This window comes from Lactuca virosa, chromosome 8 (assembly GCF_052849685.1).
Source record: "Lactuca virosa cultivar CGN04683 chromosome 8, Lactuca_virosa_CGN04683_v6, whole genome shotgun sequence".
In the NCBI taxonomy this organism is placed as follows: Eukaryota; Viridiplantae; Streptophyta; class Magnoliopsida; order Asterales; family Asteraceae; genus Lactuca; species Lactuca virosa.
In genome coordinates this window covers 69,187,717-69,259,805 of record NC_136433.1, presented here as the reverse complement: position 1 = coordinate 69,259,805, position 72,089 = coordinate 69,187,717, and the positions used below count along the sequence as shown (strand labels likewise).

Below are 72,089 nucleotides of genomic sequence, written 5' to 3'. Positions count from 1 at the left end.
TCATATTTTCTCATATTATTAAAAAAAATCTAGAAACCCACTTTTCAAAAATGATGTACAACTATGTATCTTTTAAAATGGAACCATACACTTACGGTTTTCTATATCTAGTTATTATTATTTTTTTTTTCATTTTTAAAAATAAAAATAATTGTAATTTCATATAACTTTAAACAATACTACATTAACCGTCATTTATAAAACCATTTCTAAACTACGATGGAAAGTAAATATAGGGTAATTGATATATTGTGTAGGGACCATTCGTATAAATTATTCTAACTGTAATTGTAGTGATATATCATCTATTTATTGGTTTTAACATTACATTTTGTATTGATCTTTCCCCATATATATATATATATATATATATATATATATATATATATATATATATATATATATATATATATATATATATATAGAGAGAGAGAGAGAGAGAGAAAGAGAGAGAATCAAGATCAATAAAAAAATGCATAATAGGGTTACAAGTGTAGGAACAAATTAGAAAGTTACACATGTTAATTTATTGATTAATGGATAAACTTGTTCCTATAGTTTGAGTTAATTGTCGTATATAATCGAAAAATAAGGATTATAAACTCACATTCAAAATCTAACCCAAAATCAAATCAACCATAAATCCAAATCAAATAAACCCACGATCACCGAAATCAAATAAACCCACGTTCTAATTCTTAAGGTTATATATAAATATACAGTCATCTATTAACATTCTTAGCAATGGCGAACAAGATAACATCTCAAGTTCTATTCTTTATATTAACTGTTAAGGAAATATACCAATATCACATTTTCTCATATTATTAAAAAAAATCTAGAAACTCACTTTTCAAAAATGATGTACAACTATGTATCTTTTAAAATGGAACCTTACACTTACGGTTTTCTATATCTAGTTTTTTTTAATCATTTTAAAAAATCAAAAATAATTGTAATTTGATATAACGTTAAACAATACTACATTAACCGTCATTTATAAAACCATTTCTAAACTACGATGGAAAGTAAATATAGGGTAATTGATATATTGTGTAGGGACCATTCATATAATTTATTCTAAATGTAATTGTAGTGATTGGTCATCTATTTATTGGTTTTAATTGCTCTAATTAATTATGCATTTTCTATTGATCTTTCTCATATATATATATATATATATATATATATATATATATATATATATATATATATATATATATATATATATATATATATAGGGTTGAGATCGGTTGAGAACTTAAAGTTTCCCGAGAACCCGAAAACTAAAAGTGGAACGTTGGATCAAAAGTAATTCGTTAAGGACATGATCGTTATTTTACCAATCTCATTTAATGTTTAATTTTTTTTGTGTTATTTAATATATTAATATAAATGTCTAAAAATTAACAAAATAACTCAAAATTTCGGATTTATTTAAAAAAAAATAATTTTCGAATTTTCTAAAAAATGGAGATTTTTTAATTTTTTTCAAAAAACATGAATTTTTCAAAAAAAATGAAAAAAATATTTTTTAAAAAACTGCATCTTTTTTTCAAAAAAAACTGCATTTTTTTTTTCAGAAAAATTGCATTTTTTTCTAAAAAAAAAAAAAAAAGAACTGCGATTTTTATAAAAAAGTGCAATTTTTTTCAAAACTGCATTTTTTTAACAAAAAAATCAACGTTTTAGGTGCATATATGCATATTTTTTCAAATGCATATATGCATATTTCTTATACTATAATATTCGTAAGTAATTATAAAAAATCTCATTTTTATTAATCAATTTATAAACACAATACAAGTATTTTATTCGATACAAAATAAAATATAAAAAAACTACAAAGATTCACAGTGTTATCATTTCTTCATATCAAGATTTCCATATTTTCTTCAATTTATCAATTTTCACATCTTCAATATTTTCCACAAATTCTTCAAAATCTACAAGCAAATTAAAAAAAAATTGATTAATGCAAGAACACTCACAAAAATGCACATGTATATATCATGTAAGATTCACATGTGATTATATAATGTGATATTCACATGTGATTGTATCTTTTAAGATTCAAATGTAAAATTCACAAGAAAAAATTTAAAAATAATTAACGAAGAACACTCACACAAAATGCATGTGTGCATATAGACGTAATTCATATGTGATTCACTTGAGATTTATATATGAATCACATGTAATTCATATGTTATTCAATTGTGATTTACATGTGAATCACGTGTAATTGATATATGATTCACTTGTGATTTACATTTGAATTACATCTGATTGACATGTGAATCGCATATAATTCATATGTGATTCACTTGTGAATCATATGTAATTTATATGAGATTCACTTGTAATTTACATGTGAATCACAAATGAATTATATGTGAATTACATGTGATTTACATGTGAATCACATGTAAATCAAATGTATTTACATGTGAATCACATGTAATTCATATGTGATTCATTTGTGATTTACATGTGAATCACATGTAATTCAATTCATATGTGATTCACTTGTGATTTACATGTGAATCACAAGTGAATCATATGTGAATTACATGTGAATCACATATAATTCATATGTGAGTCACATGTAATTTACATGTGAATCACATGTAATTTACATGTGAATCACATGTAACTCATATGTGATTCCCTTGTGATTTACATGTGAATCACAAGTGAATCACATGTGATTTACATGTGAATCACATGTAATTCATATGTGAATTACATGTTATTTATATGTGAATCACATGTAATTCTTATGTGATTCACTTATGATCTACATGTGAATCACATGTAATTCATATGTGATTCACTTTGTCATTTACATGTGAATCATATGTGAATTACATGTTATTTACCCACCAGCTAATGCATATTTACCCACCAACTACAACCACCAAACTACCACCATCAAATATTCATATACATATATAATTCTCATCAAATAAAACATATATAATATAATAAAACCACCAACATACCTGGACAATCTCATTTAGGTCATCTTCTCTTTGCAACACCTCACAAGCTTTTGTCATAATGTTGATAAAATCCAAATCAAATTTCTCATAAAAAATGTACTGAAAGACAAGATTAATAGATTTCAAAACAAATCAAATATAAAATGTACAAGCAATTCTTGCCAAGTTATGATTCACAACAGAAACCTTACACTATCCCCATATCACGTGCTATTGTGCTATGCCAAACTCTACATTTAACATCTACCAAAATAGACACATTTGTATTACCAAGAAGATCGGTACTGATAAACTATAAAGCAAATAAAGGTTCATAAAATCATAAATTATTATAGGAAAACTTATGTGATAATTTCTGACTTTTGGCTTATTTTACCATCCAATTTGTATGTTTGTTTTCAATCTGGATTGAAAATGGATGCATGGACAAATTGCTAATGAAGTGAGTAACTTCAATGCAAAAAAGCAACAACAGAAGGTGTAGAATCAAAACCATAAAGGATTTCCACCCCATAATACTTGAAAATTTCATACAACTGTTGGTAGTGGGGAAAGACCTCTGGGCCAAACAACAAAAGTGGCCTTCACAGAAAGGAACATGGTTGAACAGTGAAGAGGACCATCTATGGAGCCAATAAGCGATCCATAAGTGGGGGAGAGGGCAGAACCTTTTTTATTCTCCATTAAGTTGTTTGCAGCGGAAAGAAGCCTTTTATTTGCCTCAATGAAATGAAAATAAGTAAATTAAATAATGTGTTTGTTTAAACAATTCACACTCAAATTCTAAAAGCAATTAAAAAACATTACTAATGACGTGTGTCAACATATAACTTCAAAGAATTAACAAATCATATTCTTAAAATTTAAGAAATCAAATCCTAACAATTAACCTGTTTCATCTCCTTATAAGAAGGATTAATTAGTATGCACAAAAAAAAACGACTTCAGCACCAATTACATGGCTATAATATGCACAAAATCAAATGAATATGAACATGAAAGTTCAATAATAAGGCCTGCACAAATTTAACTTTACTAACAATACATATTGACTTTTATGGACGTGGTGCACATATTCACCAAAACAAGTAAAATTTTAACCCATCCATGTCAAGTACAAATTGCTAAAGCACAGTGATACACATAATAGGCTATAGCTTACAAAAGTGATAAAGCAATTAGATTTCACATGACATTAAATAAACCACACCTACAAAGTAAACCTAAATCCATATCATAAAATCCACCGCCAGAAATAAGAAGTTAATAAAAAAAGATTTCATCAAAATCTGGAATGAGAAGATTTGAGATGAAGATCAAGATCAATCAATTTCATTACAAAAGTAAAAGTAGAAAATTAACGATTAGGAAGAAAAAAGGATTCACCTCTGATCGAAAAGATATTGACCAGAACAGGATTAATGTTGATATGATTTATGAACTCCAGATTTAGATTGAGATCGATGAAGAAAATTTTATTTTTTGTTCTCTTCCGATAAACTGGATCGTGGAGGAGAGTTTGATTCCAGATCTACAGTGGCGACGTGAGTCAGTAGTAATCATGAAGGAAACGAGCGACTGGTTCATCGATTCGATCCTCAATATGACAATATTTTTGGCGGAAATCGAAGGTGGAGAGATCGCACGGGAGAGATTCATCGGAAGGAGGCGAATGAAGAAGTGGGGAGGCTGTTGTGAAGAACTTGAGAGATGAGAGAGAAAGCGAAAAGAAGACGTGTTTTTGTGTGTGTGGGTGTGAGTTTCTTTAATTTGTTAAATTAATTATTATGAATGATATTTTTAATTCCTAATATGCCCTTGTGGTTATTTATAAAATGTCTAAGATACCATTTAAACAAGTGATAATTACAATTACGCCACAATCAATCTAGACCATTAAAAATATTAATCTAACGTTCCACTTTTAGTTCTCGGGTTATCGGGAAACTATAGGTTCTTAAATAATCCTTCCTCTCTCTCTCTCTCTCTCTCTATATATATATATATATATATATATATATATATATATATATATATATATATATATATATATATATATATATATATATATAGGGCATGGGGAATATATGGCTGTTATGTACCTAATATTAGGTATAGAACCATAAATAACTACATAGTTTTAACAAAATAATATCAAATCTCTCTACAATCTTTGTTACACTCTCAATTAAAGCTTATGCTAGGCTTCGTATATGTTTTTTTATGGAGTTTTATAACTTTAATTTTGCTACACAAATGTGTATAAGAATATTATTCCAACTAACTGTATGTCTCATATGTCTCCATATTGAAATTTAATATAAAAAACTATAATGAAAGACTGAAAGTTTATATTAAAAACCCTAATAAACATATTCCCATAACCCATAAAAACCCATGCAAGTATATAGAGGATAGGATCGGAGGAAGTTATGAAACCAACTAAAGGATTAATAAACAAAAAAATAACACATTCGACATACATTGATGTTGGCGATGAATCATGAAATCAGAAGTAATATGAGTTCAAAGCATTAGGAGGAAGCTAATAATGAAAGAAAATTATGTTCTTTAATCAAAATTAAGTAAATTTTGATGGTTCTATACCTAATATTACATACATGACTACCATATATTCACTTTTCCTATATATATATATATATATATATATATATATATATATATATATATATATATATATATTCCATAAGAGTATTAGGTATTATTATTCATTTATCTTCTCGGCAACGCTACTTTTAATATTATTATAATATGTATCTATTTATCTTAAAATAAAATAGAACCATATCTAGTTCACATATAGCATACAATATATACATATTGACAAATAGTACCATAAAATAGATTGTAACAACATGTTAATATGTGTATGAATATGGGAAATGTTTTTTGTATATTGATAAATGAACAAAAACTTAAATTTTAGTAAAGTATAAACTTGTTATATTAATATAAAATAACATAAAATGATAATATAGATGTTGTTCTTTCAATTATTCCTATACAAATTTTCTAAGATTCTACTATGTAATTTTCACAATAATGACCATAACATCAATATTCAAATATTCTTCTATCAAATCTTTTCTATCCACCAAAGATCACTCGGAAATTTCTTCAAATTCTTTTTGGTCTTCAAACATCATCTAAAAAGCATATTCACTTGCAATCAATTATGAATAATAATAAAAAAAACATATCTACAATTGACTAAAATTTGAACAGAGAAACACTATGTATCATTGAATCAATATTGTATTAGCCTTCTAGAAATCTCTTTTTCCTTTAGCCTAATATTTTTGTTAATCTCCTTTTTGGAGTCTCACGATGTGAGACATAAGGTCTCACAACGTGAGTGTGGCTTAATAACCACAAAACCTAATTTTTGGGTATTTAAGAGAATGAGAGGCTAGGGTTACCCATCCTTAGCCTCTCTCACCCTCTAAGCCTCTGGAAACCCTAGTTTTCATGTTACCTTGAGTTATTGAGTATTTTGATTGTGGAAAGGAAGGAAAAGGAGAGAAGAAGAAGTATCTTGGGAAGGAAGTTGCTTGGGATCATCATAATCATCATCAACTCTCATCTAGGTTGGACCATTATAAGCATCAAGACTCAAACTTTATTGCATTTCATGGCTAGATCTAGATTTTTGGTCCATTTTCTTATGTTTTGACTAGGTTTGAGTGTTTTAAGTCCATAAAGTTAGCAACTTTATGGATTCAAATGGTCTCTTAAGTCTTATATCTTTTAGATCTGGGATTTGGTGGAGTAATAGAGCTTGCATGGGGACTTTAGGCCATATTTGCACATTTTAGCCTTAAATGGGGAAGGGACATGCATGGTGCATGAATGTCCATAAAGCAAGCATTTTTATGGACCATTAGGATCCCTTTTAGCTTCTGGAGGAAGTGAAATTAAGGGTTGAATGGATTAAGAACGTTGAAAAGTCGACTTTCCTTTCAGACTATTCTCACGATGTGAGAGATAAGGTCTCACGATGTGATACATAAGGTCTCACGACGTGAGAATGAGTCATCGTCCACACTAAGTCGTCTGAGTTAGGAGTGAGTCACGAATTTGGATTGGACACGTCTCACAGCGTGAGGCTTTGTTTTTGGGTTTTTGGTCCTTAACAGGCCACTAGACTTTGGGCCTTACCATGTTTGGTCCCATTTGGAGCCTTGTGTGTCATTCAAGGATTTGGGCCTTCTTGGATTAGGCCCATGATGAGTTTTGGGCCCATTTAGGAAGATGGGCCACGTTTGGGCTTTTTGGTGTTAATGGGTTGGGCCTTAGATTTGGATCAAGTAAGGAAGAGGGTAAAAGGGTCTTTTACCCTAAATATTGGGCAAGTAACTTAGATTATTGATTATGGGTTGAGATCCAATTATTAATTGGATATTTATTTGATGATGTTAGCGCAGGGATTTTCCGGACCAACAGACTGAGACTTTATCTGAGTGATTCTACAGCTTCAGTGAGTTTCCTCACTACGTTTGGCGGGTCGAAGGCACCAATGTCGGCCTATGGTTTATTATAGGATGCTAGTTGTCTATGTGACTATGCATGTATGTTCTCTGATATGCATACCAGGCAGCGCCCGAAGCCGGGCGGGGCCCGATGATTATGTTGAATGCGATATATCTTGGTGATACCTGCATGCATTTATATGTTAGATTGTATGCGGGGCCCGTATGCAAGTTACGGTGAGCCCCATTATACTCATTGGGCGAGGCCCATTATGCGAGTTAAGACGAGGCCCGTTATACTCATTGGACGAGGACCGTTATGCGAGTTAGGGCGAGACCTGTTATACTCATTGGGCGGGGCCCGTTATGCGAGTTAGGGCGAGGCCCGTTATACTCATTGGGCGAGGCCCGTTATTTGTATGGTATGTGGTATTCTAGGGAACTCGCTAAGCCTTGTGCTTACGATTTTCAGTTTATGTTTCAGGTACTTCTGGTTCGAAGGGGAAGAGCTCGAGATTATTACAATGCACACACCACCTCGTTCCGCATTTTTATATTACTCTGATGTACTTGGATGTCACTAATACACTTTGATTCACCATGGTTTTTATAATGATGTTTTGGATAATGGTTTTATTAATTTATGAATCGAAATTTTTAGTCTCGAATTTTTGGGATGTTTCAGCGGTATTTCCAAAAACTGCTTGACCTTCCTTTACATCATATCCAAATACAAAGTGTTATTTATTTTTATTGATTGACTAAAAGACCAACAAAATCGCAACAAACCCCTATTTATAGATATACTAATCTCGCTTTTCGAATCACTGAAGTGGATGCCACTAGTATTAATCATTCCTTGTTTTAACGAGTAACAGTTGAAGGGAGGGTATTATATTATTATTATTATTATTATTATTATAGAGGGTGTTTGGATATCAATATTGTCAACTTCTTAAGCCCTTAATGATTTTGTGTTTTTGTCGACCAAAATTTTCTAATAATTTTATAAAATGCCAAAAAGGAAAATATTTTTGGAAATTTTCAAGTTTTTCAAGGAGAAAATGAAAAATATTTATGTATTTTTGAAGAAATTTTAAGAAATAAAATGCATGCAATTGTAAAATAGAATAGAAATTAAAATCTTTTTCGGATTTTTTTAAAATAGAAAACAGAAACAAACATATTTTTGGAAGATTTTTGATATTTTTGAACAATAAAAGAAAATCTTTTTTGGATTTTTGAAAATAAAAATAAAACTTAATACTAAATATAGAAAAAGAAAATAAATTTGTATTTGGGACAATACGCAATACAAAACACCTCCCTATGCTTAAATATGAGCATCGTCCTAGATGCTTGGAGATACGCAATACAAAACACCTCTAAACTGGATTTTGACCTTTTATGATAGCAATCATCCAACCGGATTTTTTGTTGCACCTGTTCAGTAAGGTGATCAACTTTTTCATCTTTGACAAGGTGGTTGAGTTGATGATCGGTTGGGTATCTTCCTTTTCGGGATGCGAATCCTTTAAATGGTCCGGTAGATTCATCGTTTTCGGCTCTTGTTGTTGGTCTTCCAGTGGAAGAAGTTTCTCAATGGCAGTGGGTAGTTCACCCTCTCTTTTGTCAACCTCCAGCACCTCCTCTGGCACTTCTTCAATTTCTACTTTTTCCTCAATAACCGCCTCCATTTTAGATTCTTCCTCATCTTCCTCATCTTCATAAAGCACTCTTTGGTCATCAAAATTGCTCTTATCTTTCAAAGGATTGGAACCCACATTATGCCATGGGTCCTCTTCAGTTTGTGATGATAATTTGCCTTGAGTTTCCAATATACTCATAGATTGAGTAAGTTGTGCAAGGTGTTGTTCTAAACTTTTGGGACTAGCTTGGGTTTCTTGTTGGAAGATTTGGGTAGAAGTAGCAATGATTTTCACAATGTCCCTCAAGGACATGCTAAGTGTTTCGTTTTGTTGAGAAGGGTAAGGATATGGTTGTTGGAACTGTAGAATTGGTTGGTTTTGGTCATTTCCCCAAGCTTCGTTTTGGTTTTGGTTTTGGTATGGGTTGTTTTCCCAAGCTTGGTTGTTGTCCCACCAATGATCATATTGAGGCTGATCATAACTCCATTGGTTTGGCCAATAGTAGCTTCCCATTTCTTGCTCTTGTTCCAATCTTCCTTGTAAATATTGACACATGTTGGCATGATGTCCATATAGAGTCCAATAATTACAAGGAAGAGATGTAGGCTGCACACTTTGGTTATTTGCAATCATCATAACTAACTGAGCTAGCTTAGAAAGTTGGTCTTTGGGTACTCGTCTGTAATTCAGCACACCTTTCCACCCGTAGAATGATGGTCAGAATGAGTGGACTATCCCTACATTGGAGGACATGATTCGGGTATGTGTGCTGGATTTTGGCGGGAGTTAGGATACGTATCTCCCTTTGGTGGAGTTTTTGTATAACAACAATTATCATGCCATCATTGATCGACCTCCTTTTAAGATGCTCTATGGGAGGAAATGTCGGACCCCAATTTGTTGGGGCGATGTAGGCCAATAGGTTATAGGTAGTACGGAGGTGGTGCTCCGGACTACCGAGTTGATTCAGCAGGTGTCCTGCATGCTTCAGACCGCGTAGAGTCGACATAAGAGTTATGCTGATAGACGTCGATCAGATATGGGATTTCAGGTTGGGGATATGGTACTCCTGAAGGTATTACCTTGGAAAGGTGTTATCTGGTTCAGGAAGCGGGGCAAGTTGGGCCCCCGGTATATTGGTCCTATCATGGTTATTTCCCGGGTGGGCAGGGTTGCATATCGATTGGATCTACCATAGGAATTGAGTCAGATTCACAGTGCTTTTCACGTATCTCAGCTGTAGAAGTGTTTGGTTGATGATTCCGCAGTGGTTCATTTGGAGGACATTCAGGTGGATGAGCGCCTGAACTACATAGAGAGATTGATTGCTATCCTCGACAGGAAGACGAAGACTCTGCGAAAAAAGATGGTGACCTTAGTGAAGGTGCAATGGAAGCACTGCAAGGGTTCAAAATGGACGTAGGATCCTGAGGACGAGATGAGGGAACATTATCTGGAGTTATTGCCAACAACAGACTTCGAGGACGAAGTCTCGAAGTCTGATTCAAGTGGGGGAGAATTGTAACACCTGGTTTTCAGGTATCTTTCAGTTTGGCCTTGAATTATAAAAACTTTGCATTTTTGGTCCTTATTACGCTAAGCATAACTTGGAGTACGCATGGCGTACTCCCTTTAAGTTGGACGTGTGGTTTTTGTGGTACGTTGGGCGTACCTGGTGTATGCTGGGCGTACTCGCTCAGACCACAAACCCTAATTTTTAGTGTTTGGCCCTATTTAAGCATCATTATGGACCTTGAGGCTCCCCCTCATCATCTCTTATCCCAAGAACTTATCCCACGAAACCCTAGACATCTTTGGTGTGTTCTTGAGCTTCTATTGAAGTTTTGGTGTTCTTTTGTGCATTTGAAGAAGAAGAGACTTGGTGGTGGTGCATTGTTGGAGTTGGAGCTTCAAGATCCAGAGCTATCTTCTTCATTGCAAGCTTCTGGAGGTATAAAGTTCTTACTTTGATGGTTCCTTTGTTAAGATCTCGTTTGTGGGTAGATTTAGGAGCTTTTTGGTCCCATGACCTTGGTTCTTGGGAGTATGGGGTACTCCAGAGCTTTAGGGTGGCATTTCTTATTAGATCTGAGGTCCTTGAAGTATAAAAATCGAATCTTGGTGGTTATGGTTCAACCATGCGTGAGTTGTTGGCCTTTTTAAGGAGTTTTGGACCTAGGGTTTGGTATTGGGTCCTTTTGAGTCATGGAAGTTAGTAAAGTTGCCAACTTTACAGATTAAGACCTTATTTAGAAGTAGATCTGAGGTTTGGACGTCAAGGTCTTAAGGGATTAAGCCTTTAGAATGAGAAAAGGATCTCTTGCCAGTACGTTGGGTGTACTTCTGAGTACGCTGCGGGTATTGGGTTTGAGTCCCGTAATTTGATCGTCGAAGAGTACGTCAGACGTACTCTGGTGGTATGCAGGGCGTACTCACCAGTTGGGCTTTTAGGCCTTTGGACTAGTTTGGGCCATTATAAGGCCTTAGGTCTTTATGGATTTGGATTTCTGGGCCTTGGGCCATTTTGGGGTTTTGGGTCGTCATTATTTAGGCCCAGTAAGGGAAGGGTAAAATGGTCTTTTACCCTAGGATTCGGGGATTAAGGATTTAGACTCCCAGTTATGGTTTTTGGCCTAATTGTTAATTTGGTTTCATTTGTTTATGATTAGTGCGGGGATTCTCCGATTCAACAACCCGAGTGTTTATTTGTTTATCAGCGGATCGATGCGAGTTTGTTGACTATATACTGTAGGACATTGTGGTAGTGTGTGCTTGTTGTCTTTGTGACTCTTGTTGTATGCATGTATGCCTGATTACTATATGTATGTGGGGTGAAATAGATCCATATGGTTGAAAAATACCGATTGACTTGAAATAGACTCAGGGGTGAAATAGAACCGGTACAGCCTTGAGCTGACATTTGAGTTGAAATAGACTCAGAGTGAAATAGACCCGGGGGTGAAATAAACCCGGTATAGCCTTGAGTTGACTTGTATGTATGATATGCAGTATTTTGGGGAACTCACTAAGCTTTGTGTTTACGGTTTTCAGTTTATGTTTCAGGTACTTACGGTTCGAAGGGGAGGAGCTTGGGTTGATCGCATTGCACACACCATGTTTTCCGCATGATTGACTCTGACGTATTCTTAGATATTTGATGATGTACTTTGATTTTCTATGACTAGTTTTTATGAACTAGTGTTGGGTGGTTCTTTATTAATATACAAATGAAATTTTTGGTTATAAATTTTGGGAGGTTATATTAAGGAAAAGTATAGTTTAGTTATTTTGGGTTTTTTTTCATAATTCTTTAGTCATTTTGACAGTTTTAGTCTCTCCTCAATTTTTTTAAAGTTTTGCCACAAAACTTTTAATACTTTGCCACTTTTGGTCCCTCCTCACCTTTTTACACTTTGTCACTTTTGGTCCCTCCTCAACTTTTTACCACATTAGTTTGTGGAGTTGGTCCCTCAGCTTCAATATTCTCTACTGCTAACTACAAAGGGTTTAAGAGTTTCCCACTTTTGGTCACTGTCATTTACCAAATGTGACACCTCAAGTTTTTGTCACATGAGTTTGTGGAGTTGCCCATTTTGGTCCCCCACCTTCGATATTCTACTATACAACCTTATTTTTCTCAGATAACAACACATATTTTTAATTACCAATGATAGCAACAAATATTAAATAAAATATTTGTAGCACTATGTAAGAACGTTTTTTTTATTATAGGTAAAAATAAACATTTCAAAGTACAATACCTTAATTTGAAAAAAAAAGTTTCAAAAAAAATAAAAATAAAATAAAATAACATCCCGGGGCGAAGCCCGACTGTTTTTTACTAGTTAGTCTAGAAGTTAAAAATTCATAAACGAAATCTCGGTTGAAGCATAGACATCACCTTTATTACCGTGAAACAATTGTTATACCTCTTTCATATTAACTAAGATGGATAATTTTTTTTAACAAATATGGTGTAATTTATTCAGCAAAACAAAATAACATGTTCTATTATTATAAACAAAAACCAACATCGATAAAAAAAATAAATAACTAAAAACACAAAAGGGCTTAATCTTAGCTAGTTGTATACTTGTATACATGTACTTAGCCTAAATAAAATCCAAAAAAAATATATCAAAACCAACATCACAAAAACTTAGTAAATTATGGCGAATATGACATATCGCAGTCATTTATCGGGTTTAGCCACGGTTTTGCAGATTGGACATTCGTTTTTGTAGAGTAGCCATTGTTTTATGCAATCTACGTGATGGTAATGCCCGCATTCAAGTTTTCCCAAATCTTCATCTCCTTTACACTCCTCCTGAAATTCACAAATTATTTATTTTGACATTTACACATCATTTGTTACACAGGGCATAATAGAACATGACATTATTGTATTAAGTTTGTTATATAACTTTTTATGTTGTCCAAAAATAATAAAATACAGTATCAAAAATAACCCTAAAAAACTTGTTGAGTTCCATTAGCTCAAATCCAAGTACCATGTAACAATAAGTATTTTGAGATGAACTTACTTGACATATGCTACATTTAGAGTCTTTGACTTTGGAATTAAAGTCAAAGGACTTAAGGAAGGATTTCTTAGGTCTTCTTAAACAGTCGAGTATTTCTTCTTCTTGCAAACCACCACCAACGTACCCGATTCTGTCACTCAATTCCACCAATTCCTGCACAAAAATGCCGAATCAGTTTGATTTTTCATGGAGTCAAAGCTTGAATGAAGGAAATACCTCGTATGACATGATATCTGCGTTGATCCTCCATGCTCCAAACCGATCGCTTCCTTCTAATCTCCCATCCAACAATGGATTAAGTTCCAACATCACAATCTGCAAATTTTGTAGCTTATGTTACTCATCGATTATAACGCTCGTTTTACCAGATCTAGATTGCAACTCGATTAAATGCCATCGTTTACAGTAACAGAGCTTTTAGCATAGTTTTCAGTAATGAAATGAGAATCAAACCTCAGATATTCCCCCAGGAGAACGACGTTGGAGACGAGTATATTGCCTCGAATCAGATACATTTGATCTTATGAAAGCTGTAGCATCGACTTCTGTAGTGCTCCATGGCGGCTGAAGATCCGCCGCTTGCCTTGTGGCACGAGAACGCTATCAACATGGTAATATTTTTGTTATTGTTCATCGTCTCCATGCTTAATCGTGTTTTTTCGATATTATTTATGGACTTCTCACACAAAAATTCGTTCCATTTTCAGTAAAATTTGACCTGTGTTTGACTATGGCGGATTTAAGAAGCTTCGAAAGAACTTTAAGAGCATATGATATGATACCTGTCGGTGATTTCGTCTATGCGCATCAGCACTTGTACTCTGTGCAACATCATATGTAAATCCAATCCCGGGAGGAGTACAGCAAACATCCGGAACAATAACCACCATATTTTCCTGGCGTGATCCACCGTTTCTTCTCTGTTTCTTCTTCCTCCTCCTCCTCCTTCTCGTATTTTCCGGCAGGATTCGCCCTGGAGGATGCACAGCCACCGCCGGTGAGGAACACCGACCACATCCCAGACTCAAAAATCCAAACAGGTTTTTCCTGGGAGGAAGACGTTCCCTGGATTCAGTAACATGAGTTGAATTAGGGGTTGCAGAGTGTGATTTGATTCTTGGTTTCCTGTGTCTTCCATGTTCAGGAGTTACAGTAGTGGCCATTGATTTTAGAGCTGAATGAGGAGAATTTTCATGGATTTGGGTGGAATTGATGCTTTGTGGAAATGACAACTAATTGTGTGGGACTATGGGCAGCTTGCAGGTGCGTTTGTCTTCACCCTTGTTCTGTTTTCTTTGGTGATTTTCTTTGAGGTTTTTGCAATATAAACAAAATACTTATGAGTATTTTCAAGATGCAAATTCAAATCCAACCTGTCCCACTACTATCGAATACCACAAAATCAAGATTTTATGGTAATTCTGTAATACAAAAGTACAATTGGACAGCATAATATTAACATAGTATGCAATCACAGCCTCACACTTGAAGTTTTATTAATATTTCATCAATTTATACATGCAATATTTCATAAGGTATCAAATTTATTGTCGAAATTAAGAGGTATAAATCGGTAAACAAATATTTTTCTACATTGTTTAATAAGTTGATAAAAAAATGACCACAATTGCATAAATATATGGTTAAAATTTTTATGAGTATCTTCAACTTTGATACAATACTAGTATATGATCACTTTTTTACTTGTTTATATCACATTGATTTTGGATATATATATATATATATATATATATATATATATATATATATATATATATATATATATATATTTAAGTTTAAGATGTAGTTGTGTTAAACTATATGCTATTTTTTGTTATTAAAAAACTTGGTTGGTATAATTGGATCATGATTAACCTTTTAAAAGAGTTGCTACTTTTGTAACGTCGACTTTTTACTATAGATAACAAAATTTTATTTTCAAATAGTTAATATTTTTTAAAGTTTTCATAAAAAATATATATATTATATTTATTCTTGTTTATTTTAAATGTATATAAAATCTCCTCATATACTTTATCATTTTTAATCGTAGGTCATATATTTGAAAAAAAAATATATTTAGTGGCATTAAGTCATTAACATCTAAATAGCTAAATAAACAATAATATAGTATGTGACGAGAACGTTCCTTTAATCTTTAATGTTTGTGTTTTTGATAACTACCTCATAATAAGATAAATTTTTATAAATATATTTATTTTATTTTGTATACTTAGTTAAATACATTAACTAATCAAAAAAACAATAACAATCTAGTATCTAACTATAACTAGAATATAAATTAAGATGTTAGCCTTTTAATTTATCTTCAACAAATTTTAGAAACATCACTTTTTTTTTGTAGACTGTTAACAAATATAGACCTTGGAATTTATCATATACGAATCATAAAACCAACTTATTTCATTTTATAAAATAGTGATAATACACTCATATGTCGTATTAAAAACCAATGAGTCATGATACATAAGTATTCAGTGATAACAACAGAACAAAATAAGTAGTGTCCGGTTTTTTTAAAATAAAATAACTTAAATATATTAAACGTTTTAGTTTAAATTATTAAGAAACTCTACGTGTACTATATTATAATCAACGTGGGGTAGAAGCGTAGAACTAAAAGTCATTAGAAATCAATAAGTATATTAAATTCAAGAATAATGAATAAGGCATCCAATGTGGCCCAAATAAGGAAATACGCTACAATTCATTCATTCCTAAGATATTTTTATTTTGAAAAAAAATGAATCTTGAGAATAATGAAAAAAAAAAGGTTATAGACTTATTATATATTTTAGATTTTTAAAATTTTGTATCACCTTCAAGTATGAGAAAATAGTCAAATACACAAAATAAATGTAGTAGTGTGAGTTGTATTATGTTAATAAGTTGAGCATATGTTGCATACATCGATCATTTATATATGAGTTGCATTATTTAATTTTATATGTCATATTTATTGTTTAAAATTATTACTAGGTATTGTTATTTTAAGATATTGTTACAAACATGAGGAAACTTTACAAGACTTTTTCATTTGTATTCGGTATTTTGTTAATAGTAGTACTCAGTTTATGGCTTGAGTTGTTTTCGTATCTATGTACTCATGACTCATGAGCATAGTTGATATAGTTGTAGGCCCACATGGTTTGGAAGCACACCCTTTGTTGACATTTGATAAGGTTGGGTTGTTGTTTTAACTTTTAAGAAAAAATTATGTTGGATATACTTCTTTTGAGATTTAGATTTTATATATAGATACATTTGGAGATTTTTTGGAGTTGAAAATAGCTAGTCATTACTTTTCGTAGTTATGTCTTGTTATATCCCTCTTAGACTTTATTAACACTTATTCCATCATATAAATGTTTATTAGTGTGTTTATTATAATCATTAAAGTATAATGTTATTTCCTTTTGGTCATATGAGGGGTGTTTCATATGCATAATCATAAATAACTGATATAACATAAAATTTGTTGTTATAATATTCCTCTTACATCAAAATGGTGCAAAGAAATAAGGTTGGAAATGAGTTTACACAAAAATAATATAAAAAAATGGGATTTGAAATGGAAAGGCCCTTAATATCGATTATTGTTAATAATCGACTACAATATGTACATTATATTTTACTCTATGTAAAAAATTATTGGTTTGATATATTCAAAACCACTAAATATGTACACATGTGGATTCCAAAACCTTCAAATAAACATTCTAGAAAACTTCTAGATTCAAAACCTCTTTTTGTGATTCTAAAAGTTATTTTTTCGTAAAGTTCCAATGTTAATCATGATTCCATATTATTTTTGTTAATTTTAATGGCCAAAATAGTGAACCCAGATCTTAGGTTGGTTAGGTTGGTATGGTTAAAACATGTTTTTAGGCGGTAAAAATATTTGGAGGAGAGCCGATGGAGGGGGCTGCGATGTACACACTACACATTCATTGAAAAAGTTATTATTTACGATTAATACTTAATTCGTTTCAAGAAGTTGTTCGTTGATGACATTAAGTTCCTTACTACTCCGTTTAGTGAAGAGGAGATTTGAAATGCTATTTGGTGTTGCGGTAGTGACAACCTTTAACTTTTTGAAGCATTACTGGGACTTGATTAAAAGTGATATTATTTTGTTCATTAAAGACTTTGAGGCTTCGGGTATTTTGGCGAGAGGTTGTAATTCCTCATTTATTTATTTATTACCGAAAACTAATGATCCGTTAACTTTGAAAGAGTATAGACCTATTAATCTTGTGTTGGATAAGATCATTAACTCGGAGCAATCAGTTTATGTTAGTGGTAGAAGTATCTTGGATGACCCTCTTTTGCTCAATGAAATTGTCTCATGGGCCAAAAAAGTCAAGAAAATGTGTTAATTTTCAAAGTTGATTTTGACAAAGCTTTTGACTCTTTGAGTTGGGAGTTCTTAGATTCAATCATGGAGCAAATGGAGTTTGGGTGGAAATGGCGTAGATGGATTAAAGGATGTCTTTCCTCTAGTAGGGCTTCTGTTTTAGTTAATGGATCTCCCACCAAAGAGTTTGATATTTGTAGAGGTGTGAGGCAAGGTGATCCTCTTGCTCCATTTCTTTTTATTAATTGTCATGGAAGGTCTTCATATTTCTATGGAGGCGGCTTGCGATCTTCATCATTTTCATGGTCTTTCTCTTGGCAACAACGAACCTTCTATTTCTCACCTTATGTATGTTGATGATGTGACTTTTGTAGGGGAACGGTCGGAGATTAATTTTGTGAATCTTAATAGATTACTCTGTTGCTTTTTCATTGCTTCAGGTTTGAAGAAAAATCTTCATAAAAGTAAGGTATATGATATCGGTGTTATAATTTTGAGGTTGACAGACTTGCTAGCATCCTCAAATGTGAGTCCGCTTCTTTTCCTTTCATTTATCTTGGGCTTCCGGTTGGGGCTAACATGAAACTCACCAAAAAATGGAATCCGGTGGTGAAAAATTCAAGAAGAGGTTATCGAATTGGAAGGCGAAAACTTTGTCTTTTGGAGGTCATCTAACTCTTGTGAATTCGGTCTTAAATATATTGCCTCTCTACTATTTTTCGATCTTTAGAGTTCCTAGAAATATTATCCACGTGCTTGATGGTATTAGAAGGAGGTTCCTTTGGGGCGGCGATGATGTAAAGAAGAAAGTCAATTGGGTTGCTTGAGAGTTGGTCACTAAACCTAAAAAGGAGGGTGGTCTTGGTGTTGGTTCTCTCGACTCGGCTAATTTGGCTCTTCTTGTCAAATGGTGGTGGAGATTAAAAAATAGAGGTAATTCCTTTTGGTCTACATGTATTAAGTCTATCCATAAATTAAAACTTATTGATGACAAACCTATCACCAAGAATTCCATTAAAGGTGTGTGGCTAAGTATTTCTCAAATTTATGTTGACTTGCAATATAAAGGGATTTTCCTCTCGGGGTTGTTTAAGAAGGTCGTTGGAAATGGCTGTGGCACTTTTTTCTGGAAATTCATGGTGTAGTGATATTCCCTTGAAAGACTTATTTCCTAATTTGTATGTTTTGGAGACAAGTAAAGACTGTCTTATTCTAGATAAACACGGTTTTGATAGTGAAGCTGGTTCAAGGTGGATTTGGAGCTGGTCCAAACAGCTTCGGAGAGGCAGAGAAGCTGATCAATTTTCGGATTTAATGGCTTTGATTGACAATTTTCAGTTTGTTGGTGGACCGGACAGGTGATATTGGAATGGTGACGGGCCGAGTGATTTCTATGTTAAAGCGCTTAGAGGATTGATTGATAAACAACGTTTCAATGAGGTGAATTCCTTTAAGTGGTTGAATTGGATTCCTTTAAAGATTCACTGTTTTGTTTGAAGATTATTTAAAAACAGGATCTCACTCTTTCATAACCTTTTGAAGCGTGGTATTAATGTCCAATCCTCTTTATGCCCCTTTTGTCGGATTTGTGAGGAGTCTCTCGATCATGTCTTCTTTGATTGTGATGTGGTGAAGAGTATTTGGTTATGGATTGTGGAGTGGGTTGCGGTTTTAAAAAATCCTACTAGTTCATGCTTGGATCTTCTGGAGATGTTGAATTCTAAGGCGATGGACAAAATAATTCAAAAGTTAATGTTGGCGATTAATTATTCCACCTTATGAGTTATTTGGAAAACAAGTAATGATATTGTTTATCGAAATGTTCGGTGAGCTGTAATGCTTCTAGCGGATGACATTTGCATTAACACGTTTAAATGGACTAAATACAGATCCAAGTTAGGTTGTCTTGATTGGTCGATTTGATGTATGTCTCCTATTACGAATGTTCTCTTATACTGGGTTGAACTCTTTGTATTTGGCTTAAGCTCGTTGCTTGAGTTTTTGTCTTGTGCTGATGATATTGCTCGCCCTTCAAAAAAAAAACTTATTTTGAAAATTTTTAAATTGCTCGTTTTACTATGGGTTGACAACAAACGTAAACACCGTTAATGAGAGGGACAAAATATGTAAAAAATAAAAATCGAAATAATCATGGACGATCGGAGTGAAACACAAAATATCAAAACAAAACGTGAATACTGGCCCAAACCATGAGGATAATTTTCGTTTTGTTGGGTAGATGGTTCGATCATTCTCCCACCTGCTTTCCTCATGTCTGAAAGGGCGAAACATCATCCAACTTCCCCTTTTACTAGTTTGTCCTAATTAAAAAAAAAATCTTAAGAGTTTGATGCAAACATTTTATTTTACAAAATTTCATCAATTTTTTCTGTTTACTTTTCATATGTTTTATAGAACTTTAAAAGAAAGTAAATCTAAATCTTTGTTTACAACTTTGCTTTCTTTAAAATTTGTTTTACAAAAAAAAAATTCAAACATAAAAATACGATTTTTTTTTCATCTTCGTTTTACGTATGTTTTCTTAGTTTTTTGTTTTTATTAAATAATTTTTTTATAAATTCGTTTTTATGATTTTAAAAACATATAAAAATTGTTTTTTACATAATTACATTTTACAAACTAAAAGTATATCAACATGATCTAGTTAGGGAGGTTCTTTCTGTTATATTTAGTCGCGTCAGAGTTTCTGCCAAGAAAAAGACACATATGTGAAAGATTTATATGTCTAAGAATCATTGTAGAATGTATTTGCTAATGATATATGATCCTATAATGTCACACATTATAGCAAATTATCACTTATTGATTATTTATTAGAATTTAATTACTTAAAAATATTATCAACACTTATATTTAATTGAGAAATTATTATTTATGGAAATAATATTTTCTAAGAGAGAAAAACAACTAAAAACTCATATGATATGATTTATAAGTTGGGTACATTTTAATGGATTAATTAGAGTCAATTTATATAAAGGTAGCTTATATATAAAAGGTTACACATGCTAGTATTTAAGAAACAGTAAGACACACACCAACATCACTTCAAAGTGATGGTGTCGTGGATCTCTTCCAAGGGAAGAGATTGAGTGTTGGTTTTACCTCTTTCATGTCATACTTCTTACAATACCATATTTTGACTTTGTTGAAGATATGGTGCATTTGTACACATGTGTAGGTATATAAAGAAGAGATTAGACAAAAACCTTGCTAGTTTTTTCGCTTCTTTTTCTTTTTTTTTTTCTCTCAAAAGCCGAGAGCATACATGCTTTCTCCCCTCTCCTCTCTTTCATTGTGTAGTGTAGAGTTTAATGTGTTCTAAGTTGCTTCTAATTTAAGGCTTATATGGTATAAGTCTATAAGGCTTAAGAAGTGTTTAATACAAGTGACGACTATGATCTTGAAGTGGTTTACTCTTGCTTGGTGGATACTTCTAGAGAAACTCTACTTTGAGTCATTGTCATTTTCATCAACTTCCAACCTTCCGAGATGAATCAAAATCTTCAAAGGTTGTAGTTCTTTTTCTTTCTATGGCTGATTTAATATTTTCATGATAGCAAAATGATATTTGGTGGGTATAAAATGGTTTTAATGTTATTCAAATTTTAATGCTTCTGTTGCTAAACTCATAGTTTATTATAACTATTTGTGAATAAAACTCAACAATGTGAACTTCTTGAGTGATTGTTAGAATGAAGATCAACACTTAGACCAACCAATGTTTTAGTTTTTGGATGGGTAAAATAGAAACATGCATGTATGGATCTAACATAAGTATCCCTTCTTATGGATTTGGGGAGTGGGTTCAGACTGTTTTAAAAGTCATCTCATGCAAAATGACCAAACATGAGAAAGTGTGCATGAAAATATTAACATGCGTGTATACCTTTTGTGTTTCATACTTTTGTTTTTTTTGTGCTAGATATTGTGGAGTTTCTCAACATAATCTAACGGTTCATGCATTATAATGTTACTACCCCGAGTTCTATAAATGTGGTTTTTAAAAGAATTGATTTTGACATCCAAAAATAGTTAGTGACGCAACCTTTTCGCGTTTAACCGCTACACCTTTATAGAACATTTTCTTCAAGTATATTATATAAAAAATATATATTCTGCCATATTTTAAATTATATTTTATGTACATATATTTTGTTGCAGATGTTACACCTATATAAAACATTTTTTTCTAATAGTATATTTTTGTCATTTAGATTTTTACCACAATTATTTTGTATGTTGGCAGCTTGGTTTTTATGTAGAAAATATTTTTTTAATAAAATATGGAATGGTGAAATATTATATAATAATATCTATAATAAATTATTAAAAAAACAAAAATCGAAAACCAAAATAGGAGGACTATTGGGCCAAATGAGTTCAGATCGAGTCTTCTGGATCGAGAATAGTGATTAGGCTTTTTTCCAGTCAAACTCAAATAAATAGGACATGGGCTGTGGATTTTCAAAAACGGGCAAAAGTCTTGCTAAACCCGGTTCGTTTGCACTTCAAGTTTTCTAATTCTAAAATATAGCCAAAGGTGAAAGGAGAGTTTAACACTTTTTAGAATATAGATACAGTAAAAAGTTAACATGATTTGAAATTAGCCTATAAGTTTTAAAAAAGAAATGATTATCTATTGTTTAATGATGACAAAATCAGAAAACCCTTTATGGACCAACATGCAACATCAACTATTTTTTCACGCCAAAAAAAAAAAAAAAAAAAACAAACGCACCAATCTTTGTATACAAGGACAAAAGGTCCATCAATAATTGAAAAACCGAACCTATGTTTACCACAAGCAACAAAAAAATTATGCAACAAGTTAAGTTTAGGGTTATCATTATGTTTTAGTTATTTTGCAGTTTAATCATTAAATTTATTTCAGTTAATAAAATTTATCTATTTTTGAAGAAAAAAATCACTTTAGCCGGTGGTACTCATATTTCTAGTTTAATATATGTTAAATTGACAGTCTCTTATTAACTTACATAACAACATCATATGTATTTTCTAAAATAACATCCAACTTTAAGAAATAACTTTTTATTACCTATATAATATATGTATAACATGTTAGTCCAAATAAAAAGACATTGCATAAATATAATTTTTATTTTATAGAGTGCCATGACGAGAAACCATGTTATATTCAAGTTTAACACCTCAAAAAACAATAATTATTGATTTACAGAAGTCATAATGAATAATGTTTTTAAGTACATAACTTTTGTTAATCGGAATAAAATATGATGATTAAACGGAAGAAAAAAAAAACTATAATTATTTTTATGTATATTTATCAAAATATGCTAAAAATAAATAAAAAAAACACCAACAAAAAGAAAAATAATTTGTGAAACATATAATGTGGGTGAGGCATGAATGACGGCCTAATTGCGTTATGCGCGCTTCCAATCAACGACATATTTGATTTTCATTCAACCCCACTTTTCTTTTCCAACTTTATTTTATCTTTATTGATTATTATATTATTTAACTGAATTTCTATAAAGATATCAAGACAAATGTAAAAGTATTTGATGATAAATGTTCTTCATCAAAATGTTATATTATTATATTGTTCAATTTAATTTTTTAATATTATATTTATCTTTATAAATTTTCTAAATGTCATATTTTTGTCAAATCTTTTTATTAATATTTTTAATAGTTTATAATTATTTTTCATATCTTAGAATTATTAAAATAATTAAAGATTTTAACCATATTATCCTTACGTCTATAATCATGAAACATCTATTTCTAAATTGTTGGAATATCGTTATCTTGACAAACAAAACGTTTCATCTTCAGCCCTCTCTGGAATGTATGCATTGATGGTTTAGTTTTTGTTTTTGACATTTTGTTGAATAGCATGTTGTAGAGCGATGATATTTTAGATATTACAATTGATATTTTGATATTTAAAATAACATATATGATATTTTTGATATTTAAAAATGACATATATGATATTTTGATTTAAAAAAAAAAGGCATATAGGATATTTTAAATTTGTATTAAAGGTAGATATGATATTTGAAAAATAAATTGGACAAATATGATATTTTAATGTCTAATAAGGGTATATACGTAATTCTTCCATTTTAAATGATAATAGAAATACATGTTTATAATTAATTCATTCCGTTATCAATAAATTAATTTTTATTTTAAATAAAACTTATATTTTATTTATTATTAATTGAGATATACATACTTTCTCCAACAACAAAAGTTTGCAGTATATATAAAAGAGGATATTTATACAAGATATTGGTTTTTCAATTATGCTATATTAGTTTTTAAAAGAATTTCTATATGTATTTGTGAAATACTAGTATATTTGTAAATTGGCCATCACTAACATATTAACGATAACTACCTTATATACATAATAAATATATTTATTATATATAATTAATAATTATTCGATAATATATCAAAATAAAAATAATTATGTACAATTTTTATATATAAATTATTAAAGTATATAAAATTATCAAAATCGTGAACATGATTTTAGTTTTGTAGAAGTTTGTATGTCTGCTTTAAACTTTAAAGTAATCAAACATTTATTATATTATAAATTTTGTTTATTATATGAAAAGTAGTTAAAAAAATTATTAAAATATAAAGCAAACGACAATTACAAAAAAGAAAAAGAAACTAATAAATAAGTTTATTAATTAAGTATAATATTATATTACAAAATAAAAATAATAATGATGAGGTCAATATAGCTTGCAAATCTTTCTGGTTTAGGCCTTGTTTTATAGTCATTTAATTTTTTAATCAAAAAACATTTTTACTTTTTAAATTTAGGTATTATTTGGTAGCATCTGTATTTATGTCCCTTAAGATATACGACATGTGTGAAAAAAAAAGTATTCCCTCTTTTTCCCTAATCGTTCACCTATTTTCCTTCTTCTATGTTTCTCTGTTTACTTCATAAATAATGAATCCCTTCAACTTGATAATAACTAAATTGTATTGAAAGTGACATCCTTCAGTTAGGGGTGTAAACAAACCGTGTCGAGCCTGATCTTGAGCCTGAGTCTGACCAAGTTCGAGTTCAACTCGTTTAATTTTTAAGAAGTTCGAGCTTGAACTCAACTCGATCCAAGCCTTAAGAATTAAGCTCGACCTCGGCTCGTGAACTATATATATATATATATATATATATATATATATATATATATATATATATATATATATATAGAGAGAGAGAGAGAGAGAGAGAGAGAGTTATGTTCCAATGAGAACATTTTTCCCGTGACAATTTGAGAACATTTTTTAGCCTATGAGTTCAAAAAACAAGCGTGTTTGTTATTCAAATACAAATTACCCACCTAACTTCCCCCACCATATTATGTCATTCAGATACAAATAACCGATGCCGGAGATGAAATCCACACAACCGTAGACCTGTTCGTCACTCACGTCCTCACCTTCTTCGCCGCCAACGATGGAGTCGTATTGGAAAATATCATCGGGTGGTTCATGAAAGAGGTCCAAGTTGCAGAGTCGCTTGAGGTCCTGTTGTAATCGTATACCATGGTGGTCACCATTGACCTCAGGGGGCTGAGGTAGGAGACTTAAAAGCTTCATATTAACAGTATTTCTTCTTCTTTCTCTTTGTGCCCTAAATCGATTTGTCGTTTCCATCTCCACATGATGATGGTCAACTAGTGGATTCTAGGGTTTAATTCATTTAAGTTCTAATAATTAGACAGGCCTATGTGAGGATAATTATCAACTATTTGGATTGATTACGAGTTCGCTTTCACAACGTCAGTAATTGATAGTGTCATACCACAAAATATATTATCTACACATAATACATCAGAATGGATTTGTGAACTTTTCGGCTAGTAAAGTTGATATTTGTAGAGTTTATCAATGTTGCAGGTGGTCACTCTTATCTCTATAATTACACACACAATCATAATAGCTAGTAAAGTTGATATTTGTATAGATTTTTTATGAACACCAAGTGTTCGATGAAATGCCTCAATGAAAAAGTAGCATTTTATGTGAAAATCCTTAACTTTGAACCCTCATTAAGCCAAGAATTAAGGCCCTTAGGTTAAATTGAATTTCATATCTTAATAGCCTAATAAGTAACCAACAATCATATAAAAAGTGATAAACTTAAGGCTTAACCATTAAGTCCTTAATAGAACACCAAAATTAATTTAAAAGCTATTATGATCAATTTTCCCAAATCTGTCCTCCAACTTCTAAAATTCGTGCAGGTCAATAAGAACACCTAAAAATCATGAGACTTAGTTTTCTGGAAATCTTAGTTTGTCTAGTTTCTTCAAACTTTGAATCACATTTCGAAATTCCAACCCCTTGAGGGGTAAAATTGGCAATCTTTTCAGGCTGGTCCATGCTGTCACAGATTTCATGCACTGTCTTCAAAAAATCATAATAAATTCATTAAAACTCCAAATGCCAAAATTCCAAAGCCTATAGTTAGATATGGATGTATAGTTTTCAACATATAAAGGTCCTGATGTAATTCTTAGTAGATCGATACAGTTTATTCAAAGAGTGTTGAGTGGTCCAGAAAATGACAACTAAGAGTTACCAACTTGTAAATTTAATATAAAATAAGCCAAAAATCATTAGAATGAGTTCTTTCTGAAAAGATAAAAGGGGGAACTTTACCAGTATAATTTTATCAAAATTTAAAAATGGGTTGAAAGGTAAGAAAACATATCCCAAACAGAGGACAACAATCAAAGAGAAAATAAGGAAATATGCACATAAGTTTTATAAGATAAATACAACAAACACAAGCTAAATAATGTTATAATTTTTGTGTAGGTTCTCGGAAAGGAAAAGATCCATCTTGCTCATGCTAGCTAATTTTCAAGATCAAGGAGGTGAGTACTAACTCTCCTATTATGTCGGCATTACTTGTTTTATGTTATTGTTCATAGATACCCTAATAACATGTGATTATGTCTATCTAATCACATATGATTTATGTGGCTAAGATTCTTTTCGCGTTCTCGATTCAATAATCGTTTTTTTCCAATTTAATCATATGTGATTAAATACATTTAATCAGATGTGATTATATGTTTCTAATCACATATGATTTTATTTGGAAAAAGCAAATCTTGTCTATTTAAATAATATGTGATTAGATATATACAATCACATGTAATTATATATGAACGCGAAAACAAATCTTTATCCAAATTAATCATGTGTGATTAAATACATATAATCACATGTGATTATATGAATCTAATCACATTTGATTTATGTGGACATAATTCACTTTTGCTTTGTCGATTCAATAGTTGTTCTCATGTATTTTATCACATGTGATTATATTTATAATCATATGTGATTAAGTACATGAGCTCAACTATTTAATCGAGAAGGAAAAAATAAATCTTGTCCACCTCAAATCATATGTGATTATATACATATAATCATATGTGATTAATTACACAAAAGCAATTATTCAGTCAAAACCGCAAAAATAAATATTGTCTACATAAATCATATATGATTAAATACATATAATCACATGTGATTATATGTATCCAATCATATATGATTTATGTGGATGAGATTCATTGTCACATTCTCGATTCAATAATTGTTCTTTGTCCATTGTAATCATATGTGATTAAATACATATAATCATATGTGATTATATGTATCTAGTCACATATAATTTATACGGACAAAAAATAATGATGTCTATATAAATCATATGTGATTAGATACATATAATCACATATGATTATATACACAAGAACAACTATTGAATCGAGAACACAAAGATAAATATTGTCCACATATATCATATGTGATTAAATGCATATAATCACATGTGATTATATGTATCTAATCACATATAATTTATGTGGAAAATATTTATTTTTGCGTTCTCGATTCAGTTGTTCTTGTGTGCTTAATTATATGATATTATATGTATCTAATTAGCTATGATTTATATGGACAATATTCATTTTCACATTCTTGTTCAATAGTTGTTCTTGTACATTCAGTCACATATCATTTCTGTACACAAGATTCATTTTCGCGTTTTTGATTAAATAGTTTTTCTTTATCCACATTAATCATATGTGATTAATACATAAAATCACATATGATTAAATACATAAGAAAAAATATTGAATCATGAATATTATCAAAAAAAATCATATGCGATTTGATACATATAATCACATGTGATTAAGTACATGAGTACAACTATTGAATTGAGAAAGAAATAATGAATCTTGTCCACATAAATCATATGTGATTAAATACATATAATCACATGTGATTAAATATATTAGAACAGTTATTTAATCGACGCAAGAATAAATATTTTCCATACAAATCATATGTGATTAAATAGATATAATCACATGTAATTAAATACACAAGAAGAACTATTGAATCAACACGTGAAAAGATGTAAATCATATGCGATTAAATACATATAATCACATGTGATTATATGTATCCAATCAAATATGATTTATGTGGATGAGATTCATTGTCACATTCTCGATTCAATAACTGCTCTTTGTCCACTGTAATCATATGTGATTAAATACATACAATCATATGTGATTATATGTATCTAGTCACATATGATTTACACGGACAAAAAATAATGATGTCTATATAAATCATATGTGATTAGATACATATAATCACATATGATTATATACACAAGAACAACTGTTGAATAGAGAACACAAAGATAAATATTGTCCACATATATCATATGTGATTAAATGCATATAATCACATGTGATTATATGTATCTAATCACATAGAATTTATGTGGAAAATATTTATTTTTGCGTTCTCGATTCAGTTGTTCTTATGTGCTTAATTACATGAGATTATATGTATCTAATTAGCTATGATTTATATGGACAATATTCATTTTCACATTCTTGTTCAATAGTTGTTCTTGTACATTTAGTCACATATCATTTCTGTACACAAGATTCATTTTCGCGTTTTTGATTAAATAGTTTTTCTTTTTCCACATTAATCATATGTGATTAATACATAAAATCAAATATGATTAAATACATAAGAAAAAATATTAAATCATGAATATTATCAATAAAAATCATATGCGATTTGATACATATACTCACATGTGATTAAGTACATGAGTACAACTATTGAATTGAGAAAGAAATAATGAATCTTGTCCACACAAATCATATATGATTAAATACATATAATCACATGTGATTAAATATATTAGAACAATTATTTAATCGACGCAAGAATAAATATTTTCCATACGAATCATATGTGATTAATTAAATATAATCACATGTGATTAAATACACAAGAACAACTATTGAATCAACACGTGAAAACAAATATTGTCCATGTAAATCATATGTGATTAAATACATATAATCACATGTGATTAAGTACATGAGTACAACTATTGAATTGAGAAAGAAATAATGAATCTTGCCCACATAAATCATTTGTGATTATATACATATAATCACATGTGATTAAATATATTAGAAAAATTATTGAATCGACGCAAGAATAAATACTTTCCATACGAATCATATGTGATTAAATAAATATAATCACATGTGATTAAATACACAAGAACAACTATTGAATAAACACGTGAAAACAAATATTGTCCATGTAAATCATATGTGATTAAATACATATAATCACATGTGATTTAATACACGATGCCAATTATTAAATCCAAAACACGAAAATAAATACAGCCCACGTAAATAATATTTTATTAAATACATATAATCACGTGTAATTATATGTATCTAATCACATATGATTTACGTGGACAATATTCATTTTTGCATTCTCGATTCACTAGTTTTTCACGTGTATTTAATCACATGTGATTATATGTATTTAATAACATATAAATCATATATGATTTGATATATATAATCACATGTGACTCGATACATATAATCACATGTGATTATATACACGAGAAAAACTAATGAATTAAAAACACAATAACAAATCTTTGTAGGTGGGGGTGGGGACGACGGGTGATAGAGGTGGGGTGGTTGTGATGGGTGGTGGTGGGTGGGTGGTTGCAAATGGTGGTGATAGTGATCGGTGGTGGGTGGGTGGGTGGTTGCAAGTGATGGTGATAGTGGTGGGTGGTGGTGGTGGGTGGTGATGATGGTGGATGGCGATGGTGGTGGTGGTGGTGGGTGGTTGTGGTGGGTGGTGGTGGTGGGTGGTGGGTAGTGATGGGTGGTGGGTGGTGATGGGTGTTGGATGGTGGTTGGTGGTGGTGGGTAGTGATGGTGGTGGTGGGTGTTGCGTAGTGATGGGTGGTGGTGGGTGGTGCGTAGTGATGGGTGGTGGGTGGTGGTTGGTGGTGGTGGTGGGTAGTGATGGGTGGCGGTGGCGGGTGGTGGTGGTGGTGGGTGGTGGGTAATGATGGGTGGTGGCTAGTGGTTGTTGGTGGTGGTGGTGGCGGGCGATGGTGGTGATGGTGGTGGTTGTGGTGGGTGGGTGGTGGTGGGTGGTGGGTAGTGATGGGTGGTGGGTAGTGGTTGGTGGTGGTGGGTAGCTATGGGTAGTGGTGATGGGTGGTAGGTAGTGGTTGTTGGTGATGGTGGCGGACGGTGGTGATCGGTGGTGGAGGTGGGTGGTGGCGGCGGTTGGTGGTGGTTGGGTGGTGATGGTGGTGGGTGGTGGTGGTGGTGGTGGTGGTGGGTGGTGGTGGTGGGTGGTGGATGGTGGGTAGTGCTGGGTGGTAGGTGGTGGGTGGTGGTGGTGGTGGTTAGTGATGGGTGGTGGTTGGTGGTTGTGGGTAGTGATGGGTGGTAGGTAGTGGTTCTTGGTGGTGGTGGCGGGCGGTGGTGATGGGTGGTGGAGGTGGGTGGTGGCGGTGGGTGGTGGTGGTTGGGTGGTGATGGTGGTGGGTGGTGGTGGTGGTGGTGGTGGTGGTGGGTGGTGGTTGTTGTTGGTGGTGGTGGGTGGTGGATGGTGGGTAGTGATTGGTGGTAGGTGGTGGGTGGTGGTGGTGGTGGTGGTGGGTGGTGGTTGTTGTTGGTGGTGGTGGGTGGTGGACGGTGGGTAGTGATGGGTGGTAGGTGGTGGGTGGTGGTTAGTGATGGGTGGTGGTGGCGGGTGGTGGTGGTGGGTAGTGATGGGTGGTGGTGGTAGGTGGTGGTGGCGGGTGGTGGTGATGGGTGGTAGGTAGTGGTTGTGGGTGGTGGTGGCAGGCGGTGGAGATGGGTGGTGGTGGCAGGTGGTGGTGGTTGGGTAGTGATGGTGGTGGGTGGTGATGGTGATGGCGGGTGGTGGTGGTGGTGGTGGGTGGTGGTGGGTAGTGATGGGTGACGGGTGGTGGTGGCGGGTGGTGGTGGTGGGTGGTGTTGGTTGGGTGGTGAGTGGTGTTAGTTAGTGAGTTTTTTTATTGTCTGTAACTATTTTTTGATTTATATGAATATTATTTTATAATTTTAATTAAAAAAATTGTGTAGTCCAAATTTGTTCTCAAATGTTCTCGCGATAAAAAAATTTCTCAATTGAACGCTCCGCTATGTATATATATATATATATATATATATATATATATATATATATATATATATATATATATATATATATATATATATATATATATATATATGTAGATATTCATTTGAGACCACCTATATTTTGTGAGACATGGGGACCAAATCTAAGCCTTTGATCAAAATTGATCTTGTGGCTCATAAGAAAACGTGATTAACACTAATTAATCTAAAAGATTAGTTAATTAGGGGTAGATTAGTCACTAGGTTAAATTTTAGATCATCAGATATGCTATCTTCATCGTTATCACAAAACTCAGCTGCTTCGATTCTTTCTACCAATTCACACTAATCGATCAACATTCCTTAATCTCCGATTCATGCTAATCAATCTTATATTTGCTTCGATTTGAGTGATTGAGGTTTATGTTCATCTATCGACATTAACAATTCATTACAAGATTGTTATCGATTTTAGCTCTGTGATCATCGTTTTCATCCAAGGTATGTACATAACTATTATTGTTCTTGAGCCAATTCTCTTACATTATACATGCACTCTACCTGTTTGATGAAAGTCATGAATGAATAAAGAGTCTGATGTAGAGTATGATATATCACTCATTCCTTCCCACCCTTAAACTTTGTTACTATTTAATGATATTGACCCCAAATTCCAAGCTGATTTTTCTTAACTTAGTGATGACTGGTGTACTTCTTCTTTTTGTCAGTGATTGAAGGACATACAACTGTCATCGATGCAAATGTTCAGTGCATATGTTGGAAGAAGCATATCATCCATATCTTGCCACCATTAATTAATGATGAGAACTCCAAGAAGCATATTGACATGTTAGTTTCAATGGTGCTTGGTCCATAAAGAGTTAAAGTGGCTAAGAAGTTGATGGATGATGAGGACTTGGTTCATCTTTAGAATCGAAATCTGTAAAGAGGATGTTGGTTTAATTTACTCCTTGCACTCTCTTTATTTCTTTCTTGATGAAATTGTTCCTTACATTTGTGCAACTTTAAGCATTATTATTGCAGCACATATATATCCTAATACCCATCAAACCCCTTTCACAGTGTAAAGTGGTACATACAGTTATGAAATTAGCTAAAACTTTCATGTTTTCTAACATTACAACTTTTTAGGTAAGTCTTGAATGGAACTGTAGAGAATGTGGCTTGATAATAGTTTTCTGGAGTGTCTCATTCAATGTAGTGGGGTGTTATAAATTTGCTTATATTTTGTTTGTTTGATTTCAAGTGATGTATTTGAGGTAATTGAATAAAACGATAACACTATATTCTAAGTTTTTACTTTTACATTGGTATTTACAAATAAGTTGTGCATTATTTTAATTTTCTTACATATATATTGTTATATTCTAGTTCGATATTTGATGTTCATATAATCATTTAATGTTACATTCTATTTAGAATGTTCTACATATACAAACATCTTATAGCATTATTCTATAAGAATATTAAGTTGTAACTTGAATATATACAACCTAATTAAATTATTCTGTTAGAATCGTATGTATATTCAGAATATTAAATATAACATTAGAATCTTATGTAATATAAGTTCATTTTATATGTTATAACACAATTTAAAATATTACACTTTAATATCAGAATATTTCATACAATTTCATAATATTACATATCAATTAACAACATATTATTAAATACTGTAACCTTGTGATATATTTTTTATAATACAAACTTGAAATTTGGTTTTTAGTCTATGAGGTTTTAGAATACGTTTCAACTTCCAGAGAAAAGTTTGATATTTATCCTAAAAGTATTCATTTCATTTTATAAACTTATATGTTTCTCACTCGTTTAAAAAGTTTATTAGTCTAGGTTCCTATATATTATTTGGTTTCCTACACACTTGAAGGGAATGATGGTCTGAATTAGAATATTTCATCTTATAATATAATATTACATCATATTACAATCTTTCGGATTATTACACATTAACATTATAAACTTTTCTTTTCTATAAATCATTTTTTTTCTACACTATTCTATATATTCCTATAACGCTATAAATTGTAAATTTAGACTATTACATAATATTACATATAATATTAGAATTTTACATAATGTAAGTTAATTAAGAAATATTCTACATATAACTTATAAGAGTATAAAAAAACCTAATTCTAACTAAGAAATATTTTGTTAGAATATTATACATATAACTTAAAATATCCGAGAACCTTATTCTATTATAATATTCTACATATAACTTTTGAAAAGAGGTCATATATAATATTATTATATTAGAATATTATATATATACACATTATTTACATTTAGTAAATAAACTTATTCAATTAAAAAATGTAGAACATTATTATATTAGAATATGCTACATGCTACATATAACTTAGAATATTCTAGAAATTCTACAAGAGTATAAAAGAACCTAATTTTAATTAAGAAATATTCAATTAAAATATTCTACATATAACTTAAAATATCCGAGAACATTATTCTATCGTTATATTCTACATATAACTTTTGAAAAGAGGTTATATACAATATTATTATATTAGAATATTCTATATGTACACATTATTTACATGTAGTAAATCAACTTATTTAATAGAAAATGTAGAACATTATTTTATTAGGATATTGTACATATAACTTAGAATATCCTAGAACATTATTCTATAAGAGTATATAAAAGCCTAATTTTAATAGAATGTTACATATACAAACTTTAAATATAAACTCATGTAATATAAGAAAGATGTTACTACATTACATGACATAAACTAAAACATTACAAGTACTATTCTTGTAAATACATAATTGAATATCAACATTATACATCATATATTCTAAAATTACAACTATAATGTCATATGTACTTGTTCATATTCTGTTGATGCGTCTTGATTAGATGACGAGCTATCAGACGAAGTATCATGAAGTATGACTTTTTTTTGTCTTTATCTATTTCCGATGATAGAAATTGTTCAACATTCTTTCCTTTAGGATCAAAAACTCATTTTTCCCTTGATTTAATAGTTTCTTAATTTCAACTATATCAAAACATAAACCATACTATTATTAAAACAATAAAACTATGATATAAACAATCAATTTATTATACTAAAATATTCTAACATTCTGCAAATAATTAACAATATTAAAATTGTTTAATAAATAATTTACAATTAGAGAATTTATTTTATTTTCACATTAAATTTTACACAAATCTAATATGATCAAGACATTATTAACAATACACAAAGTAGAATCTGAGATAAAATAACAAAAAAACATAACTGTCCACATGGTACTGACTCCAAATAAAGTTTATGTTCCTTTAATTTCGATTAGTAATATGTAGTATAATTCAAACAAGAGATTTAATATTATATAAAAAAACAAAAGATCAGATAACCTAGTCACCTAATCAGACCTTTATGTTAATAGAGGTAGTTCTAAATTATATGTTATACAATACTATATTACATTACGTCGTAAGTTTCAGAGATAACTATACAGTGAAATATCTTGATTATAATACATCTTCGAAGATACAGTGATTTTTGACTAAAAATATATTATAATCAAAACACATAGATTTATAGAATATCTCAGAGATGAATATATTAACTCAAAGTTACATACAAAGATAAAATCAATGATTATAATACATTCACTCAAAATCACACACAAATATATAACAGTGAAGAAATTATAGTATTATACGTTACCTGGAATAACTCTGGATGCACACTCTAAATCCGATTGTGTAGAATAAACCATTTGCTGGAATAAAAAGCTTCGGTTTCTTTTATTTAGGAATATTTGACGATCCAGAACTTGATCTAGTTTCATAATCAGAATCACAAGATTGAAAATCCAGATGAGAAGGAATAAGAAATTGTGTTAAATCAGAATGCCTAGAATATTTATGTATTAAACCTTATTTCAATGTATGTGTAACGCATTATCTAATTAATCAACAAAATATCATTAGAACTCAAATTTTACTAATCATAATACTTAGAATATTACATATTTTTCATCAGAATATGACACATAATTCCAGAATATATCACATTCCTTCATTGTTAATCAAGTACTATCACAATACTTTACAAAAAAGGTTCAAAGCAGAGTTGTTTCCAACAAAAGAAGAATGTGTAAAATAAGATATTACACATTATTCAACAAAAAGGTTCAAAGCAAGTTGTTTCCAACAAAATCATAATGTCTAAAATCGTAATATGACACGTAATTTCACAATATTTCACATTAACTCATCAGAAAAGGTTTAAAGAAAGTAGTTTCTAACAAAATAACATCTATATAAAAAAAATCAAGATCTAACTTATCAACTAAGAATATGTATAATATTAGGTTATCAGGCACACATTTACTTAACTTCGATTAGTAATATCTAATATAATTCAGACAAAAGATTTAATATTATATAAAATACAAAAGAATAGACCTAATCAGACCTTAGGTTAACAACCACTACCAACCTGAACAAACAATTTCAGCTTTAAATAGGTATTAAACACTAATCATTGCTACAGTAAACAATTTCAAAAAATATTTAACCGAAACTACAATAAACAAGTTCATTCCTAACTCAAGCTATAGTGAATCTGGATCAAATACAAACCATAGCTACAATAAACATTTTCAGAAAAATAATTCACAATTTAGAATAAACAAAATAAAAACTTCCTGAAGCCTATTGCAAGAGACAATTTATAATCTATATTATCTAGAATATGAATCTAAATGTGATATTGTCGGACTAAAAATACAGAGAAATGAATTCGATTATGTCAAAATAGAATAACAAATCCTCAGATTCTCAAAACGTATTATAGTCAGAAACATAAAACCAATAGATTCCATTACAGAGTATCTTAAACTAAAAACCATAATTTCATCAAAACATAATACTAATCTATCAAACCCTAGTTTGCTAATGTAATGTTAGATTATGTGATTAATCAACAAATTAACATAAAAAGTTAAACAAACTATTAATCGAAGAGTCATTTCATATACTATTAAGATATTCAGAGAAGATAAGATCTAATTTATCAAAATCTAAAATCAGAAAACCTGTAATAGGGGTAATTTTCTCATTTGGAGAGGTTTTTGTGTTTGAAACAACCACGATCGATGTTTGATCTGAATAAATCGATGTATTGAAGAAATAAATCTCGTCAATTAGGGATGCGACTATGGATTTTCGTTGAATTGTTACAGAACCAAAACTTGGGTTTTTTGTTGCGAGTTCTCGTTGATGGGGCAGATTTCTAGGGTTTTGTGGAATAAGATTGAGAAGATTTGGGTCGATTTCATATTCTATGGAATTACGCTTGAGAAAAATCCAAATCAAGAAAAGTTTATGGGAGAAAGAAGAAGCAAATCACGATTGGGAAGAAAAGAATAAGCTCTCATATGATTTGAGTGCAAAATGACAGAGCTATCCCTCCTGAGTCCTGATCCATAGTTAATCACAAACTTTGACGTATTTTCAAAATTGTCACCGCCTACATCAGCCTTTTATAGTGTTTTTATGTTTTATTCCTAGCCACTAAGTATTTGAGATGAGTGATCAAGATTTGGTCCCTTTGTCTCACAAAATTCATTTGTCTCACATGAACCTAACCCTATATATATATATATATATATATATATATATATATATATATATATATATATATATAACTCGATAAGGCTTGCAAACTCACTAATTGAAACTCAACTCGGACTCATTTAAACGAGTCTTATATTTAGGTTCGAGCTCGGCTTGGGTTCGTTTAATTCAATCACAAACCGAGCTTTTAACGAATCGATCATGAATACCTTAGCTCACTTGCACCCATACTCCTCGTGATCTCAAGAAGACCAAATAAATTAAAAAGAAAAAGTGAAAATGTTTGATTTTTCTTTTTATTCAAAAAACTAGAAACTTTATAAAAACCAAAGTGAAACTGGTCTTTTTAAAATCATTAATTTCTAGTATAACATATAACTTAAAGCATCCACAATGATGAGTTTAATGGAAAAATTGAATGAGATGAAAAGTTCATGTGTCATTTAATGAATGAAACTCTATGAGATGTTACAGTGACATTAAATGGATTTGGAGTTCAATGACATTAAATGAATTTGGAATTCAATGACCATTAAATAATTCAATGAAAAAAAATTAATTCTTAAATATTTAGTATAGATTATATTTTATAACATTCTATTGAACTTTGTAGAGTTCAATACATTATAGAGAAAAAATAATAATAAAGTTATATGAATTGTATAAAGATGGATAATGACGCGGTAATCTGTTAAACTCTATAAAGTTCAGTGTATTATGAATATGAATGCCCTTATAAAAAAACAATTTATAACGTAAATGGGTATAAAAAATTTAATGTTTTAATGAGTGTTACAATCGAAGACAAACAAAAACCATTAGTCAAAAGTAAAATGGAAGCACCATTACCAAGACCAATATGACACAATTACATGTTTTCCAAAATTTACATTAAAAAATTAACATCCAACTGTTTGCATGAAAAAGAACAAGCAAAGAAACAAAATAAAATAATACATTCTCCACTTTTCACTTTGGTTACCCTCACCAGATTTACACCATACACCCTTTTACTTTCCAAATATCCAAAACTCACCCAACACTTCCCACCATTCCCATTCCCATTCAATCTTGACCCAATCTATCCAATACCTCAGCAACATGTCTCATCGATGGTCTTCTTTCTGGGTTACTTTGAGTGCACCCCATTGCAATCTTCAAAACCGCTATAATCGCCTCTTCTTTATCAACATCTTGCCCTAACCCTGGATCCAATACATCTGAAACCGGCTTTTTTTCTTCAATACACATCTGAATCCAATGAACAAGATCCATCTCCTCCGCCCCAACCGCCACCACCGGCGGTTTTCCGGTGATCATCTCCAATAACACAACCCCAAAAGAGTAAACATCCCATTTTTGTGAAGGTTTCACCACCTTGAAAGCTTCAGGTGCTTGATACTGAGTCGCCGGAGTATTAGATGTGGCGGCAGTTGGGGTGGTGTTGGAAGCAACTTCTGACACCACCCGGGTGGATTGGACCGCCGGTGTGCTGCCTCCGGCTATGTTGGCGAGGCGGCTGAGGCCAAAATCAGAGATTTGGGCCTCCATGTTTGAATCGAGTAAAATGTTTGATGGTTTTAGGTCACCATGGACATACTTTTTGGGACTAAATTCGTGTAGGTAGACTACACCTTTAGCGGCTCCTCTCATTATCTTCAAACGGGCGGACCATGCAAGCGGCACAAAAGATGGCACACCGGACTTCCCTGAAAACAACAACAGACTGCATCAGAACAAGGTGTACTGTGTTTGACATGCATTACACAATCTTGTACACATGACAAAACAGGTTGTACAGTGTTTAACATGCATTAAACAATCCGTACGCTTGTAGGATATGACAAAACAAGTTGTACACTATGACCGAAATAGATAACAATAGGACAAATTAATACAAAAGCTATAAAATTGGTAAATTACCATGAATTGCAGTGCCAAGATTGCCATTGGGGATATAATCATAGATAAGCAACTTCTCATCAACCGACCAATAGTAAGCCTTCAAAGTTACGATATTCGGATGTTTAATTTTCCCAATTGCTTCAACTTCCGTTTGAAATTCTTTAAATCTTTGAGAACCACCTTCACCCAATCTTCTCACAGCCAAAGTAACCCCATCTTCAAGAACAACTTTATAAACAATCCCAATCCCACTCTTTCCCAAAACAAAAGCCGAAGCCTTTAAAAGCTCATCTAAATCAAACCCTAATTGTGAATCTAATGCGACAAGATCATATTGTTCAACATGCTCGGATAAAGTTTCTGATTCGTCTTTTCTAAAACACAAACACTCGTTTCTTCCCTTACCTTTTTTCTCATTCCCATGTTTCTTTCTACCACAAAAACAGATTCTTGAGTAACAATAGGAGAGGATCAAACCAATGAGACAAATACCGATCACATCACTAACGATTATAGCAATCACACCGCTTTTACTCAAACCTTTGCGACCCTTTTCGGGAGATGAATCGGAAGGATTGTTGGTAGGGAGGTATGGAAATGAAGAAGGTGAACTTGCGTCGTTTGGAGAACAGAGGTTCTTTAATGGCGGACCACATAAGCCAGTGTTTCCGATGAACGCTGTGGGGCCACGGTTGACGAGAGCTCCGTTTTGAGGAATTGGACCAGTCAAGTTATTGTAAGTGAGATCGATGTAAACTTTTTCAGGAAGATTACCGAGGCTAGATGGGATTGAACCATTGAAGAAATTATGAGATAAGTCGACAGTTCCTTGCAAATTAGACAAGTTTCCAAAATCTTTAGGGATCGAACCAGAGAATCGATTGAACGAAAGGTTAAGTTCTTCGAGAAAACCCAAATTGGAACCAAACCCATATGGGAGAGAACCAGTGAAATTGTTTTGGCTCAGATCAAGACTTCTTAACCTCTTACATTGAATCAATGAAATGGGAATCGACCCATTGAAGAAATTACTTGATAAATCTAGGGTTTGGAGGTAACTAAGTCTGCTGATTTCATCTGGGAGAGACCCAGATAAAGAATTGCCGTATAGAACCAAACTTTGAAGCTTTTCGGCTCTGAAAAGCTCGATAGGCAAAGCACCCATGAACTTATTGCTCCTCAAATTAACATGTCTGAGCTCAGAGAGAGATCCAAGAACAGGAGATATGAACCCTAGAAGCTTTTTCTTGGGAATACTAACGGAAATTACTTTTAGTTCTTTGCATGCAATGCCATTCCATGAACAAGGGGTTTCATCGGAATAGTTCCAGTTGTTTAAAGATCCTTCAGGGTCTTGTGTAATCAACTGTTTGAAGGTTAAAAGAGTGTAGCCTTCATCGTTTAAAGAAGCTACATGAACTATGAAATGGGAGTTGCATAGAATCAAGAAGATTGAAAGAAGAAAAGCAGGTGACAACATATCAAGAAAACCCCAAAAGAAATATGACCGTTGGAGATTGGGGAATTTTGAGATTTAATTTGGTAAGAACCCTGACCTTTGAAATGAATCGACAAGAAGAGCAGCAAGTGGAAAGTTGCAGTGAAGAAGAAAAAGCTTGAAAGAACAGTAATGGCGTTTGTAGAAGACTCCAAGAGAGATAAGAGTTTGTGTGTGAAATAGGGTGAGTGAGCATGGACTTGTTGGAGAGGTGGAAAGCATTGAAGAAAGGTAAAGTCAATTTGTTTCAGCCTACAAGACATCGGGAATATAGATTATTAATATAGCTCCATACTTTTCTAGGGGGGAATAATTTTTTTATCGAATATAAAATTTCTTTCTATTTTTATAATTTTTTGTCGAAATTATATAATTGGTCCTTGTCGCATGTTAATAGTTATGTATTTCATACCCGAAACTAAATTTTATTATACCAGAAGGAGTGGAGTGTGATTTTAGCTGATGTGGCATGTGAAACCGCAATGAACATTGCCCTCTATACGGTTTGGGGAGTGCGGTTTGAGGTGTGCGGCCAAAAATGGGAGCGATTCTCTCTCTCTCTCTCTCTCACTCTTCCTCCCTCTCTATCTCACTTATTTCTCTTGCTTCTTTTCATGGAATATCACTCTTTCTGTGTGGTAAGGGAGTGTGGCAAAATGAGGGAGTGTGGCACCACTCCCTCCACCCTTAGGGTCGTCACTATCGTTTTATTTTGTTTCACATGTGATCCCTAAGTTGGTTGACGTTATCTTTTTACCATTAAATGGATGTGAAAGTACTTTTTTACCCTTTATTATATATCATGCTTTTATTTTTAGATTATATATCTTTTATTAGTTAATGGGCCCATACATTAGGGTGTATAGAATTTAATCCGATCCAATGTGAATCGACGGACTGTATCCAATCAGAATTGGATTGTATCGGTTTTGAAATTTCAAAATCCAAATAAATTGGAATGGTTATTAGATTACCCCAAAAATCAAATAGATAATTGAATTGAACCGTACCAATCCAATATTCATCTAATTAGATATCCAATTACCATCTAATATTATTATCCAATTAATATTTGAGAAAATGACAAATATAGCCAATTCTCTTAATGTTTTTGCATGTTTGAACCTTGGTCGAAGTTAAAGATTTGAAGTGTTGTTTGTTAGTCTCATTTAGTGTAACTGTGTGCAATTTTAGTTTTAACTGTCATAATTATATTTGGTTATTGTTTGATAGAAGATGAATTAGTATTGGTTGGATAACATATAACCAATCAAAATATCTAATGGATAAAACCAATCCAATCCAATATCTAGTTGGATCAGATCGGTTCAGTTATATATAACGAATTGGATTGGATTAGCGATGAGAAAAGACTCATAATAGCGATAGTAAGCAATGTTAGCAATGAACGGATACTAATAAGTAATTACATCGAAGAATAAAAAATGGTAATTACAACGATGATTAAAGCGATGAATATTAATGAATATACTTTAGAGATTATTGTTTGTTGTATGTGGTGAAATACTATGTGCGAAGTTGAAAATATATTGTGTGATGATAATTTAAAGGATTGACCTGTTAGGGGATTTATATGTGTTAAGAAAACCAAACGACACTTGTCAATAATCAGAACAGATCTGATGACCTTTGTTAGGAAGTAATGTGGATAATACACGAAATCAAAAGTACACAAAGACACGGTATTTATGTGGTTCGGTAAAAATGGATTTTTATTCAACTAAATTAAACTTGATATATAATCAAACTAAAGCAAACAAATGCAAAGAATTTGATTTAAGCAATCAATTTAAAGTACTTCCACTTAGATCTGAATCCTCTTATTTTCCTGTGGTTGATTTATTAAAGTGCAACTGATTTAACAAGTTAATTACCGATTTTATATAACAACTAATTATCTTGATCCGATGAACTAATACTAATAATTATTAAGCAACTAACACAATGATCATGTGATAGCTAACTAAATAACCAATTAAATATCTGAATTATGAATGAACCGATCTAGTGATTTCTCATCAATGGTCATGTCAATTAATCTAAGCATAGCATGGTTATCTAATACTTTATTACACATTCAAGTTATCCACTTTATAACCTAACCCTAGGATTTGGTCAATATCTAGTCTTAAGAGTTTGTCGTCATAAACAAAATAAGATGCAAGTCAATATAATCCAATTGGTCTTCTAAATTATATTAAACTCAATTATAGGTAATAAAAACTGAAACTTTATTATATAAGGTAAACGATCAATCATACATAATAAATAAAAAACTTTATACATCCTTCTAACAAATCAAACTATATTATATGGGTCATCCACATCTAAGCGGGTGTAAAAGGGTTTGAGCCTGTAATTGTAACCATAAAACAAAAAACAACCATTGAAGTATTTCTAAACATCATATCTAAACAAACTGAATGAATACACAACGTTTCCACGCTTCGATCTTCAAAATAATGCTTCAATAGCGTTCTTCAACCTTGAAATCGACCGAAAAGAGTTATGGACGACTTGTATATTCTTACCAAAGGTTTCCCTTGGTTGCACGCCGAATTAGGGTTGAGAAATCGCATATTGATAGTCTTATCTCATTTTGGATCTGATGGGGAACGACGCGCTTCTTCGTTATTTCTAGTCTTTTTCATTTTTCAGTCCTTATCAGTTGCAGATCAATTTCAGCTTCTTCCTTTTGCTCCAAGCCACAAATGTGATTATAATTATCTAATTCAAATCATTTTTAAGTATATATTTTTAGTTATATCATTTAAACTCTAAATATTAAGATAATTACCCCAAAATATATGACTAAATAGGGAAATATCACACCCCTGAACTATTGTGGTAGCCACTGGTGCATTTATGTCCACATAACATACGTTTGAATAAAATTTCAATCAACTGAAGCCAATTTCGGTTGGAATTTGCACACTTGTGTGCGTAAGAGAGAGTCTTGTTGTTATAAGTCTTATAATATTTAGAAACCTTCATACTTATAAACTTATTTCCCTTTCAGTCTACCACTTATGTAGGATGACTTAAAAGCCATGTGATATATTATCCGACTCTTTTAAGGAGGTACTTCACTTTGATGATTAATTTATCATTCACTTGAATCTAGTTTGAACGTTTTAACATACAAAAATGAAGGCATCACTCAGAATATCATAACTATATAACATATTATCCATTTTAATAATGTCTATTGTTAAAAATTTGTGTTAAAAAAAGGGGACACAATATTTTAGAAAAATGGGTAAACCAACTTTGTAACACTCGATAATTTCCAAGGTATTTATAATATTTCGGGTTAATTAATTGTTATGATTTGGGCCTTGAACCATTGGATCCTTTCTTATTGGGCTTAGGGGTGCAGTACGCGGGGCGTACCACACTATGTACGTTGGGCGTACTAATGAGGAATGAATGCGGGTGCCATGCATGTACGCGCTACGTACAAAGGAGTACGTGCAGCGTACATGGCCAGTCCCCAAGACCCTAATATTTAGGGTTTTAACACTATTTAAAGAACATTATGACCTAAGGATCTTCTTTACCAGCCTCCCTCTTGTCCCTAAACAGACTCAACGAAACCCTAACCCCATTGTTGAGTGTTCTTGAGCTTGGAAGGTCTTTTGAGTGCATTTTGGTGTGTTTTATCTCGTTTTCAAGGAAGAGAAGGTTGGAGCAAGGTGGTGGTTCAAGGAGAAGCTTGTAGATCCGGATTTTCTGCTCCATTTCTAGCTTGTGCAAGGTGTAAAGCCGTGATATTGATCTTTAGAAGCTTAGATCTCCATGTTTTAGCTTTTGGACCCTTTTTGGTCCCATAGATGAGCTCTTGTGGATTACTTTCGTTTCTGAAGCTTAGAGTTGCTACTCTTGGTGTTCTTTGGGTCCTAGAGTCATAAAGTTGCAACCTTTGAAGCTTTAATCCTGCCCTGCATGAGTAATGGCCACTTTCATGGAAGTAGATTGTCATATTTCTAGTTTGGGCCCATTTGGGGCATGCAAAGCCGCCAAGTTGTGGACTTTATGGGTTAATATATTGTATATAATTTAGATCTGTTTTTGGGTCTCCTGGACTGAAGTGGTTAAGGACTTATTGGAGAAAAGGCTTAATGGGTGAGTAGGTTGGGCGTACAAGCTCGTACACCCAACGTACAAGCCATGCAGCGTGTATGCTTAGCGTACAGCCGGGTACGCCCCGCATACTCAGGCAGTTGGGCTTGGCATTGTTTGGGCCTCGACTTGGGCCATTTTCTTGGATCTTGTTGTTTTGGGCCTTTTAGGCCATCTGGAATTAAGTTTTTGGATTAAGGAATTTTAGTGGGCCTTAGGGCAAGGCCCATTTGCAGGTTTGGGCCCAATTTGGAAAATCGGGCCATAAGTGGGCCTTTGTGGATCTTTTGGTTTTGGACCTTAGTGGTTTGTGGTTTTGGGCCTTAGTTGTGGATCAAGCTAGGCCAGGGGTAAAATGGTCATTTTACCCCAAGTATGGATTTTTGGTTATAGTTTGGAACCTAAGTATTGATTGGGTGTTATTTTGTACTGATAGCTCGGGGAGTCGTCAGTGCAGCAGCTAAGGATTTTTTTCTGTGAGATTCAGCATTTGAGGTGAGTTTCCTCACTGGGTTTAGTGGGTCCAAGGCACTAATGCCGACCCTTCTTGGTTATGCTAGGTTGTTAGGAGTCTGGATGACCCTTGCATGTGTTATGTGTTGCTATGTATATCGGGCGGGGCTCGATGACTGGAACATATGCTAGTGTTTATGATCATTATATGTGTTAGCATGTTTAGGTGATATTTTGTATGTGTATAGTGGGCTAGGCCCAATGACAGGCGAGGCCTGAGAATAACATATATGTAAACCGAGCGGGGATCGATGTCGGGCGGCGTCCCAGCATGTGGTTTATTATGTATGGTATGGGGTAGTTTGGGGAACTCACTAAGCTTTGTGCTTACTGTTTTCAGTTTATGTTTCAGGTACTTTCGATTGCAAAGGGAAGAGCTCGAGTTCACTGCATCGCACACACCATTGGGATTCCGCATATGATATTTTACTCTGATTTTTATGACATTTGATACATTGGATATTTTGAGATGTATGAATGATATTTGGAAATACTATTTTATCTATTTTAAAAATGAAATTTTTGGGACCATATTTTGGGATGTTACGAGTTGGTATCAGATCCTTGGTTTGAGGGATTCGGGTACACTCTCGGGTGAGTTTGAACTCAAATTAAGGATTTGTAGAATTTTTAAAAGAAAAACGTTTTATAAAAACGATTTCTAAAAAGAGATAAAGAGTGTGATGCATGCAATCGACCGAGCTCAAGTAAGTTTTCCCAAAATACTCATACATGTTATTTGATATGCTTGAATCTATGAATCGCATGCTAGTTAGGGCTAAGGATCTGCTCAGTTTTGAATGATAGAATGCTAGGAGAGATGCCTTTATATGCTTATTGTATGAGCTTGTAGACTTTCATGATAGTACTGATCAATCAGTGATAGGATGGCTTGATTAGGTTATGCTTGGTTCCGATACTTGATGCCCGCATGCTGCTTGCTTTGTGCTTTTAGGAGTTCTAACTAGCTTCAGCTAACTAGTAAACGAATATGCTAAGTTACATATCATGGGAACTAAATAATTTTAGAAGGTTAGGTTTTAACTCTATTGTGCAACTCTTATTTGAGTCCAACTGTTGTAGTGTGAGACCTCTCATTCGAAGAATTATCTAGTTTTAGTGATATGTGATGGTATTCGTGAGCTAGTTAGAGGGAGATAGCGGGAGTTCCTTCTGCAGCTGATGGCGGAGAATGATATGGAGATGCCTTAGGAAAACCTAGGAGGAGATCTAGCGCTAGGAGCCTTATTTATGAGGGATGGATATATGGATTTGGAGTAACCTGGTTGAATCAAAGCAATTCTTGAGGAAAGTACGGATAGATGTGGAAGGTAGTATGGGCCCGTACTACTAGAAGCAGAGGATCTGTGCTCGATTCAAGGAGGTCTGCGTTAAAATCAGGAAGCTTGTAGGGTTGTGATTCCCCGGTATACTTTGGTGTGTATTCTGATAGTTTTGTGGTCTATTTTTAGTATGGTGGTATTGTGGGGCAGGCCAGTCGGCAGTTCTGGTGTCGGGGAGGGTTCGGGATTAGGATATGGAGCTGGGCAGCTCGATGAGCAAACTAGGGAGTTTCTCTCGTAAGAGGTTACTCGTTACATTCTCGATCAGACTCCTGTGATCTTCGGCTCGGTAAATGAGGGTATCTTGGAGGTTTTGGAGGAGCGGTTGAGCTCTTTTCGTTCTGAGATGATGGCTATAGCAGGAGCTCGATCTTTGACATTCAGGGAATTCCAAGCTTGTGGAGCTCCAAACTACCATGGGGTGAAGGACCCCATTGCAAACAGGCGTTGGCTAGCAGATGTTGCTAACGCTTTCCGCACCAGTCGTTGTCCCGAGGGGGACAAGGTCAGACTAGCCTCCTTCCTTTTGAAGGACAGGGCTCGAGACTGGTGGGAGGACGTAGGAAGTGTTGTGGGTGATGATTTTTTTAATGGGGTGACCTAGGATGATTTTTCGACCAGGTTTCGAGCTGAGTTTGCACCGATTATTGTGGTGCAACAGTTGGCGCGAGAGTTCCAGGATCTCCGCGCAGACTACTGAGACGGTGTAACGCCCGTAGATCCGGGCTAGTCAATTTAGAGACAATGAGCATCAAAAATGAGTTTTTGATGGAATATTTTTTAGAAGGAGTAATCTTAGCCAAGTTGTAGAATATTTCACAAGGGTTCCGTACATATAAAGAATGCCTAAATCCGAGTTATAACGAAGAAGTTATGGTCCGTCGAAGTTTCGCGACAAAACCGGCACGACATTACGCGACGCAAATAGTGAATTTACTATAGATGACTTTTTGGCCTTATTGATCTAAACAAAAGTTGAAGTATACGTTAAACCGAGAGCGTGCATAAAAAGAACGCCCAAATCTGACTTCGTATGAGGAAGTTATGATTTTTCTAAGATTTGGCCTAGCAGTACACGACCCGAAACTCGAATTTTAGATCGAGCAGTTTTTGGCCAACGCGACCTAAATGAGAATTTAAGATCTCATTAATAGGAACTCAACGACAAAAAGACAGACGAAAACGGAGTCCGTATGTAGAACTTATGAATTTTACGCGGACATTTAACAGTGTAGTCACCTTCCACTGTTAAATTTAAGATCGGTCAAGAATTAGTCGATAAAGTCAAAAGGAAAGTTGTAGATCTTATTTTTACCTACGCGTGGATATAAAGAACGTCAAAAACAGAGCTCGTATTCGAATGTTACGGATTTTAGTAGTCAGAAGTGTGATGTGCGAAAATGGGTGATGTGACACAATCTTGGCCATTGCTTTCTCCCCAAGTCTTGCCACCAGATTGTGACATGTGGCACCAAGTTCAGCCATATTTCACCCTATAAATAGAACCTCTCCCACCCTCATTTTCTTCACACATTTCCCATTCTTTCTTCTCTCTACACTCTCTCTAAACCTCCCAAAAACTCCCCTAGCGCTAGAAGAAAGCCCCGGAGCGCTCGACGGCTCCGAGAAGAAGAGCTTTCGGCTCGAAAGTCCTGCACCTGCAGAGCCCGACTTCTAGCCAAACCCCCTCGTAGGTAAGATACGCCTACCTAATTTTTAATATAGCTTTTATTTAAATATAGTAACGTTATTAGGACCTTATAATAATTATTTGAGCTATTATTATGGGTTATATAAGTGTCGTTAAAATATCTTTTTAACCACTCGCGGTACGGGGAATCCGGTTTGAAGGGCCGCCTGGGTTGTTGGATTTCAAAAGTGCTATATGCCAAAATGATCCTGCCCTCCGGTGTTTTATGTCTGGCCCCTATCTGTATATAGTGGTTGAAAAATATTGTTTAAACACTTATATAATAATAATAATAATAATAATAATAATAATAATAATAATAATAATAAGATTAATAATTAGTCACGGTAAATATTAGACTAAAATCTAGTGGTAATAATACTAGGTTTCGTCGAAGGAAATTATTTTAAAGTAAACGAAGCGCTGTCCGAGTACCGAGTCACCACCTTATCAAGTGAGTGCATAGTTACTTTTATCTTACACATAGATATAAAGTATTTAATATAAATTATGTGCTATGTGTGCATATTATCTGTGTTCTTGATATCTATGAGGGATGAACGATTTATAAATGTTTTAAATTATTTAAATTGTATATGTATTTTATATCGACGAATATGTTGGGTAAAACATGGGCAGATGAATGATGAGAGATGAAAGATGATATGAGTGAACATTGGCAGCTATAGACTTAGTGCCTAACAAATAACATCGACAGCTATGGACTTAGTGTATATCGAATAAATATTGGTAGCTATGGACTTAGTACCTGTTAGATAAACGTTGGTAGCTATGGACTTAGTACCTGTTAAATAAACGTTGGTAGCTATGGATTTAGTACCTATTAGCTGAACACTGGTAGCTATGGATTTAGTACCCAATGAATGAACTTTAGCAGCTATGGAATTAGTGCCTTACGAACAAACATTGGCAGTTATGGACTTAGTGCCTATCATATAAACCCTGGAAGCAATGTGCTTTGAAATGAACGAATGCAGGATAGATGATTCTTAGGGTAGATCATTAAGAGTAATGAAGATAATGGGGATGGGTAATTGGGTTGATTGTTTGATGTTTGAACATAATAATTATATTATTGTGGGTTGAAAACCCTAGGTACTCACCAGGTTTCCCAACCTGACCCACTCAAGCTTATTTGTATCACAGGTGTCGATATGAAGTTACATTACACTGAGAGATTAAAGAGATGTAGATCACTAGTGTAAATAAATGTAAGTTCTGTTTATGCTTATGATTCTGTATTGACGATGACATCCCAAATGTTTTAAAATCAATAAAATACATTTCTTAGGAAATGCTTTGATAACGTATTTATAATGTTTTTTTGGGAACAAATTCCGCAACATTTTTATTAAAAGAGATACTCTGATTTTTATAAAGCATAAACAAAAATCGGTCTTTTCTGGCCATGAAAATGGGGATGTCACAGACGGTGGCTAAGATCACCGCTATGTTCAGGGAGAGAGCGCTTCTTGTTCCACAGTATGTGGCAGACGAGGAGATAAAGAATGCCCGATATCGTGAGATGCTGAGGAGCGACATCCGGCAGTTCGTAAGCCGATCCAGCTGCAGGACGCTGGAGGATATGATCTCTCGAGCCAGGGAGAGGGAGATTGACTTGGAGATGGAGAGGAAGAGGAAGCCAAATGAGGTTCAAACATCAGGGGATTCAGGAAAAAGGTCCAAGGTATCGGATTCCAGATCGAGGGGCCATCAGGGTCGTAGCCGCTATGGCAAGTACGGCAGGACACATGAGGGTGCGTGCAGGAGTGGTAGTGGTGGTGGTTCTGGATGCTTCAAGTGCGGCTGAACCAGTCATTATAGTAGGGTTTGTACTGCTACCACCACCCAGGGATCGGATCTGATTTGCTTTCATTGCAATCAGAGGGGCCAAAAGAAGGCCCAGTGTCTGAGTTTGGCTGCAGCAGGACCGGTGTCACCACCCGCTCCTGCGACTTTGAGGATTACTGACGGCCGTCAGAGTCGGGCAGATGCACATGTGGCGAAGAGCAGGGCTTTCCAGTTGACGGCAGAGGAGGCGCGTGCAGCTCCCGATGTTGTAACAGGTATGTATCTTCTCCTTATCTCTTTATTTATGTTGAATTGTTGCTTATGTTTATGTGTTTTATTTTAGGATCGTTCCTTGTGAACGGTATTTATGTTCTAGTATTATTTGATTCGGGGGCTACCCGATATTTTGTGTCTCTTGCGTTTAGCAAGAGATTTGCTGGGGCTCCGAGGGAGCTGGGCCGTCCTCTTGATATGGGGATTGCTGATGATAGGACGGTTAGGTTTGCGAGAGTTCATCGGGATTGTACTCTCCAATTGTTCAGCGAGCGATATCCGGTTGATCTGGTTCCCATTCCTCTGCGTGGGAACAAGGTCATCGTAGGCATGGATTGGTTGAGCCCTAATGGGGCAGTGATTGACTGTGAGCAGCAGCTAGTGCGGGTTCGGAACCCAAGTGGGGGAGAGTTGGTGATTCAGGGTGAGAGACCGCAACGTGGGCTGGTTATGTGTTCTGTAGCGAGGGCTAGACACTATCTTTATCAGGGTTGCTTGGGTTTCGTCTCCTATGTCATGGATACCTGGGATAAGGGTAAGGCGACCGTGGGGGATGTGTTGGTCGTGCGGGAGTATCCGAATGTGTTCCCGGAGGATTTGCCCGGGGTACCTCAGGAGAGGCAGGTGGAGTTTAGGATCGATTTGATTCCAGGTGCAGCTCTGATAGTCAAGGCACCGTATCGGCTGGCTCCTACTGAGATGCAGGAGTTGTTTGGACAGTTGCAGGAGCTGTTAGACAAGGGATTCATTAGGCCGAACAGTTCGCCTTAAGGTGCCTTGATTCTGTTTGTGAAGAAGAAAGATGGGTCTCATCGTATGTGTATCGACTACCGGGAGTAGAATAAGGTAACAGTGAAGAACTATTATCCCCTTCCGAGGATTGATTATCTTTTCGACCAGCTTCAGGGTGCATCTTGGTTCTCTAAGATTAATCTGCAATCGGGTTATCATCAGATGCGTGTACGGGATTAGGATGTGCAGAAGACAGCTTTCCGGACTCGATATGGTCATTATGAGTTCGTGGTGATGCCATTTGGGCTCACCAATGCTCTTGCCGCGTTCATGGATCTCATGAACCACGTGTGCAGACCGATGTTGGATCGATCTGTGATATTCTTTATTGATGATATCTTGGTCTATTCCAAGACTCAGGAGCAACACGAGGAGCACTTGAGGGAAGTGTTAGAGACATTCTGGATGTAACACCCATAAAAATTGAGCCAAATTAAAACATTTTATTTCATTCAAAAACCATTAAGTTCATACATCTTATTTTCAAAATAATTTAAACATCAGAGTATCCCCCATAACCATATCATAAAACATGAGGAGCGGTACGATCACGCCTTCGCCTTGCCACGATCTCCTGAAGAACCTGAAACAATAAACTGCAACTGTAAGCCCGAAAGCTTAGTGAGTTCCCCCAAAGTACCCATACACACATAAGCATACGCATGCAATAAAGAACAACATACTATGGGTCCAATCAACCTTCCGGTTGGAATACCCCTGGCCCTCAACCATCGGGTTGGAATGCCTACATACTACGAGCCCAATCATCCTACCGGGATGGAATATTCTCGGCCCACAACCATCGGGTTGGAATGCCCATACACCTATACGTACTACAATAACTACTATGGGTCCAATCATCTCGCAAGATGGAATACCCCAGGCCCCTCAACCATCGGGTTGGAATGCCAACATACTATGAGTCCAATCATCCTACCGGGATGGAATACTCCTGGCCCACAACCATCGGGTTGGAATGCCCCACTTCCTATACATACAATAACTACTACTATGGGTCCAATCATCCCTCGGGATGGAATACCCCAGGCCCCTCAACCATCGGGTTGGAATGCCAACCTACTACGAGTCCAATCATCCCATCTGGATGGAATACTCTCGGCCCACAACCATCAGGTTGGAATGCCCCTACACTAACAACATGCACACATAACAGGCAACCACATAACACTCTACAGAACCAATATACTAGGGCCCTATCATCCTACCGGGATGGAATACCCTCTGCTACTGCTCAACATACATAACCCGCAGGTAACCTCCTACCAGCGTACATAAGGCAAGACCAACTACGGGTCTATAAATAACCACTACCCAACTACCAGGGCGCTGATCCAACAGAACTAGCCATCACTTAACTATCCATTCCTCTAGGATACTAAGCTAACAAGGCATATCCTCATATCATTATCCTATCTACCAGGATACTAGCAAGCATATCATCACATAACATAACAAGATCTAAACAACAATTCAAAGGGCCGGCCTTGGTGCCTTAGACCCTTGAGTACAGTGAGGATAACTCACCTGAAATGAAGAACCGAATCACGGAAGCACACACCCGAAGCACTGCTCCAAACTCCAACACCTATTGCCATCAATGGACCATTGACATAAATAACCAATTACTATAACACCCTTGAAGGTCAAAGTCAAAGTCCAGGCCAAAGTCAAACTTCCTGACTGACCCTACTCGCCGAGTCAACCCGTTGACTCATCGAGTCCTTATACTCTGAAAACTCTTAGAACACGACTCAACTCGCCGAGTCACCCCAAGACTCGTCGAGTCCAACGATCTCCGAGTCCCAATCTGTCCAACTCACTGAGTCACCCCTCGACTCACTGATCTGCGTCTTAACCAGGAGAGGTTAGGGGTTCTGCGACCTGACTCGCCGAGTCCAAGAGCAAACTCGCCGAGTCCAAGGCAATCTTCAACAGACTCACCGAGTTATTCTTCAACTCGCCGAGTCCATGCACATGTTCATACAACTCGTCGAGTACACCCATGTGACTCGTCGAGTCTCTCCAGTTCTCAACCCATACAGAGGCTTTTCGAGCCATGTAGGGGCTCCAATCCATAGATCCACTCTTCTACATTCTAACCCTTACATAAAGTTGCAAAGTTTACGTGAAACCAAGGAGATATAGGCCCAAAACACTCTAGAGCTAGGGTTCATGACAAAGGGGCTTTACCAACAACTCTTAGACATAAGCTTTATGACATTTTGGACCATCACAAGCCTAGATCTGAAGTAGAAACCTCAGATCTAAGCCTCTAACTCGAAATAGCTCTCAATCATACCAAAAATGCCCCAAATCTCAAATGATAATAGATCTAGATGCAAAAGAGCCCAAGCAACAAATTATTACCTCCAATATAAGCTCCAACTGAAGTAGATCCCGGATCTACACCACTCCTTAGCAGCAAACCTCTTGATCTTCAAGCCCCTTTCCAAGATTTTCTCCTCCAAAGCTCTATTCTCTGTATCAATGGAAGCTCACTCGATTCTAGGGTTTCTGGATCTCAAAAGGGTAGTAAAGAGGCTGAGGGTGGGTTATAATGTGCTTTATATAGGGCACAACCCCCGGGATTAGGGTTTTCTCTCTTCAGCACCAACTCGTCGAGTCCAAGCCGCCGACTCGGCGAGTTGGCCACTTAAACCGTGATAGAATCCTGCTCCGACTCCGCGAGTAAGCGGACCTACTCGTCGAGTCCCTTTCCTAAATTTACACTTTTGGCCCTTCATTGAACAATTGAAATTTGGGGTGTTACAGAGGAGGGAGAGACTTTTTGAAAAGTTCTCCAAATGCGAGTTCTATTACACAAGGTACAGTTTCTGGGGCACCTTGTCAACCATAAAGGTATTCTGGTCGACCCGGCCAACGTTGACGTCGTGATGCAGTGGGAGGTTCTGAGGTCTCCATCTGAGATTCAGAGTTTTCTTGGTCTAGCGGGTTACTAACGAAGATTCATCCAGGATTTCTCCAAGATCGTTGTTCCATTGACCCTATTGACCAAAAAGTCGGTGACATTTCATTGGGGGCCTGAGCAAAAGGCAGCTTTTGAGACTCTTAGACAGCGGTTGTGCGAGGCGCCGATTCTGACCCTACCCGAGGGTGTTGATGATTTTGTGGTTTATTGTGATGCCTCGATCACGGGTTTGGGTGCAGTGTTGATGCAGCGGGGTCGAGTGACCGCTTACGCTTCGATACAGCTGAAGCCTCATGAGGCGAACAACCCGACACACATTTTGGAGTTGGGGGTCGTTGTTTTTGCCCTCAATATTTGGCGACATTACCTCTATGGGGTTCGTTGTACTATTTACACGGACCACAAGAGCCTGAGGTATTTGATGGATCAGTCGAACTTAAATATACGGCAGCGTCGTTGGTTGGATGTGGTGAAGGATTATGATTGTGAAATCCTTTATCACCCAGGGAAGGCCAATGTGGTGGCCGATGCTCACATCCGCAAGGCGGTCGCGATTCCGATCAGAGATATATGCTTGAGGATAACAATGATTACTCCATTGTTGGAGCAGATCCGCGAGGCTCGGGTCGAGGCTATGAAGGAAGAGCACCGAAAGAGTGAGCACATTGTAGGTCAGGTGGCTTCCTTCGATTTTGATAGCCGCAGATTGTCGACCCTGCATCGGAGGGTCTGGGTTCCTTATTGGGGCGGTGTATGTCAGGTTCTGATGGAGGAGGCCCACAAGTCGAGGTTCTCCATCCATCCTCGGGCGACGAATATGTATAGGGATGTTCGTCCTAATTATTGGTGGCCATGCATGAAGCGGGACGTAGCATGGTATGTGGAGCGGTGCTTGACCTGCAGGAAGGTCAAGGCCGAACATCAGCGACCTCACGACAAGTTGTAGCCGTTGGAGACTCCCGTATGAAAATGGGAAGATATCACCATGGATTTCATCACGAAGCTTCTAGGACCGCGCGCAGAGTGGATTCTATGTGGGTCATTGTGGATCGTTTGACCAAGAGTACGCATTTCATCACCATGGGGAGTACCGGGGTGGTGCTCAAGACCACTGAGTTGTTACAGCACGTTCGGAGCAGGCTCCAGACAGCTCAGAGTCGGCAGAAAAGTTATGTTGACAGGTGCCAGTCAGATTTGGAGTTTCATATAGGAGATATGGTTCTCTTGAAGGTGTCACCTTGGAAAGGTGTCATCCGGTTCAGGAAGCGGGGAAAGCTGGGCCCTAGGTATATTGGTCCCTTCAAGTTTTTGTCTCGGGTGGACTGGGTTGCGTATCGTTTAGATCTTCCAGCCGAGCTCAGTCAGATTCACAACACATTTCATGTCTCTCAGCTGCGGAAGTGTTTAGTGGATGATTTCGTAGTTGTACCTTTGGAGAATATTCAGTTGCGGAAGTGATTAGATTCATGTTCACTATTACTAATCCTTAGTAAACAAATTAATTCAAACAGTGTCAAGTTGGTTAAACTAATAAGTTTCCTAGTATTTTGATTCGAATCAAGTAAGACTTGTAATGTTGGTTAAATTAATCAACTCATGTATGGTTGTTCATCATACATGCTTACACATTGATGTACTTATTTTCTAGTTAATCCTAGGTTCATGCTCACTAATACTAGGCATACAATATTGTGTTCACAAAATTATATGATTCAAGTAATTAAGAAGATGTTCATGCAATCTCAACAACTTGATTTTTAACAGTAAAAATTGTTATCAACACATAAGGGTCTTTAACAAGCTTGCAAGGCAATTTACCAAATCAAAAGTAATCCCAAACATAAAATCAAACCATAATCATAAGTTAATCTACCCTAAACAAAAGTGATGAGTTTTTAGCTCATATCTATAACACCTAGCATCTCAAAAACGAAATCCAATAATAGAAACATAATTGTATGCAAAAGATTACGAAAAGAGAATGTGTTTTGCCTTTGATCTCTTCCAAATTGATCTCTAGGGTTGATCTTCGAATTCCAGAGCTCCAGAAATCCTTCTATTCACCAATTAGTCGCCAAAAAGATCCAAAAAAACTTAGGGTCTCGAGCAATAATGCCCTTTATATAGTTTTCTGAAAACAGGGGCGAGTCGTCGAGCCCATAGACCGACTCGACGAGTCCATGGCTTAAAATCCGTGCACGGTAAGGCACCTGATGGATCGTGAATCTTCTCATAAAATTGTCGAGTTGAGGACCAACTTGCCGAGTTCTTCACCTTTTTAGCTTGAATTCTTCTAACTTTAATTCCCGAACTTCCTATCGCTAGTCCCGCTTCCTTTTTAACTCGAGCACATCTTTTAGGTTGAAAATAAAATTTTAACACAATTAAGTACCTTATGTTCAATATTTGAGAAAAAATAGCCAAAAAGTATTAAGATATTAGACAAAATATATGACTAAATATGCACATATCAAAATACCCCACACTTGACTTTTGCTTGCCCCCAAGCAAAACTGAATTTTAGCATACTAGCATCACATAAGACAATCCCAATCAAACCCAACCATTATACCAAGACCGGGACGCATGCATTTGTGTCTAAATTTTTTTCCTAAGGACTCCCTAATCCTAAATACTTACAATCCTCATAAACACCCGTCCGCTTCTTTTGAACAATGCTCATTTTATGCATCCCTCCGAATCCATCCGCAAAAAACTTTTTTAACCTCAAGTCATTTTTGGTTAAACAACCAAGCATACATAAATTCTAGAAAACTTACATGTTTTATACCACAATGGATCTCTTGAATTCTTTACTTATTTGATCTTTGATCTCTTTGTATTCACCACCTTCTTTGTTTGGTTTTTGGTATCTTCAACTTTTGAATCTCTTTCGAATTTTGATGTTCATATTTTATACTTTACTTGCTCCAAAATTCTTTAACTTTTTGGTAATTTCTCTATTTTTTTTACATGTACCTCTCTCTTTTATTTCACTCAAACCCTACATGCTTAAGCAAGGAGCTTAACTTCATCCTTTATTGGTTAAGGTATTAGTCTGTATGTGCAATGACTACTTAAGCTTTCCTGGATACATTTATGGTACACGATGCTAAACATATTGCATCCCTCAAACTAAGCAAGGTTATGTTTTTGTCCCATGATTTCACTAGGATAAAGGGGGCCACAAATGCATTATAACGTATATTGGCTCAACTAAACATTTAGGCCCTCATAAAATCATCAAATACAATACTAAGCATGAATCCTAATTGCTATACCAAATCTTTCTAAATTAAGTCCTAGCAATTTTATGCAAACAAATTTTAAAATTAACTAACATTATGATTCTAATATTCTCTTCTAATAAAACAGTACATTAACCGCCACGTTGCATTCTCTTAGCCCTTCCCAATCTATTTTTCCCGCTCCTATCATCTAACTAAATTTCTGAAATTGCCCTGCTTCCTTTGACTTGTAATATATACCGTATTGAAGTAGTAGTTTCCGTAATCATTCCTCTCTAATTCAAATCAAAATCAAAATTAAAATCCTCCCAAATTCTCCCAAATTGAAGCCGTGATTTACGCATTGATCGCAAAACAAAGATGATCTATCGGTATCAAGGGATTATAATGGGATGTTTTGGCATCAGAGCAGAATCATCGACTAGGGTTTATGCGTTTTCTAAGAATCTGTCTCTTATAATCGTTTTATTTGTCGATTGAATATATGCATTATCGATCGAAATACAGTTCCTTTCAACTTTTCGCCAAGCTTCTCATGATGGTACACCGTTCCTTTCAACTTCAACAAATTTGTTTGCGTTTATTAATTTTGTTATAATCGATCGAAATACAGTTGTGTTCGCATATGAAACCTAAACCTCCAATCGTTTCTATGGATGATTGTTGATCTGATTGCTAATTGCTAATTGCTAAAGCACAGATTAGAAATTCAGAAATTGATTTGTTTCTACAATGATTGATAGTATGATGATTCAACATCACAAGAAAGGATAGAGAAGAAGATACAGAATGCTCCACCTGGTCAAGGCACTGTTAGGATGCTTTCTCGAGAGGAATGGGGAGAATTTAGAGAAGTCCGACCAAGAACTCCATTTGAATCTAAACTTGCTCGACCTAATGCACGAATAAGAACAGGGGAGCCTCTACACATGGTAAATCTTCAAACTCTATCATTAACATTCATTTCTTATTTTTTTCATAAGTTCTTCAACTGTTTGCTTAATCATATTACTATAAACAGTAGAAGAATGAATACAAGTAGATTGTTATCAACTTATTATAGGTGAAAATATAAAGTGTGTTGCTATTTTGTAGGAGGATGTTAAGGATTGGACAATTGATGTGTTGGCAGATGCTCTTACAAGGGCTGAAGAATGTGTGAAACAGGGATCAAAGTAGGGAAAATTGAGCTTTTAAATGGTGTTTAGAAATGAAACTAATTTAGATGTTTTGATGTAATATTCACCATAGAATATACAAAACTAATTAATTGAGAAATGGATGTTGATTAACTTTGTCAGTATATGTGCAAAATGATGAAGCTTTTGTGCAGATGAGAAATATCAAATTGGAAGATATATGTTTTGAAACTAATGATTTGTGATTTGAATAATCAAAATAAACTTCCACTTTTTATCAATTGTTTCTTTTTTACTTGATGCAGTTTGAGTTTATAATAGTTATTAGACAAGCAATCATTTCTTGTTCATCATCACTTATGGTTAGAAGGGTAAAATTGTCTATTCTCTCTGTATCCCTACTTATGATGGGTGAAATGCGTTACTATTTACCGTGAAAAAAGAAACTAAATTGCCCTTTTTGTATCAAGTCTTAAAAAATAGAAAAGACAAAATGAATTGCTATTTAACTAGAAAAAAAGAAAGAAACTAAGTCGTATTTTTTGCATTCTTGCATTGGGTAAGAAAAACTAGACAAAGGAAAATACATTACAATTTAGCACGAAAAAAAACCTTTTCGGATCATGTCAAAAAAAAAGAATACAAAAAGGAAAATACATTGTTTTTTAGCGTGAAAAAAAGAAACTACCTTGTCCTATTTTTTGCATTAGTTACAAAAAAGACAGAAACTAGGTTGTTATTTAGCTCGAAAAGATAAAATAAGTTTCCTTATTATGCATTAGGTTGCAAAAATATAGAAAAAGGAAAGTATGTTGCTATTTAGCATTAAAAAGTGAAACTAACTTGCCAATTTTGCATCTGGGCACAATAAATAAAAAAGGTAGACGCATTGTTATGTTGTGCGGGAAAACATTGTTATTTAGCATGAAACATTTGTCATTTTCTTTGCATCAGGTCACAATAAATAGACAATGAAAATTACGTTGTTGTTTACTGTAAAACAAAATAACTTGTTGTTTTTGTATGATATAAAAAAGGTGCGTTGCTATTTAGCTTGAAAAAACTAACTTTCCCTTTTTTTGCATTACTTCACAATACAAGTAACTTGCTATTTACTTCACATTTTGTAAACATCTGTTGCAAACATTATACTATATTATATCATTTTTAACGATATCATAGATCCACTCAAGGGGTACTCACACAATACCCATCATGTGGCATCTCAATTAACACCATGTACTCATGTAGTACCATTTAAGGTATCTAATGTGACCTGTACCAATTAACTTCAAGCATATTGATCTATAGGATTCTATTCCAACATGATTGTGGGCCAAAATAATGTAGGGAGGAAGTAAAACACATTATCCATAGCAACTGAGGTACTTTATACCAATCTTCATGTATTTGTATTTTATTTCATTGATAGCATCTTAAAATCCAACATTAAATTCTATTATTTAAATTTATTACAGTTCAAAAACTTTACTCATAATATGAAAGCTAGCTGGGGTTTAACAATAGATGCGAAGGTGCTCTTCCTTATATCACATCAACCCTCAAACAATGAAAGGTTTGTATAATATTTTTTAATTAATTGCTTATTTTTTCCACTCATTTCCATTGTTGTTGATGTTTCAAATTTGATGATAAAGCATAAAGAAGCATATTTCTTTACCATTTAGTTAATCTTTCTAAAAACTAAATGAATGACCTGCAAAATAATTTGTTCACCTTTCTTATTTTTTAAATGTATTTTATGAAACGAATTGGGGTTACCCATTCCAAGATGCACGGTATGTCTAAGTTTTGGTAAAGGTTCTTACTAATATCTCCATGATCGAATTTCATTTCAGGACATAATGAAGGATGCTCCGTTTATACACTGAAAATTGAAAATTTTAGCAAAGATATGTAAGCAAATTTACTACAAATAGCTCCTGTGTGCTGCAATTCAATTTGCACATCTACATTTGCTCTTTTTTGGCATTTTGAAGATAATTTGTGGTCTTTTCTTTCATCGGCTTTTAGAGATCCATGGTTTTCAGAGTTTAGTTATATTATTGATACTCTTAAGTCTTATCCAAAGTTGTAACTGGGTACTAAGGATTTTTATCATTCTATAATGCAGATCAAATCAGAGTTAGCTGCCTTGCTGCCTTGACCCCTGTCTTAGGCTTCTATCATTTCGAGGCCCTTGCTTATATGAAGATAGTGGCATTAGAGGTATCTTTTTTAAAGATGAGGTTATCAGGAAACACAAGGTTAATATTAAAAGTGGGATACTAAAATATAAAAGATACATGGGATGGATGTTTATTAGTCAAGATTTTTATTTCTTTTTTCCAAAATAGTCTTTTTATAGTCAGAAATAACAATGCACTACATTTCTATTTGATTTTTTAGTTTTCATAAAATCATGCATTCAACATTAGGCAAATGAAATTATGTTGCTATTTCTTTAATTTTTATTTCTAAAATATAAGTTATGTTAATTTATCACCCGTGGGTTCCACGGGTTTTAACCTAGTTTCACTAATATAACCAACCCCCTACCCCACACTTAATTCATGAAATGTCCCCATTGCATGTTATGCATGATAACGAAAACATAAAAGTAAAGAGTCAATTGGAACAAACTCCCATAGGATATTAGTTGTGAGGTTGATATTCTTCATTTATAGCTCCATCTTCAATTGACTTTTAGGCATGGGAACAACTCATCCATGCCTTGGGTGTCAAATCTTGTGTGGTACAACTCCAAATATTTAGGAAAAAGCTCTCGGAAATGCTAGGAAAATAATCTTCAAAAATACAACCAATTGCCCGCATAAAATGTAATCAAATCGTTAACTTGAAGGTAAGAGAAATGGCAACTCGTCAAGTCCATATGGTGACTCGCCGAGTTGAAGCATAATGTTAACAGAAATCACGTTTTTTCACTTGGACTCGTCGAGTCCAGGTATGGCACTCGACGAGTTATCGCTGTATGGTCAAAAATTCTTTTTGCTTTAGGTCCGTTTCTGATGTTTAAGGAGAGTATTAAAGCAATATTCTCCCTTATTTCTCTTCAGTAAAATACACTCTTTAACCGCTCTAACTGTCGGACTCGATACCAGACTCAAAACTCTTATCTTCTCGTTTTAGACTCGATTTCTCTCGTGCTATTCCTTACTCTATATTCTTCCATTCATACCCTCATTCCTAAAACTGAAAAGAGCAAAAGCAAACAATACTTAATAAACAAGGAAAACAAAATAAAAATCCTACTTAAACCCTAATTAACTACAAGTTTTAAACATTAACCAAGCAAACAAAAAAAACAAAACACACCAAACAAAAATAAAAATTGTCTTAAACAACCACACAAATAAAAATAATAAAAGGATAATTAGTCGTCATCCTCTTCCTCTTCTCCTCCATGACCGCTTCCACCCGCATCACTCCTTCTTGCATTTACCCGTTCTTCCCAACTCCTAACGTATGGGTACTCGAGGCCATCCATTCGTGGTATATTCAAATGGCTCATCAAGTGGGAGAGTGTCCTATGGTTGTAATTCATACTAGGCCCCAAATCGTCTTGATATTGTCTTGATTCAACACTATACCAATCCATGGGCAACTCGTCATCCACCAGAATCACGGGGGGGGGGGGGGGGGTCTTCATGCACACGTTCTTGCCTCGGCCTCACTCTCCTTCCCGGTTGTTCGGGCGCTACCACCTCATCATCATTCTGGATGGAAAAATGACCACCTCCATAATCTTCCACTATTTTTTCCCTCCTAAAAAGAATATGATTAAATGGAGGTGTGGGTAGCATAGTTAGCATATTACCGGCTCCTCTTTCCAAAATGCGGAATGACCTCGCCAATTTAGTCACAAACATACCCCCATTAATCTTGGAAGTTTTCCTATCCTTCACCGCACCCTCACCCAAGTACCTAGCCAAGCAATATGGAATATTGCAAAAGGTATTGGGCATGATAGTGCTCCATAAATAAAAGACGTCAAGGCTCGGGACCTTATCATCATCCTTCCTCATGTTGATTGTGCTTGCAATGAGGCGATGAATCAAGCGGTGACCGGGGACCGAATACTCCCTTCTTGAGCGGCGGAGGGTATGTATACACCGTTTGCTATCGTGGTCCACCAATGTCCCAAGTTTGTCCCTTCTAGAAAAACTCTATGGCTACTATCCCAAAATATAGCAAATGCCTCCGTCATAACCAAAGATTGGTCATACATACCCATTCTCCATCCAACTCCGCCATGCTACATTCCCGGTATTCACCACCGAGACAAAAGGTCAAGGCCTTCGGGTCATAATAATTGCCCCCCCTAGAAAATGAAACAGTAGCAAAGAACTCCGAACAAAGCTCTTGATACACCGGTTCTTGGATCCGGAATAGTCTCCTCCAGCCACCGCAAGTAATTTTCACCCCATCTTGAATGAAGACTTTAGTTAAGTATGGGTTCAAAGAGTCCTCCAAACCCACTTGCCCGATCCACGTCCAATTTAGTTCATTTGGTACATAGAATTCCTTCTTCTTAAGTGTTTCAAGCCTCTTTTTCCACCTAGTCATATTAGCCTTGGATCCAATTTCTGCGAAGTTTAACCAAGGGAAGTCCCATTGGTCTCTTCTAGAGCTCTGACCCCTGTTTCTGAACATTTTCTGCAAATCAAACACAAGGAAGGCAAACACAAAAACCACAGAACTTGTTAAAAGAATAAAAATCTGGAAACTGAAACGCAGACTCGTCGAGTCCTTGAACAGACTCGTCGAGTCCATGAACATGTCGCGGACGAACCTTCTTATTCGAACCAAATCCTCCATGTAAATCTAAAATTCGTTCTAGGGTTTTGTTTAGGGTGATAATCCAAGTATCTATTTACAAAAAATTCCAGTCCAAACACTCTAATTTAACCAAAATCAAAACCCTAAAATTTATGAAAATTCAAACTCGGGCTTTTCCTCAAATTCTACTTCTAAACTACTAAAGATCAAAGCTTTAACAAGATTATGCACGAAAAATGTTACCTTTTGATCAAAATGGAAGACTTTTGAGCAAAATAGGAGTTGAAGTCATGAAAATTGGAAGTCTTGCTTGAGAGAATTGTTTGGTCGAATGGGGGAGGGTGACGGCTGTGAAAGTGTGAGTTTTACTTTTTAGGGTAAAAACCCTAATTTACAGAGTTTAAAAAAATATTTTTTTCCGTTAATAAAACCTACTCGTCGAGTCTGGGGTCCCCGATTCGTCGTGTAGAAGCGTGCTTTATGAAACATCGCGTATTTCCAGATGGACTCGTCGAGTCAGGTCGACTGGACTCGACGAGTTATATCCTCTGTTTGAAAAAAAAATGTTCTCTTAAAAATAAATTTCACCACACCCCACACTCAAACTTTGCTTGTCCTCAAGCAAACATTTTAAGCTTAAAAGAAGATTTAGACTAAAAATCCTTTAGAACACACAAAATAAAGAAAATGAAACTAAAAACCAAAACGAAAATAAAAGGGTAAAAAGAAAGCAAACTCAAACAGCGGGTTGCCTCCCGTAAGCGCTTCTTTTTGGGGAGTCTTTAGCTGGACTCCTTCCCGCTCTATGTTGCAGCGGATTTCTCAAAGTCCATTCCTTCGTCAAGTAGTTCTTCATTTAGTATGCTCTCTTCGTATTTCTTGACCCTATGCCCATTCACTTTAAATCTTGACCCATCCTTGCTCCACAAATCAATTACCCCATACGGATACACATGCTTGATTGTAAAAGGACCAAACCAACGAGTGCGCAATTTTCCCAGAAAGAGCTTAAGCCTTGACTTGTATAAATGAACTTTTTGGTTAGCTTCAAATTCCTTGTTACCCTTCAACCTTGCATCATGCCATCTTTTTGTCTTGTCTTTGTAGATCAACGAGTTAGTGTAAGACTCATTCCTTAATTCTTCTAAAGCATTCAATTGCAAAAGTTGATTGGTACGCAACTCATTTGGCTCAAAATTACATGTTTTTAAAGCCCAATAGGCTTTATGTTCCAACTCCATGGGTAAATGACAAAAAAAACCATAAACCAATCTATAGGGTGTGGTTCCAATGGGTGTTTTGAATGCGGTCCAGAATGCCCAAAGTGCATCATCCAATTTGTCTGCCCAAGCTTTTCTATTACTACCCACCGATCTCTCCAAAATCCTCTTAAGTGCTCGATTAGTAATCTCGGTCTGCCCATTTGTTTGTGGATGGTAAGGTGTTGAAAATCTATGGCATACACCATATTTTTGCAACACTTTTGTTAGTTGATCATTAGCAAAGTGGGTTCCCATATCACTAATTATTGCCTTGGGTACTCCAAATCTAGAAAATAATTTTTTTAGGAACTTCACCACAACCCTTGCACCATTGGTTAGTAACGATTGTGCTTCTGTCCATTTTGACACATAATCCACCGCCACAAGTATGTATTTATTACCTTTAGATGAAGGAAATGGTCCCATGAAATCCACACCCCACACATCAAATATTTCACACACTTGAATGTTCCTTTGAGGCATTTCATTTCTTGCAGAAATATTACCTGTTCTTTGACAAGCATCACACTCTCTCACATAGGTGGCAACATCTTTGAAAATTGTAGGCCAATAGAACCCCGCATCAAATACTTTCTCAGCAGTGAATTGTACCGCATGATGTCCTCCTGTCGGTCCATTGTGGCAATGCTCTAATATGTCTCGGATTTCCTTGCCAAAAACCCATATTCTTATGATCTCATCCGCACAACTCCTAAAAAGATATGGATCATCCCATAAATAATATTTGATTTCTGAAAAGAGCTTCTTTTTCTGCTGGTGAGTGAGCCCTTTTGGAAGAAAATCTCATGCTAGGAAGTTTTCACTATCGACATACCATGGTTCTTCCCCAATTATTACCATCAAATACTCTTCCAGGAAGCTATCTTCAATGCCCTTGTTGTCTATCTCGTCCCTGATTGGATTTTCTAATCTAGAAAGATGGTTAGCAACTACATTTTCCATCCCTTTCTTGTCCTTGATCTCGATGTCAAATTCTTGAAGTATCAGCACCCATCAGATCAACCTTGGCTTTGCATCCTACTTAGCAAACAAATACTTAATAGCAGATTGGTCAGTAAAAACGGTAGTTTTGGACACAATTAAGTAGGGACGGAATTTGTTAAAGGCATACTACGACTAATAATTCTTTTCAGTTGTGGTGTAGTTTTCTTGGGTCGGATTTAGGGTCTTGCTTGCATAGTAAATGGGTTGAAAGTGCTTGTCAACCCTTTGGCCAAGTACAGCTCCTAAAGCAAAGTCGCTAGCATCACACATTATCTCAAATGGTAAGTTCCAATTCGGGGCGATAATGATCGGGGCATTAGTTAATTTTTCTTTCAAAATTTCAAAGGAAGTTAAACATTCTTTAGAAAAATTAAAAGGTGCATCTTTTAAAAGTAATTGAGTTAAAGGTCTAGTAATTTTAGAAAAATATTTTATGAAACGGCGGTAGAAACCCGCGTGACCCAAGAAACTCCTAACGCCCTTCACATTGGTTGGTGGGGGTAATTTAGCAATTGTTTCAATTTTTGCCCGATCAACCTCAATCCCCGCTTTGGACACTTTATGGCCTAATATAATGCCCTCCTTCACCATGGAATGACACTTTTCCCAATTAAGAACTAAATTGGTCTTTTCACACCTAGCAAGCATCAAGTCAAGGTTAGTAATACAATCATGGAAAGAAGAGCCAAAGATAGAAAAATCATCCATAAATACTTCCATAAACTTTCCACCATGTCGTGGAATATCACCGTCATGCATCGTTGAAAGGTTGTCGGCGCATTGCATAACCCAAAAGGCATGCGTCGATAAGCAAATGTTCCACTTGGATAAGTGAAAGTAGTATTCTCTTGATCAATTGGGTCAATTGGAATTTGGAACTAACCTGAAAATCCATCTAAAAAGCAATAATAGCTATGGCCAGATAAACGTTCAAGCATTTGATCAATAAAAGGAAGAGGGAAGTGGTCTTTGCAAGTGCCATCGTTTAGCTTTCGGTAATCGATGCACACCCGCCAACCGGTTACCGTTCGTGTAGGTATGAGCTCGTTCTTCTCGTTTGCCACGACCTTCATCCCTCCTTTCTTTGGCACCACTTGAATGGGACTAACCCATAGACTATCGGAAATCGAATAAATGATCTCGGCATCTAAGAGCTTGACAACCTCCTTCTTGACCACCTCTTGTATGTTCGAGTTTAGACGCCTTTGATGTTGCACTACTGGCTTTGCACCTTCTTCATGATTTATCTTATGAGAACAATAAGAAGGACTTATTCCTTTAATATTGGTGATTTTCCATGAAATGGCATTCTTTATCTTCTTCAAGACTTGGACGAGCTCTTCTTTTTTAGATTGGGTGAGGTCAGAAGCTATAATCACGGGTTTTTGTTCACCTTTTTCCAGAAATTCATATTCTAAATGTTTAGGCAAAGTTTTCAGCTCTAAATTCGTGTTTTGTACACTGAACACGTCGAGTCCAGAGAGGGGACTCATCGATTCCAGGCCAAAATTCCCTTCTGATCGCGATTTTCCACACGGACTCGTCGAGTTAATGTCTTCAACTCGTCGAGTCGCGTTCTCAGCACTTCTGATTAATTCTTCGTATTTGGATTCTTCAAGCAGTCTTTCTAGCTCCTTTATGTCTCTTTCAACATCAAAGTTGTCTTGGACGGCATTGGTGGACTCGCTCGACTTGTCTTCTTCTAATAGCTCTTCCATAAAGTCCACCGAGAAGGCCATGTCATCACTAAATTTGGAATGCTTCATGGCTCGGTCTACTCCACATGTAACTGAATCGTCTCCCATCCGAAGGGTAAGTTTGGATTCTCTCATGTATATAATGGTGCTTGCGGTATTTAAGAATGGTATTCCAATAATGATCGGCACTTGATGGTCTTCTTCCATATCGAGCACTATGAAATCTGCCGGAAATACGAATTTATCAACTTTTACCAATAAGTCCTCGCATATCCCCCTTGGAAATGTAACTGTTTTGTTTGCCAAATGAATTGCCATCCGAATTGGTCTCGGATCCGGAAGGTTTAATTTCTTGAAGAAGGAGTATGGTATGAGGTTAACACTTGCCCCCGAATCAGCCAAGGCATAACTAGGGGCTAAGTTCCCGAATTGGCAAAGCAAGGTCAAACTAACCGGGTCACCCATCTTGTTTGGCAATTTCTTCAACATTGCTGCTGAACAATTTTCATTAAGCACCACCTTGGACACTTCTTCCAGCTTCTTTCGATTTGTGAGTAGTTCCTTTAAGAATTTTGTGTACTTGGGAATTTGTGCAACCGCTTCTATGAAAGGAATGTTGATTTGGAAGGATTTGATGTGTTCTAGGAACTTTGATAATCTTCATTCTGCTTTTCTTGTGTAGCCCGACTTGGAAATGGTAGTGGAGGTTGATAAGGTTTTAAAGGAGGATTATTTTTCTGTTCGGACAGCGGACTCGTCGAGTCCTTTTCTTCGACTCGACGAGTTGAGTCGGGTTTTTGTGATTTCGAGTTTTCTACCTGTTCCTCTTGCACATCTTTAGGATCTTCATTCTAGATTGGGGTAAGAGGGGTGATTATCTTTCCACTCCTAGTTGTCACTATGTTGATTTGAGCGCCTCTAGGATTTTTCTCGGTATTACTTGGAAGTTCACCCGGTGCTCTTTGGTTGATTTGTTGTGCAAGTTGGCCTAACTGTTTTTCAATGTTAAGTATAGAGGCCTGCTGATTTCTCATCATTGCTTGTTGTTCCCGTATTGCCGCATCGGTGTCATTGTGTCTTTTCTCAGATGCGGCTACAAATTGCTTTAGCATGTCTTCAAGATCCATTTTCTTTTCTTGTAATGGCTCCTCCTTTTGATAGAAACCTCTAGTCTTCAGCCTATATTTCTCCTCCTTTGCCTTCTTGTACTCGTCATATGGTAGCCACTCCTTTTTCGGTTTTCGCCAATCCACATCATATCTATCGCCACTAGAGTAACACACTTGCACTTTTCGGTTCCCGTGCTCGTCAAGATCACAATCTTTAGTAAGGTAAGGCACGCTACAGTTGTCACATCCCAATCAGATGGCGTGGATGGATTGGTCTATCTTTGTCATCCTACGGTCCATGCTATCTATTTTATCCATCATCGCCGCTATATCATCAGGAACTAAATTCACCGCCCCTCGGGTTAAGTCGTGCCTTGGGTTATGATATTCTCTAGAGTGCTTAGAGAATTCTTCGATTAGCTCCTTTATGACCGCGAGTGCTTTCTTCGTGAGAGGTCCTTGGGAGTCAAGGAGCTACCTAGTTGTCACGTTCACTCCATCATAGAAGATGGAGACTTCTTGTTGAATGTTAAGATCATTGTGGGGACAATTCCTCAATAAGCCCTTGTACCTTTCCCACGCCTCATAAAGTGACTCGCCTGCTTGTTGCTTAAAGTTTGCAATGGCTTTCTTCAAATTTTCTATTTTTGAGGGAGGGCAAAATTGGTCAATAAATTTTTCACGTATTTTCGCCCACGTGGTGATAGATCCTGGAGGGAGTAATTTTAGCCAATCTTTCGCGGCTCCCTTAAATGTGACCGGTGGCATACGAAGCAAAACAGTCTCGCGAGGCACATTAGGAATGTTGAAGTAGTCGGCTATGTCGTTGACCTCGTCGATATGCTTGTACGCGTCTTCGTGATCTTCCCGTAGAATGGGATGTCCTTGAGTTGGGCGAGTATGTGACCTTTCAGCTCAAAGTTGGCAGTTGCTGGAATCGCGGGCTGCACGAGTCCTGGGCCGGTATCGTCACACATTCTTCTTTTCCATTCGCCCATGGGTATGTCTGCGATGTCTCCCATGGTGTTGTCGGGTTCGCTTTCGCGCTCGCTTCCTTCTTCAGTTTCCGTTTCGTACTCGGTATCCTCCTTCTTTGGGTCTTCGTCCATCAGTGTTGTGCTGGATTCTCCCACTTTCTTTCCCTTTTTCTTGCTAAAAACCGACTTGAGATTCTTAAATGGTGACTTCTTTGGGGTTGCAGAATCTCCTTCGGTTTTATGCTTGTCCTTCCTAAAAGATGATTCCGGGTTTTCAAGTGGTGGGATTAGTGTAGAGTTGGAACCTCGGGTCATAAACTCCTTGAAATAAACAGAAAAACACGCGTAAAAAAGAACAAAACAAAGTAAAAAACGAAACTGAAAAACGCGATGGACTCGTCGAGTTCAGTCATCTGGACTCGATGAGTTCAACGCTAAAGTTGAGAAAAAAAAAACTAAAATTCTAAATCTAAAAACAGAAAAACTAGAAACTTTGTATGAAATAAATTCCACACAAAGGGTCGATGATACTAGCAATTAAAGTAACTATTAGAACCGTTCCCCGACAACGGCGCCAAAAACTTGATGTGTGTGAAATGCACTAGTTTTATTCCTACTATTTTAAACACAAATTAAACACACGAAATGCAGTGTACCTATCGATTTGCAATATAGTTCAAGTAAGCAGGGTATCACACACAGGGAACGGTAACAATTAAACTAACTACTAGAATTAACTTAAATAAAAGGAAGTAATAAAAAGAGGGGTTTTCTCTAGTTTTGCAAGACTAGAAACTTAAGTAATTAACTAACACTCAATTTAAGACAATTAACAACTAAATCAAATAAGAGGTAACTAGATTCAATATAAAAAGAGACTTCTGTTCAGGTTCGACTCACTTGTTCCTATGGTTGATTTTATGTCAAGTGCAATGGATTAATTTGTCATTGGCTACCGATTAATGTGATTAGATTCATGTTCACTATTACTAATCCTTAGTAAACAAATTAATTCAAATACTAGGCATACAATATTGTGTTCACAAAATTATATGATTCAAGTAATTAAGAAGATGTTCATGCAATCTCAACAACTTGATTTTTATCAGAAAACAATTATTATCAACACATAAGCGTATTTAACAAGCTTGCAAGGCAATTCACCAAATCAAAATTAATCCCAAACATAAAATGAAACCATAATCACAAGTTAATCTACCCTAAACATAAGTGATGAGTTTTTAGCTCATATCTATAGCAGCTAACATCTCAAAACGAAATCCAATAATAGAAACATAATTGTATGCAAAAGACTATGAAAAGAGAATGTGGTTTGCCTTTGATCTCTTCAAAATTGATCTCTAGGGTTGATCTTCGAATTCCAGAGCTCCAAAAATCCTTCTATTCGCCAATTAGTCGCCAAAAAGATCCAGAAAAACTTAGGGTCTCGGGCAATAATGCCCTTTATATAGTTTTCTGAAAACAGGGGCGACTCGTCGAGTCCATAGACCGACTCGACGAGTCCATCGCTTAAAATCCGTGCACGGTAAGGCACCTGATGGATCGCGAATCTTCTCATCAACTCGTCGAGTTTTTCACCTTTTTAGCTTGAATTCTTCTAACTTTAATTCCCGAACTTCCGATCGCTAGTCCCGCTTCCTTTTTAACTCGAGCACGTCTTTTAGGTTGAAAATAAAATTTTAACACAATTAAGTAACTTTTGTTAAATATTTGAGACAAAATTGCCAAAAAGTATTAAGATATTAGACAAAATATATGACTAAGTATGCACATATCACCTCCACAAAACCCTAACCCCATTGTTGAGTATTCTTGAGCTTGGAAGGTCTTTTGAGTGCATTTTGGTGTGTTTTATCTCATTTTCAAGGAAGAGAATGTTGGAGCAAGGTGGTGGTTCAATGAGAAGCTTGTAGATCCGGATTTTCTGCTCTATTTCTAGCTTGTGCAAGGTATAAAGTCTTGATCTTGATCTTTAGAAGCTTAGATCTTTAAGTTTTAGCTATTGGACCCTTTTTGGTCCCATAGATGAGCTCTTGTGGATTACTTCCGTTTCTGAAGCTTAGAGTTGCTACTCTTGGTGTTCTTTGGGTCCTAGAGTCATAAAGTTGCAACCTTTGAAGCTTTAATCCAACCATGCATGAGTAATTGCCATTTTCTTTGGGTCCTAGATTCATACTCTTGGTGTTCTTTGGGCCCATTTGGGGCATGCAAAGCCGCCAAGTTGTCGACTTTATGGGTTAATATGTTGTATATGATTTAGATCTGTGTTTGGGACTCCTGGACTGAAGTGGTCAAGGACTTATTGGAGAAAAGGCTTAATGGATGAGTACGATGGGCGTACAAGCTCATACGCTCAGCGTATAAGTCATGCAGCGTGTACGCTTAGCGTACAACCGAGTACACCCCACATACTCAGACAGTTGGGCTTGGCGTTGTTTGGGCCTCAGTATGAGCCATTCTCTTGGATCTTGTTGTTTTGGGCCTTTTGGCCATATGGAATTAAGCATTTGGATTAAGGAATTTTAGTGGGCCTTAGGGCAAGGCCCATTTAGGGGTTTGGGCCTAATTTGGAAAATTAGGCCATAAGTGGGCCTTTATGGA

The 72,089-nt window shown here is 35.1% G+C and overlaps 2 protein-coding genes and 1 long non-coding RNA gene across 3 annotated transcripts; 1 reads left to right on the top strand and 2 right to left on the bottom strand.

Annotated features, from left to right (window-relative positions):
* Nucleotides 1-13,177: 13,177 nt before the first annotated feature.
* Nucleotides 13,178-15,017, bottom strand: LOC145134586 (uncharacterized). Its single transcript, XM_079069425.1, has 5 exons — nucleotides 14,471-15,017; nucleotides 14,142-14,288; nucleotides 13,905-14,003; nucleotides 13,689-13,841; nucleotides 13,178-13,471 (listed from the first exon to the last, which is right to left on the bottom strand). Exons 1-5 carry the CDS (start codon nucleotides 14,849-14,851, stop codon nucleotides 13,337-13,339), a joined length of 915 nt encoding a protein of 304 aa, XP_078925551.1. The 5' UTR covers nucleotides 14,852-15,017; the 3' UTR covers nucleotides 13,178-13,336.
* Nucleotides 15,018-38,171: 23,154 nt separating this feature from the next.
* Nucleotides 38,172-40,967, bottom strand: LOC145131958 (Leucine-rich repeat protein kinase family protein). The gene is made up of 2 exons (XM_079066602.1): nucleotides 39,235-40,967; nucleotides 38,172-39,020 (listed from the first exon to the last, which is right to left on the bottom strand). Exons 1-2 carry the CDS (start codon nucleotides 40,694-40,696, stop codon nucleotides 38,377-38,379), a joined length of 2,106 nt encoding a protein of 701 aa, XP_078922728.1. The 5' UTR covers nucleotides 40,697-40,967; the 3' UTR covers nucleotides 38,172-38,376.
* A 17,033-nt stretch (nucleotides 40,968-58,000) lies between these two features.
* LOC145128692 (uncharacterized) lies at nucleotides 58,001-58,719 on the top strand. The gene is made up of 3 exons (XR_013717050.1): nucleotides 58,001-58,019; nucleotides 58,222-58,410; nucleotides 58,574-58,719. It is a non-coding gene; the product is annotated as an uncharacterized LOC145128692 (long non-coding RNA).
* The last annotated feature ends 13,370 nt before the right edge of the window (nucleotides 58,720-72,089 follow it).

Coding starts and splice junctions, on each gene's coding strand:
- LOC145134586 (XM_079069425.1), bottom strand. CDS start 14,851: ATGGCCACTACTGTAACTCCTGAACATGGAAGACACAGGAAACCAAGA. Junction 14,289..14,470: donor ATAGACGAAATCACCGACAG/GTATCATATCAT, acceptor CCATGTTGATAG/CGTTCTCGTGCCACAAGGCA. Junction 14,004..14,141: donor CTCCTGGGGGAATATCTGAG/GTTTGATTCTCA, acceptor CAAAATTTGCAG/ATTGTGATGTTGGAACTTAA.
- LOC145131958 (XM_079066602.1), bottom strand. CDS start 40,696: ATGTTGTCACCTGCTTTTCTTCTTTCAATCTTCTTGATTCTATGCAAC. Junction 39,021..39,234: donor TCTTGGCACTGCAATTCATG/GTAATTTACCAA, acceptor TGTTGTTTTCAG/GGAAGTCCGGTGTGCCATCT.